At 38.4% G+C, this 69,879-nt stretch overlaps 8 protein-coding genes and 1 pseudogene across 10 annotated transcripts; 6 read left to right on the forward strand and 3 right to left on the reverse strand.

The window, feature by feature from the left end:
* The first annotated feature begins 1,637 nt into the window (after positions 1-1,637).
* Positions 1,638-5,114, forward strand: LOC114750800 (G2/mitotic-specific cyclin-2). Its single transcript, XM_028939404.1, has 11 exons — positions 1,638-1,753; positions 1,850-1,961; positions 2,088-2,144; positions 2,463-2,508; positions 2,593-2,742; positions 2,832-2,957; positions 3,532-3,621; positions 3,740-3,961; positions 4,046-4,144; positions 4,415-4,593; positions 4,688-5,114. The coding sequence occupies exons 1-11, from the start codon at positions 1,699-1,701 to the stop codon at positions 4,830-4,832; spliced, it is 1,281 nt and encodes a 426-aa protein (XP_028795237.1). The 5' UTR covers positions 1,638-1,698; the 3' UTR covers positions 4,833-5,114.
* Positions 5,115-5,805: 691 nt separating this feature from the next.
* On the forward strand, positions 5,806-7,588 carry LOC114750799 (phosphoserine aminotransferase 2, chloroplastic-like). The gene is given in 2 exon segments (XM_028939403.1): positions 5,806-6,272; positions 6,275-7,588. Coding segments are annotated over 2 exon segments (1,290 nt in total). The 5' UTR covers positions 5,806-6,064; the 3' UTR covers positions 7,357-7,588.
* A 1,937-nt stretch (positions 7,589-9,525) lies between these two features.
* Positions 9,526-21,864, reverse strand: LOC114750823 (protein GRIP). The gene is made up of 22 exons (XM_028939443.1): positions 21,762-21,864; positions 21,099-21,609; positions 20,366-20,481; positions 19,922-20,091; positions 19,383-19,476; positions 18,261-18,347; positions 18,049-18,129; positions 16,534-16,659; positions 15,902-16,010; positions 15,750-15,829; positions 15,263-15,391; positions 15,065-15,165; positions 13,680-13,813; positions 13,472-13,575; positions 13,256-13,375; positions 13,130-13,157; positions 12,957-13,015; positions 12,339-12,410; positions 12,214-12,261; positions 11,500-11,605; positions 11,338-11,396; positions 9,526-10,278 (listed from the first exon to the last, which is right to left on the reverse strand). Exons 2-22 carry the CDS (start codon positions 21,541-21,543, stop codon positions 10,168-10,170), a joined length of 2,379 nt encoding a protein of 792 aa, XP_028795276.1. The 5' UTR covers positions 21,544-21,609; positions 21,762-21,864; the 3' UTR covers positions 9,526-10,167.
* Positions 21,865-24,371: 2,507 nt separating this feature from the next.
* Positions 24,372-28,463, reverse strand: LOC114750832 (serine acetyltransferase 2-like). The gene is made up of 8 exons (XM_028939458.1): positions 28,236-28,463; positions 27,393-27,590; positions 27,237-27,296; positions 26,793-26,979; positions 26,293-26,387; positions 25,885-26,051; positions 25,694-25,767; positions 24,372-24,436 (listed from the first exon to the last, which is right to left on the reverse strand). The coding sequence occupies exons 1-8, from the start codon at positions 28,461-28,463 to the stop codon at positions 24,372-24,374; spliced, it is 1,074 nt and encodes a 357-aa protein (XP_028795291.1).
* A 5,219-nt stretch (positions 28,464-33,682) lies between these two features.
* LOC114750833 (isocitrate dehydrogenase [NAD] regulatory subunit 3, mitochondrial-like) lies at positions 33,683-35,757 on the forward strand (annotated as a pseudogene).
* A 6,512-nt stretch (positions 35,758-42,269) lies between these two features.
* Positions 42,270-45,897, forward strand: LOC114750811 (probable acyl-activating enzyme 2). Of its 2 annotated transcripts, XM_028939420.1 has the most exons (3): positions 42,270-42,682; positions 43,283-43,612; positions 44,131-45,897. In XM_028939420.1, the coding sequence occupies exons 1-3, from the start codon at positions 42,308-42,310 to the stop codon at positions 45,568-45,570; spliced, it is 2,145 nt and encodes a 714-aa protein (XP_028795253.1). In that variant the 5' UTR covers positions 42,270-42,307; the 3' UTR covers positions 45,571-45,897. The 2 variants fall into 2 exon arrangements, with proteins under 2 accessions (XP_028795253.1, XP_028795254.1); XM_028939421.1 differs by lacking the exon at positions 43,283-43,612 and having other exon boundaries at positions 42,272-42,682.
* Positions 45,898-46,359: 462 nt separating this feature from the next.
* On the reverse strand, positions 46,360-53,022 carry LOC114750813 (probable acyl-activating enzyme 1, peroxisomal). The gene is made up of 2 exons (XM_028939422.1): positions 52,821-53,022; positions 46,360-47,905 (listed from the first exon to the last, which is right to left on the reverse strand). The coding sequence occupies exons 1-2, from the start codon at positions 53,019-53,021 to the stop codon at positions 46,472-46,474; spliced, it is 1,635 nt and encodes a 544-aa protein (XP_028795255.1). The 5' UTR covers position 53,022; the 3' UTR covers positions 46,360-46,471.
* On the forward strand, positions 47,457-60,566 carry LOC114750814 (endochitinase-like). 2 transcript variants are annotated; one of them, XM_028939424.1, is made up of 3 exons: positions 47,457-47,461; positions 59,372-59,906; positions 60,016-60,566. In XM_028939424.1, the coding sequence occupies exons 2-3, from the start codon at positions 59,392-59,394 to the stop codon at positions 60,383-60,385; spliced, it is 885 nt and encodes a 294-aa protein (XP_028795257.1). In that variant the 5' UTR covers positions 47,457-47,461; positions 59,372-59,391; the 3' UTR covers positions 60,386-60,566. The 2 variants fall into 2 exon arrangements, with proteins under 2 accessions (XP_028795257.1, XP_028795256.1); XM_028939423.1 differs by lacking the exon at positions 47,457-47,461 and having other exon boundaries at positions 59,341-59,906.
* A 5,677-nt stretch (positions 60,567-66,243) lies between these two features.
* Positions 66,244-67,383, forward strand: LOC114750815 (uncharacterized). The gene has a single exon (XM_028939426.1). It carries the CDS (start codon positions 66,442-66,444, stop codon positions 67,309-67,311), a length of 870 nt encoding a protein of 289 aa, XP_028795259.1. The 5' UTR covers positions 66,244-66,441; the 3' UTR covers positions 67,312-67,383.
* Positions 67,384-69,879: the final 2,496 nt, after the last annotated feature.

The raw sequence follows: 69,879 nt of genomic DNA on the forward strand, positions 1-69,879 counted from the left end.
ACCAAAGGGATTCAAAATTGAACCAAACATTCTCGGACTTTTTTGTGCTAAAATTGCACTGTATCACATTCTCAAAAGGTTCACATATAAAACTCTCACGCCTCACTTATTAGATGAAACTGCTAAGCATATGAGATTACCTCAAGCAATAAATATGATGGATTGCTAGTAAAGTTAAATAATTTGTTTAAATTTAATATAATATTATCGAATATCAGATAATTATATACATAGATAAAAACATAATTGCATTTACATTCTGGAAGGGTAAAAATTCTATCATCTCACGTAGACAAAAAAGTATTCATTTTCTTGCTGTTTTAATTGTACCTAAACAAGTGTTTTTGGTGTTTGCAAAAAATGAAAAGAAAAGTAAACAAGTATTGCTGAAAGTTTTTATTCATCATATTGATGATGATGATGTTATTGATATTGATTATGACCAGATTATGATTGTTATTGTTTGGACAATCCTGCAGTTTCAGATCAGTTTTCTTCAACATGCAAAGAAACAGCAATCGAAATTATTCCCTTAATGGTATACATAAACATGCATATGCCAGAAATTATAATATTTAATTGTATTTTGTTAGTTTTTTTGCCCTGGATTAAGATGACCAAGAAAACTGTAACCCAAAAAAAAAAGGGACGACCAAGAAAACATTTGTGTTGGAAATGGAAAAAGAAAAAGAAATCAAGCTTTAAATTTATTAACAATTAAGAAATTTTAAAATGGCAGACAGATAACTAAGAAAGGACATTTTTTAACACAAAAAAGAAAACAAATTTATAAATTAGGAAGATTTGGGAAATTCAATCCATATGTACAGCATATATATAGCTTTCTATGTTCAATGATATGGGTCATTACTGTTAAAAAAAAAGAAAAAAAGAAAAGGAAAGAACAACATTTACAAACATTTGATTTTCTGCACTTAAATATACATTTCGTCCAATTTAATTCAAAACTTGGAAATAATTTAAAATTTGATGAGCCAAATATGCTAGTGAGATAATTACTTTAATGACCAAATATGCAAAGAGAGTTTCCTAATTTATGAGAACAGCAGAATCTAAAAAGGTATTTACCAAAAAAAAAAAGAATCTAAAAAGGTAATGGCTTTTGGATTTGTTACCCGTGAAATAAGCATTTATTAACCCTCCCATTTTAATGATAAGCATTTTCTGCTATTAACCTCATCATCAATTGGTGCATTTTTATCCTCTCTTTCTCTTTTTTCTGTCTGTCCCAACCCTCGCTTTCAAACAAAAAACAAAACAAAAAAGGAATAAAGTGTGGGAAAACGCAATGGAGCGCCTTTGACTTACCATGAACGGACCAATCAGTGAATTTGGATTATTGTTAATTTTTTTTAGGGAAAAAAAACTCAGTTTGAAATCCCATACTGCTACGCTGGACTTGTGCCTTCACATGACCCTGCCAACCATATTACCGTTGTTAAGACAAGCGCAAAAGGTGTTTTTGGAAGCCTCATGATCCAACGGTCACCAATCACTAGCCGTTGAATTTGAAATAAAAGAGGGTTTTTTTGGTAGGCTTCGCAGACAAATACCCACCGTTTCAGTCCTCAGAGCAGTGAGAGAAGTGACTGTCTGGGGAGGTGGGGGCTTTAGATGTTCAAGTTGTTCTAGGGTCGATTTGGGGGTGATTGTTCAGTTTATCAGCCAAATTCCACAATGGTCATTCCCGATCACAACAACCCTAACCTAATCAAACCCACAAATTTCCAAGGTAAACCCTTTTGGGATTAAGTGCATTTTGATGCTGAAAGGCTAAAAGCTTTAAGATTTGACGTTTGCTCTAACTCCTTTTTCATTTTTTAATCAGAAATGGGAACCAGGAAGTTTGGGAACAACAGAAGAGCTTTAAGCGTGATAAATCAGAGTCTTGTGGAGGGTCGAGCGTATCCTTGCGTCGTTAACAAGAGGGGCTTGCCTGAGTAATTTTTCATCTAATTTTTTTAATTCTAAGATTAACTATCGGCCCTTGGCTTTTGATTTCTTGGATCTTCCCCCCCCCCCCCCTTAAAGTTTAACTGTGTGGTCTTTTTCATTTGTGCATTCAGTAAACATGAAATTTCCGAAAAGAAGCAGGCGGATCCAGTGCATCGACCGATCACCAGGTTAGGATATGGGCGTTCAAGAAATTCTCAGCTTTCTTTTTCTTGTGTGGTAGATGGCAAAAAAAGCAGGGAGAGATTTTGAAATTTGGCTTGTTGATTCTTCGAACTTCGTCAGGAAAATTTCAGTTTACCTGATCGTTTGGCTCCAGATAATTATTTGATTTCTGGGGAAGTTAAAAAAAAGGGGAACGAAAACGTTATGCTCTCTTAGCTATAACGTCCTTAATTTCTTCATAGGCGCACGGAGGAGGAATGATTAAACAATGTTACATTTAAATTTGAATCTGATCGATTTATCCTGATTTGCTTATATTTCAGGAGATTTGCGGCTCAAATTGCTAGCACGCAACAGTCTCACGCTGAGGTACCCTCTACTTCTCTCTGTACATAAAATCGATGACCAATCTGTATTTGGAACTAAGTTTTTCGGCTCATTTTAAATGAATAGGAAAATAAGAAGCCACATACGTTAATTTCAAACGGGAATGAATTTGGAGATATCATCTTCATAGACGAGGAACACAAGTCGCCATCAGATCAGCCAGTGCCTATGTCGTTAGAGCAAACAGAATCAACACATGATAAAGTGGATCAGATGGTATGTATTTCTATTCACCACTGGATTCGAATTTTAATTTATTAATGATGATAATGGTAATGTCATAATTTCGTTTTTTAATTTGTTAGGAAGAAGTTGAGATGGAAGACATAATTGAAGAGCCTATTGGGGACATCGATTCTGGTGACGCCAAAAATCCCCTTGCTGTGGTAGATTATGTTGAAGAACTTCATGACTACTATAGAAAAATGGAGGTATAAGCAAATGCTATTTGTCTTTCAAACCAAGTTTTAAGTGCAATGCGTATCCATCTCCTAACCCTATATTGCAATTGATAGCACTATGCGTCATTAGTTCGATATCTATGGATAGCAGGTTGATTTTCTATGCAGCCTAAGTTTCGACATTGTTGATATTCCTTAGCATGTCAATTAATTTTAACTTGCCGTCTAGTTGATCATGCAGACACGTTTTAATGCTTGAAAATGCACTAAGGCTAATTATGAAATCATGGAGATCTGAGACTTCTCTTCGGATTTTTCCATCTATTATTGCTTTTTCACGCTATTTTTACTGTCACAACTCGCAAGCATTAATACATGCACAGAGCTTGACCATGTGTCAGCTTTTAGAATCAATTCTTCTTGAACTAATTTGGATCGTCAGAGGGGCATGTAGAGTTTGATTCGTTGTCTTGAACTAGCATAAAATTTCATCAATTAAAGTGGAATTCAGTGCTGATTTCTTATAATTTTAAACTGATTATAGTGTTAGTTAATCTGAAATCGTAACTACCGCTGATAACTAACAAATAGTAGTTACATGCAGAATATTAGCTGTGTCACACCTAATTATATGGCACAGCAAGATGACATTAATGAAAGGATGAGGGCTATACTGATTGACTGGCTTATTGAGGTATATACTACCACTATACCTATAATGGTAATAGTTGGCATGATTTAACGTGCATAATAGCTGACATTGGTCATGTTTTTGTTATTTTATGACGATAAATCCGTTTTGATTGTTTCAGGTTCACGATAAATTTGACCTCATGCCTGAGACTTTGTTCCTTACCGTTAATATCATAGATAGGTTTTTGGCAAAGCAGAACGTGATAAGAAAGAAACTTCAGCTGGTTGGCTTGGTTGCGATGCTTTTGGCATGCAAGTATGAGGAAGTTTCTGTGCCTGTAGTAGGGGATCTGATCCTTATATCAGACAAAGCTTACACAAGGAAGGAAGTTCTAGAAATGGTAATGACACTTTTAGTTTTCACATCTGTGGAAGAATCACTCAACTTCACGGTTAATCTTACACTTTGTTGCTAAACACTACAGGAAAAGTTGATTCTGAACACATTGCAGTTTAACGTGTCGGTGCCAACACCATATGTTTTTATGAGGAGGTTCCTGAAGGCAGCTGAAGCAGATAAGAAAGTCAGTACTCAATTTTCTGCCTACTGTATTGTTTCCTGATACATCTCGTGCGATTTCCTATGGGCATGAACTTTTAAGGAGTCATTAGTGTGATGCGGAATTTGTGAATAATATTCACGTGAAAAAATCCATGGAAGAATCTAGTAATGAACACTTCAATTCTCACTTAATTAATCTTACCTATTCTTAACTATCCTTTATTGTAATTTGTAATAACTCGCATTGTATAGATGGTAACTTATATAGTGAAATTTTCTCTCCATGAAACAGCTTGAGCTAGCAGCTTTCTTCTTGATAGAGCTTTCTCTCGTGGAATATGAGATGTTGAAGTTTCCACCATCGATGCTAGCTGCCGCTGCAGTCTATGCAGCTCAATGTACTACTTATGGCTTCAAACAGTGGAGTAAGACATGTGAATGGCATACCAACTTCTCGGAAGATCAGTTGCTGTAATACATTTTACTCGTATATTCAATTCAATTCAATTCGAGACTCATGTAGCCTGATCTGGTTATCTTATTCTTCTCCATCACATTGCTGCAGAGATTGCGCAAGGATGATGGTTGATTTCCACCAGAAGGCAGGGACAGGGAAGCTTACAGGGGTACATAGGAAGTACTGCTCATCGAAGTTCAGCTACACCGCAAAATGTGAACCGGCAAGTTTTCTCCTGGAGAACCAATTTTAGCAGGGCCATCTATAGTTACTAACGACAATACATGACTTTCATTCATAGTTGGGGGGCTGATTGGGTAACCAAAAATCACATAACAGCAACTTTGGTTGCAGAGGGGAATGGGAAATTTATCTCTATCTCTAGAGATATCTGGTGTCTTAACTTCCTTAAGTTCCCCTTCTCTGTTTCTCATATGTTATTTTTTCGCAGCGTAAACTATATCTCTTTTGTTCCCTCATTGAACAAAATAATGGAAATGATGGTATAGAACAATTTAATTCATTGAAGAGGTAAGGAACTTGTCTTTTCCATTGCCCAAATTTCAAGTTTTGTTTTAAGTCCTTCCTCCCCAGGGGCCCCATGCGCTATGCTTTTCTTATCTTTTCTTTTCTTTTCCTAATCATTGAAGGTTAAAGTTCAAAGCATGCGTTATGCTGACCAAATTGAAGTCTTTTTTTTTTTTTTTTTGGTCCAAAAGACCAAATTGAAGTCTATTGATGAAACTTATGCCTTAGGAGTTTATAGCCCTGGATCTGCGGGAGATTTTTTTTTGGTGAACTCTGCTGGGGATTACTAAATACTTTACTTGGCTATACCCAAACTGCTTCCTGGCTCTTCTTTTCTACATGTGAGCGCCACATCTAGTTTTGTTTGTGTGAGGGATAGGAGAGGGAGAAAGGACAATCACTTTTTTAAATTTAAAAATATTTAATTTAGATCAGATCTGAATAGTTTAAAAGAGATTAACGCTAATTACTCATCTTCTCATTTAAGATGAGCACCCAAACCAGTTTTGATGACATATAACATAGCATGAATCTTTTATTTTAGGAACAAATTTAGGGAAAATAAACTTAAATCCAAAGGGCAAACTTACTCCTGTAAAATTTGGATTAAGAAGAATATTCATGTGTGATCTGATCTGAGGGGCAGGGGCAGCATCAGCCACCCCATGTTTTTCTCGGGAAATTGCTGTGATTCGTGGATTCGCCGATTCGAGTGTGACGTTAGGAGGCAAGCAATTCAAGTATTCAACGACCCCCAGTTCTTAAGGCCGAAAAAAAAAAGAAAAAGAAAACCCCAGTTCCAAAAAAAAATCCAACTCCCACGTCTCTTTCTTTGGGCCAATAATACTCTTTCTTCCTTTCATTGGGATCTTTCCCAAAGCAAACAAAAAGCGCAAAAGCCTTTCGTCAGCTTTCTTTGTTCTTACCATTTCTCCTCTCCCGGAAATTTTGAGCACCATGTCAGTGGCAACTTCGCCTCACACTAATTTTCTCCAAAACCCTAATTGCCTCCTCAGGAACCACATCACGCAAAACAACGTTTTTCCTGTTACCTTCATACGCACCATCAAGAATACCCCGATTAGACCTGTTTCGATCAAATGCGCATCCCCAACTGCCACCCAAATCCAGGATCGTTTCCCGGGTCAGACCCAATCCCAAGATCGGTTTTCAACTTCGCCGCCGGACCTGCGACGCTGCCGGAGAACGTGCTCCTGAGAGCTCAATCGGAGCTCTACAACTGGCGCGGATGCGGCATGAGCGTGATGGAGATGAGCCACAGAGGTAAGGAGTTTCTGTCCATAATCCAGAAGGCCGAAGCAGATCTGCGTGCCCTATTGGAGATTCCATCGGAATACGCCGTTTTGTTCTTGCAAGGCGGCGCCACTACCCAGTTTGCCGCGGTGCCATTGAACCTCTGTAAGCAGGACGATGCGGTGGATTATGTGGTCACTGGGTCGTGGGGCGACAAGGCTTTCAAGGAGGCCCAGAAGTACTGCAAACCCAATGTGATTTGGTCTGGCAAACCTGAGAAGTACACGAAGATTCCATCTTTTGATGGGTTGGAGCAGAACCAGCAGGCAAGGTATTTGCATATATGTGCGAATGAGACAATTCATGGGGTGGAGTTCAAGGATTACCCCACCCCGAAGAATCCAAATGGTATTTTGGTTGCAGATATGTCTTCTAATTTCTGTTCAAAGCCAGTGGATGTGTCCAAATTTGGTGTGATCTATGCTGGAGCACAGAAGAATGTAGGGCCATCCGGTGTGACTATTGTGATAATCAGGAAAGATCTGATAGGGAATGCTCAGGATGTGACTCCTGTGATGCTTGATTTCAAGATACAAGCTGAGAACAACTCGTTGTACAATACCCCTCCTTGTTTTTGCATTTACATGTGTGGGTTGGTCTTTGAGGACCTGTTGGATCAAGGGGGTCTGAAGGAGGTTGAGAAGAAGAACAAGAAGAAAGCTGAAATTCTGTACAATGCCATTGATGCTAGCAATGGATTCTACAGATGCCCGGTTGAGAAGTCTGTGAGGTCGTTGATGAATGTTCCATTTACGCTGGAGAAATCAGAATTAGAGGCAGATTTTATTAAGGAGGCAGCCAAGGAGAAGATGGTTCAGCTTAAGGGGCACAGGTCGGTGGGTGGTATGAGGGCTTCTATATACAATGCCATGCCTTTGGCTGGGGTTGAGAAGTTGGTGGCTTTCATGAAGGATTTCCAGGCGAGGCATGCATAGGCTGCCATTTCTTCTCAGTATGTTTTGTCAGACTCTTTGGCTGATGTCTTCTTTTACCTCTTTAGTGTCATCTTCATTAGTAGGTTTATTGTCTTTTCCCCATTTTCTGGGATGATTTGAATTTTGGCGTCGAGGAAATCGTGGTAGGTGTGGTTGGGTCATTAGCTGGCTATATATCCTCTACCAAAGGTATGTTTGGCGGATGTAAGATCAAATGTATTCAGCTCAATAAAGTAAACGAGGATCCATGTTCATGAGATTCGACGGGTTTTTACGTTGGCTGTCGAGGGCCTAACACAACCCTCCTCCTTTATCCAGGCTTGATTTATCCAGGCTTGAGACCGGCTATACAACATAGACGGAGTTAATAAAGTAAATGAGGATGAAAGACAAAAATCCCCCTCTTTAGAGGCAGACGTGCCAAGTTAGGTCGGAAAACACCCTTATCCGAGGGGCCGAATGAATAAAGGTTTAAGATTGCTCTTCTGCTGTTAACGGTGAAACCGCGTTACTTGAATAAGAGAAGTTTGAGGATCGGCAACGTAACCTTTTTAATTGCCCTATACTTGATTGAAAATTCCTCAATAATAATGACTACTTGACTCTTCCAATTTTCTGTCTGGGAGGGTGTATGCATCGTCATTACAGGGATGATTGCTAGATGCTCGTAGACCGGAAGGACCAACACAATACCCCCGCCCCCCAAAAAAAGGGGGGGGGGGGGTTGCGTGGATCGCTCTTTACGTGCACATGAGTTGCTATCAGGTCAGCACTCTGGGAGCTTCGTGATATTCTTTGTTGGATCCGAGCGGTCGGGGTTGCTTGTTATATTGAACATTCAAGCGAAGTACCTAAGATTTCGGCGGGTCTCGGATCCAGTCGTTGCCGATGATCGGCATGCGTTTTTTTATCTTTTCCTTTCTGTTTCCCTTTTTTTTGTATCCTAAGCTTAGTAGACTTCGTAGTAATATTGTGGATGGTATTAATGTATTGTTATCTTAGAGATGGTTTTCTTGTTTATCCAAAGAGGAAAATAATTGGTTTATTAAATATCTGTTTTGAGGATAGGGTCTATGCTATTGCAGATGGTAGCTTCACATCATTTTTCTGAGAGGAAAAAAAAAGCTTGTTTATTGTTTAATATCTGAAATTTGAATTATAATATCTAATTTTATGTATACGGATGGTTGCGGACGTTTTATATTTTTAATCCTAGACTCGGATTCTGGCTTATGAAAAATAACTTATCCTGCAATGCATGAAATCCAAAGTGAATAAAAGAATGCTGCATTATATAAAATCTTAAAGTGAATTATTAAACCGTACGCTTTATAATTCATAAATAAATTTATAAATAGTATGATTCAATATAATTTTATAACTAGCAATGTCTTCCACGCTTCCATGGGAAAAAAGAAGGGAAGTAATAGTATGAAAAGTTTAGTGCTTATAAATAACATTCCCTTTTAGTTCATTTTAACCTTTATAAACTTTATTTTTATATATAATGCCTTTTGTCCTTTTATTCAAAAAAAAATTCCCTCCCATCAATTTTCTTATATTAATTTTTTTCTTAATACCTCTGTTTATTTAGATATTTTCATCACTGTTTATCAAATGTCAATCATTAAATGATAGAATTATTTTTAAGAAATAATAAATTCTCTATATATTAATTACAAATGATTAAATTACATATTTGTTTAATTCTACAAATTAGTTAATAAACCTTTATATGAAATATGTATAAATTTTTATGTCTACACGGGTAAAAATACATGGATGACCTTAGCAATGAAAATAAGAGTGAAAAAAAGAATTGCAACCCCCCCCCCCCCAAAGCGATTCACACCCTTTAATAGTCTAATAGGTGTAATCATGAAATTAAACTCTAAAATGGGTATGTACGCGTCTTCCTGGTGCATGGACTGTTCAGCAGCGGATTCAACTCAAACTTCTTAGCTCCTATAATAGATATAATGCACGTCTCTCCCTATGATAGGGCTAGGTTAGGGGTGAAATATTTTTAACAGAGAAAAAAAAAAATCATGCCCCACATCCGGATCTCATATCTCAATGGAGTTCAGAATTCTTCTATTTACTGACTTCACCTTAAATGTGTCGGAAGAAAATGAACAAGTGAGGTGCTAAAAACATTGAAGTGAAAAATTGAATAATAAATAGGTTTTAATTTTACATTACAAGGTTCTCAATTGCCCTTTGTCCTAAAACCTAAAATGATCAAAACGGCATCCAGCAATAACCAGAGGCAGCATAACATACAAGCCGCGGCCAATTACCATGCAGCGACCATCATTTATTTCAATTGAGGAGAAAAAAATTTCACGGCCACCATTAAAAACAAGAAAATCATGAACTCAATTCCTTATATTTGCATGGGTACACGTTACACTGAGAGCCCTCGATCGATGACAAATACAAAAAAATATCAAAAACTTGCCCGTTAGTCTTTTCGACTCAACGGCGAGAATTAAATTCTAAAAGTTTGCTCCCTCGGCAGTCACCGCCTCGCCGGAATGAACCTCCCCGCGAGTGCTTCCTCTTCATTGTTGTGATATGTGTAGTATATAGTATATTATGTTATCTTCGATGTTTTTCGTTCACAGCTTCCAATTTTTGAGCATCTTTACAAAAAAATTGACGGTTGTACTTAAAAATAACGATTTACAGAGTCAAACCTGCTTTCTCTGAAACCGCGAGTAACGCAAACTAATACTGCTCCAGCTGCATGGCAGAGGCAGACATTCTTAGGGCAACAACAAAGCACTCCCTCGCATTCCCACTTATGCCCTATGAAAATGAGAATCTTGAGAAAAGAGATAGGCCAGATCCCGAAGAATCACTTCCTGGACTTGGTGGAACTTCTGTTGAGCTGCGATATGCTTGTTGACACTTCTGCATCTGCACTTGCATTTGAATCACACATCAATATAGCATAACTTTTGGCTTAACATAAACTGTATAACTTTCCTAGTTTATCAAGTATTAATATCGCACAATAAAATAAATGAATAGATTTTGAACCTTTAAAGATTTATCATTTCTGGCATCTTATATCATGACTGCAAGGTGAGCTTTTCTGAGCAAAAAGGGGATCATACTAGGCTATTCCAAGAACAATTTCTTTCCACGCGTGATGCAGAATATTTTCAGAAATTAAGGACCATTTAATTTAATGTTGCACAAATACTTCAACTTCTAATCTTAAGAGAGACAAATAGAATTTTTCTATTCTTATTTTTGGCCAAGAGACAAAGAGTTTTTCAAGTCTGACATTACTTCCTAGTTCCAGTGTAATGTCTCATTGTGAGGCTACAAAGCATCTCTTGGAGTTAATAGGAATCACATGCACAAAGTATAGCGCATCACGTAGAGCGCATCTTTTAGCTCTGCGCTTGTTCATCCCTCCTCTCATCTATTCCAGTCGGCCAACTTAGTAATGGACTAGTTGAGCGTGACTCATAATTCAAATCATGAATCAATACCTTAATTAATTCACTTCGACCTTCCGTCGACAACTTAAAAGCAACAGCTGGCTTTTAAGTTGTAGTGGTCCGCTGATCCTTGACAAGTTATTAGAATCCGTATAACTAAGTGGTTAAGAGTTTGATCTTTGCTACTCGTCATTTTCTTTATTAAAAATTAACACTGCAAGCATCGCACACTGGACCCCTATTTCATCCACACTCAAAGCTCAAAGGGTTTTCCATGGAAGAGCTCAGCTTTTCTTGGGAGAGGGCGAGTCAGAGATCATAATAAAGTCATCACGAACCTTACAATTACACCTTAAACTTTTGAAGTGATCCTCGAAGACCAAACTTGTGGTTAGTGGGTCATTCCGCACAAATATCATGCTTGTCTAGTTTTAATTAATAATTTTCAGATTTCCGTATCTCCTACGCTTGCCACACAATTCCATGCAGAAGGGAAGGGAAGTAAAGCATAAGATGACGACATTACCTCTTCTGGACTAAACTGAAGCAGCATTGCAATGACTGGCAGTAGCGCCTCCACTTCACCTGTCCAAGCCAGTTAATCACATGAATAATATTATGCTCAAAACTCATTTGAAAAGTTTAAAAAAGACCAACAAAAAGAGCTCACTTTCTTTAATGCACCTACCTGTCTCAAGAAGCTTTAAAATGACATTTTTCAAATAGGTCATATCTACTCCTTCCCTCTTTTTTGATCTTTCCGTGTTACGTAGCTCTGCCTTTAACATTGCTTCCTAGGGTCACGATATGGGTAATTTGCAAGAAAAAGAAAAAAAGCTATAATAGCAAGAGTGGCGATATTAATGGAATTATAATAGCAAGAGTGGCGTATTATGGAATACCAATAAAAAGTATTATACAGTCATACAGGTACAACGCAATACAGCTGCATGGATACCACGAATAATAAGGAATACTATAAAACTCATTTAACGATAATAATTAGCTGCTAGGACTGGCCAGTTCATTTCCTCATCATACAGAACAATGAAAAACTGTTCACCTTCACACGCATCATTAGTTTGAAGGATGGGAATGTTTGTCAAAAACCATGAACCCAAAATCTGAAGTTCTTCAAGTAAGGTAGAGGCCAAACAAAGAATTACAGGCTTCAAATCTCGACACTGCCATTAGCAGAGTAATTGGCCCCCTGGTTTGTTCTTAATATTTAAATCCATTGTATTTTTTTCCCAGGAAAACCCATACACATCTAAAATCCCATTATAAACTTTGGCTTTCAAGGAACATGATCAAAGGATCATAGGAAACTAAACCTATAATTAATGAATGACTAGTGGCCTTGTACTGCCATATATCTTCAGAAATGTAAACACACTCATACCTGTTGGCTATGGAGACGATTTTCACGTTCAAGTTCTTCAATTTCTTCCTGTAAATAAAGGCAATATTCGTGACTAATTTAAAAGAAACAGCAAAGATGAATATCCTATTTGAGACCAGACATACTTGAAGAGCCAAGATATGCCGCTGTGATCGTGCCAGCTCTTCCTCTCTTTGGGCTTGTTGTCTAGCCAGAAGCTGAAATTATGAAATTTATCAACAAAAAAAAAAAAAAACCAACAAGAAAAGGAAAAGAGAGCAAGAATGGGTCCTCAAAAAATCTACCAATAGCTAAAAGAGAATTTGATAATATTTTTATAAAACAAATGTGTACATACAAGGTCAACAAATTAGAAGTTGTTTCGTCCAAGATCTCAAACGCATGCTAGAAAAAGAGCAATCTCACTTTTTGCCAATAACTCCCTTCCACTCCTTTAATCACCCCCCAACAAGCACCCAAAAAAAAGAGGAGCCACTGCTCTATCCCACTTATCCTGCTCTTCTCACAGAAGGTATAAGGGTTTCAACATTTAGGCAACTACTATAGTTGCCGCACCTTCTCTCTCAAGACAGACCATACCTATATACACAACTTTTAAAATATATGATATCTCAAACACCGCTGCACTGCAGGGTTTGGATAGTTTGCAAGAAGCCTCCATGCTCCCATGTAGTCGAAAGAAACAACCGCACTATATAATGCAGTAAATAGAATTAGGTTGAAAATGGGGAAGAATGCCATACCAGAATTTGCTGTTCTGCAGATGAGGGGCTTAGGTTCAGCAAATCCCCATTATGCAAGGCTGAAGAGAAATGAACTGTCAGTAATAACCCCAAAGTTGCGATAACATTTTGCAGTAAGATCAAGGAAAATCTTCATATCAACAAAGGGTGTCATCCCATAAATAAATTAATACCTGAGCTATAATAATCATGCTGATCCACCTGAGATCATTAGCAAAATTAAAACAAAAAGGTAAGATCAGGAAGTAACAGTATTAGACCAACTGTGATATGCTAAAAGGCAAATAAAGAGAAGATACAGATGAGCTTGATTTCTGGGACTGATGAAAATTATTGTTGTCATCTAAAAGTCTAGATATTTCATTGTCTTTCTCCTGAATCATTCTATCAGCAAGATCACGAAAAGAATCATGCTCTTCCTGCAAATTATAGATCCAATAAGCACAAGAAAAGAAGAAACAAACAGCAAACCGGGGGAGACAATGTCCAAGAAGAGTCAACAAATTGCAAATTACCTTCAATTTTTTGTACTTTTGTTTCAGCTCTTCGAGTTCCTTTCGTAGTTGTATATCATGTGCCGAAAATCCTTCAGTTTCACCCTTCATGGCCTCGTATTTAACTGAAAAATTTAAATCAACTTAACCTTCTAGAGTCATCTCAAAAAATTAATGGAAGAAAAAATCCAAGCCAGACGTGACAGTTTGACCAAGCAAAAGTCATTACTTCGCCATGTTTCTTCAACATTTTGAAGGCTGAGTCCCCATGCTTCTTTCTCTTTTAGGTGCTGAGCATTAACAGAATCAAATTTCATTTCTAAACTCTTCATTTGCTCCTTGAAATTTTCAAGTGCTGCGTCTCTGAAACATATAAAAGAGGTCATGACTGCTCTGCACTTCGAAAAGAAATACTGACTGCCGTGTCATATTTAAATGTTGACTCCCCCTGACTGCCGTGTCATATTTAAATGTCGACTCCCCCTGACCATAACACAAACAATCAAATAAAGCAAGGGCTACTACTGCTTCAGTTATCATCTTTTGCTTCCAACTAAGATGCTCATCATCTGGGTAATAGTCATAGAAATGTATTATGATACAGTAATCAATAACGTTGTAGGAAAGTTAGTTGTGAGTAATATAGCTGTTACCCCTAAAGTGTGAAAAAGGAGTTCTTGTCAAGGAGATGTTTTTGGTGGGGTTTCAGCAATCACAAAATGATTAAAGATCCTATTGAGAAGATGATGGAGCTAAAACAACAAGAAAGTGTTAGTGAACATCAATAAGCCTTCAACAAGCTTTCCAGCGAGGTGAATGTCAATAAGACCCAGCTGATTAGTTGCTGCCTAGGAAGATTAAAGAAGGAAACCGACCATAGTACAAGGCCCACAACTTGCTAGATACAATGAGAATTGCAAAGGTCCAAGAATGTACCAAGAAGGGGTTCTTGGGAGGATTGGGCATACAACCATCAAGAAAAACCAGAAAATGAAGAGAAATTCACCAAGGAGGCATAGTAAGCAGTGATTAGTAGGAAGACCAAGTAAGGAACAAGGATAGGCTTGAAAAAAATAAATGTCTCCATATTTGTCTAGACTCTCCAATGGTCAAGAAATTTCAGATGGCGAATGGACAAGTTAGAGAAGGTGAAGGTGACAGAAACTGATGGAAATAACTTAACAATTCAAGGAGATTGCAAAGGGTTCAAAGGGAAGTTACAAAAGAAGGAAATTTGTACAAATGCTTTTGTTACAAGGCTCTTGATATACAACAGTTCTGAGCAAGTGGATTCTATTGAATATTACATTTTGTTTCATACAAAGGGAAGTTGGTGAAAATGCTAGTCGGATCCATTTCTATTATTTTTGAAGAATGTATTCTAATTTCCCTGTACTTGACCCTTGAGAGAAGGGGTCCTTTGGGGGAGGGAGTATGAGAAGGTGATTATGTTATAGGAAAGTAAATTGGTCAGTAAGTTGTGAATAATGTAACCACAACTGCCCCCATTCTCTGTCATCTATATATCTATCAATCTTCTTATTTTATGCCCATCCACATTCTTTTTTATATCACGTAAACAAGTCCATTATAATTAGTCAGTAACAATGAAACCTTTCTGTGAGTTCTTTCTCATGAATTTTTGTTGCATCGTGAAGATCTTGAAGAGCTCTGTCCCTTTCTTCTGTTATTGATAATACTTCATTTTCAGCCTCCTGTGGGAAATTGAGATTTTGATTATTAAACAACTTAAACTATATTTTCATTAGTGAAGCCATTTTTTCCTTCATAAAGAATGCCACAAGAATTTACTTTTAAAGCTTCCTCAAGAGCTTTGAGTTGCTCAGAGTCTTTGGCTGCTGCCAGTTCTGCATCCTTCTTCTGAAGAAGTGAGTGAGCACGGACTTTGTAGGAAGAAAATTCATTCTCAAGGCGGCTGATCTAAATTTGTAAAATGAGAAAGGAATTAGATAACTGAAGCCATATCAGAACATCAGCAAAGGCACACAACAATGAATTATGGAGCAGCCACGTTCATGGGAAGGAACACGCAAGAACATCAATGGAGTTCAAGCCACGTATCCATCAACTGCTTTCAATCAAAGCAGTATAAATTTTTTTTTTTGAAAAAAAAAAACTGAAGTATCTAACAACTGCCTTATTTCCACCCAACCCTATAGATGTACATTAAAAAAATGCTTAGCACTCTTGGTACAAATCGCAAGTCATACAACAATTCAGATTTTTTTCTAAGTTTAATTTTCCACCAAAAAGTTCATGAGGGAAGATAAAATATAACCTCTTCCTTGGCAGACAACAATTCTGCATCTCTCATATTGAGAATCCTGGTTTGTGCAGATACTTCCGATTCAAGCTGGCCTGGCCATCACAAAAGCATAAATATCTTTCCTAAAGATAACTAAGAAAGCTCATAGAAGGATTTATTTGTACTTCTCATTTTTGCTACTTCAATTTCAGCATGTATGCAGTTGCTCTCCGCAATTTCCAGTTTTGCCTTAAGTGCCTGAGCTGCAGTTGCCCAACTTTCCTTTTCTTTCTCCTGAAGATACATGCCATGAAAGTTAGGTAACCATTTATCCAACAAAATGAAGCAGGCGCAGTGACAGTACAACCAGACATTTATATATTTCCATTTTTAATTTACTTATATACCACAAAGGAAAACCAACTTAAAGAAGCCATAGGGCAGGCCAAATCAACTTGATCTAACTTCGGGCAGACAATGCTGAGCATAATGGATAGTTCCATCCTTGATTGCACAAGCATATTCTTAATGGATTGCAAAACACAAGCAACAAGTAAAGGCATATGAGAGAAGAGAAGAATGTATTATTTTGTATGAACATTATTATCTCTCTAGTCAATGACATGGCCCACCAAAACATGAAACCACAGGAGAAAGTTTATTGGCCTAAGACATTATAATGAGCAGGCAGAATAAGTTGAAATATCGAAGGAATACCAAATAGAACAAACAATACTCTTGCCACCTGAGAGGACCCAGAAGGATGCTAAAAAAATATAGTGAAACAGTATTACACATTCTGAAAGCTAGACCATACATGCTCCTGTTTCAAGTGAGAGAGCTCCCCCTTCACACTTTCAACAGCTGCTCTGAATCGTGCAGCTTCCCCAGTTGATGCTGCCTCCATCTCAGCAATCTTAGATTCTTTCTCTGCAACTAGCATCTGGGGTTGGATTAAGAATAGTCTAGGTCATCAATTGGAAGTTGTTACCATATACAAGAGTACATAATAAAATATAGCACCTTTGATCCATAATATAAAAGCTTGTTGGAGATTGGATTTGGTCCTAAATACAAGACATCTATCCACTTTGTCTCTCAAATTTATAATAATTTTTCTAAAATATCCCTATTGATTGTAAGGGGTTCCACCAAGGGATAGTCCTAATGTACAAGATCAAAAAAGGGCATTTTTTATAAATAACCAATTTAACTAATTTCTTTAATCTCTACAAATTAGTTATTTAGCTCTTATATTAAGGATTGAAGGTAGTATAAAATAACTGGTAAAAGGTAACCAAAATAGAAAACACTTTAACTTTTTTCCCATTTAAATTAAAAGAATTATAGTTTATTCAGGTGCTTACTGGACGATAAGATAATTCAATCAGCTGTTACCAATATAGTCTCAAATTAAAATATCCAGAAACTGAGAAAATATCAGTTGAATGTAAAATTAAGGCAAAACATATTTTACACAAACACAACATGTACCAAATTCCCTTAGAAACCCATGGCACTGGTATGACCAAACTGCGGCTAAGGAAATGGAGAAAGAACCATTTAATTCCCATGTTTGGCACACAGACTTTCCAATTCCAACGGAAGCCCATTTCTATCAAAGCGATGGTGCACACCCTATATGAATGTGCGAAGATTTCTGGAAAAGCTTAGTAACATGACGATTGAGCCCAACAATTTGATGAACCCTAATCATGAAATGGTTCCTGGTTCGTGCAAAAAAGGGGTGACAAAGCTGGAATCCCTTATTTTTATACCAACACCTGCTTATTCTTGGGTCAACAGAGAAGTATCATTATGATCAGATGAAAAATAACAACACTAAAAATCCTATACGTTTGCAGGAGGTGCACCACGAAATGCAGAGGAGGCAACTTAGAATTTCCACATATTCAACAACAACACAAAAAGATGCCTCAAGAAGAAAATTTAAAAAAGAAAAATTGCTCAGCATCATGGGGGAATGCGCAAGAAAAACAGGATTCTCTACATCAGTTTAATTCAAGGCCTAAATTTGGAAATTAAACCTGAACCAAGCCAAATTCTAATCAACCATCAATCTCCAAGCCCAAATCCACCAAAAATAGGCTGGATACCGAGCCATTGGCACCTCTAGACAAGAATAGAATCTTCCTAAAGGAGCTAAGTATGAGGAAAGAGAAAATGCAGTGCAACTTCAGTAGTACAAGTATGCAAATCTTCAGCTTTATCAGAAACCATGCACCATAGACATAATTTTCCATTCTGTAGTATGTTTTTTTCCCGTAAACTGTGTCGAAAGGATTAAAAACCTCAAAATCAAAAAACTCACCTGCAGTGAGGAAATAGTTTCAGCTGCTTTATTTCTATCAGATATAGCATCATTAAGTTGAGCTTCCAAACTCTCCGTACTCTGATGAAAACCAACACCAAATTGAAGCAAAAGCACAAACAAAATGTGAAATGACAGCGCACAATATGACATAGAAATTCAACCATGAAGGAACATAGGAACAAGAATTGAGAAACCTAATGCACATGTACCTTCTGATGTTTAGCTGAAAGCTCAGCCAGTGCAGCTTGCTTCTTTTCATCAGCTGCCTGAAGCAAACCTCTCATATCTTCTATCATCTGAATTCTCATTTGTTTTTTATTTTTACACATCCAGAGAACAGAATTGTATTCATATTAATAGATATAATTCCAAACTGATATCACAACAATTCAATAAGTTGTGCAAATTGTTTGAACCTTTGTATTCAGTGCAGAGATAAAGTATGATATGGAAAAGAAATTACAATATCACAACATTTGGCAAAAAAAATTGAATAAGGGGTGCAAATTGTTTGAACCTTTGGATAGGTGAAAAGGCAACAAAGTCACTAAAAATCCATTAATACAGAAGTTGGGAAAGCTCCCAATATAGTTTTTGGTGAAATTTCCTAACCAAAAAGATCAAAGCAAAGCAATAAGATCATTAAGCAGTTGTAACTTTGTCAGAAGATGTAATATCATCATCAGGTTCAAATGAGACAATCAGGATTGGGAAAAGGACGAGCACAGAATTAGTCATATATCTCTTGAACTAGATAAAACAAAAGTGAGCGCATCAGTTTTCTAAAATCTGCATACATACACTTACTCCAACCAATAACTAAGAATGTAATTCTCATCAAAATCAAGGAAGTATAAACAAGTAAAAAACTTTCTTGTTGACTTTCCACCCCAAATTTCATAAAATATATCATCATTTTATATTTAATCAAATAATTAATGTTCATTAATATAGAGTAGTACGTTTGATGTTAAAAGTAGAAAGATGGAAGAAAAATATGTGCACTGTGCACGCTTGAAATTCAACTGTTGATTCCATGTAATACTCATTCACTAATGATTATCCAGCAGTGTAAGATTGAATATGCTTTACACGGGACCAGTAGACCTTGAACTATATATGAATGGATATCCTGTATTAATTGTTTTGTTGAAAGGTTAGCTTATGCTACACATCCATAGCTATGCAATCAATCTTTCCTAGCTGATTACACTAACCCTCAGTCCACCAGAACACTGTAAAGAAGGGGGTAGAAATTTGGTTCGCACAAAAATGGAGACCTAAATCAAATAAAGGTTTTAACCAGTTAAGTATAAATAGGATTTTCATACCTGTTCCTTTTCTGCAAGTGACTGTTGCAATGCTTCAAGGGCACTCTCCTTTGGTTGCAATGAACGCCTCAAATCCTCAATGGTATCACGAAGTCTGGATGACACAGATTTTTACATTTATAATATTATAAGGTATATACTACTAATTTTACTTTCTGGAACCTCCACTCAACACCTCCCACCTTGAGATGTCAAAATAAATATAAAAATAAATAAAATAACAAGAGAGAAATATGGAGAGAACGAATTCTCCCATTTCAGAATTAAAACAAAAGGTTAATCTGGTCATGAAAGCATCAATACATGCAGGAACAAGAAAGGGGATAAAGGATGGGAAGTTGTTGTAATCTGATCCCTGCAATGCAAATAACTGCAATAAGGTATTGCCTAAGATAAAGTGTCATACTGCACAAAGTCATCCCAAGTGTAAAGTGCATGGGAACGCAGTTTCTACCACTGCACACCTAGAGATTAATGAGAATCTAAAAAGTTCATATCCTCATCAATCAGCAAAACGAAGAGCAACATAGTGGTCATACTTGTTATTTGCACTTCTTAGTTGCTGTCTGTCCCCATCCATGGCCTTCAATGCCTCATTTGCTTGCTGCCTTGTGCGCTCTATCTCTTGCTGCAATGATGATTGCTGGGATGATGCTTGCTCAGCCTTTTCATTCACCTCACGCAATTGGACCTCAAGATCATCTTTTTCCTAAGTACAATGTTTCCCGACCAACAATTTGGACTCAGATTCTACATTAATATGAAACAAATTTTCAAGAAAATTCTTCTGTTGATGCACCAAGCTAGCAAAAATATGCTTATTTAAAGATGAATTTTAAGAGAATAGCACGGGAATTATGATTGGAAGGGATCATTGTTTGAAGGCACTACATTTTCGATATAAAAATTCAGTAAAAAAATGGTAAGGAAAAACACAAAATAACAAATTCAGAAATCAGAAAAGAAAAATAGCAAGGATTCACCTTCTGAACCTCCTGAATCCGCTGCTTTGCTCGTTTGTGAAGCCTGTTAAACTTTGTATCAAGTTCAGTATACTTTTCTTCCCGCTCTTTTATTTCTTGATCCAGCTTCTTTTCAGCTAGAAAACGAAGGTGTATGATGCATTTATACAATCATCAATATATTTATAGAAGATGTAGGAATATATTCACAAGTCATGAACAGTAACTTTGTGAAAATGCACAAGGCCTTCTTTAGTTAAAACTAATAGAGCTAAATCACTCTAGAGAGGTATTTTCATTTTTCCTATATGACAGCAGCAACCACAAAGCATCTTTTTCCATATCTATTTGATTCTAAAATACAAAACTTCAGGGAGGGAAAGTCAAGTTTGTTCATTTATATAATAAAATGTATTCCAATGTTCTAGTGATGCATCATTTTGCAAGTTTATCAATAATCCTTAATAAAATCGTAAACAAATACAGTTACAAAATTACAGTATTACTTACCAAGCTGATTTAAACTTACTGTGTTGAGGATTAAATTTTCTAACTCTGCTCATTAAACTAAGCATGCTTAATATGTTAATTGAGCTTATTTATTTAATAAATGAACCAAGCACAATCAAAATTTTGATGAGCTAAATCCAAAATTTCACAAACAACTCAGTTCATTTACACACTGCCAAACATGTAGCCATATAAATAGTAGAATTATATTTAATGAAAGTCAAATTTTACTCGAGTATCAGACCTTCAGCAAGCTTTTCAGACAGTTCTTGAGCTTTTGCATCCGCATCTGAGTATGCCAATTGAAGATGCTTTAGAGCCTCTTCAGCTGCACCTCTCGTATGCTTTTCATCTGTAAGTTCTTTATTTAATGCTTGTATCCTTCCCTGCAGTTCTTCAATGACATCAGATTTAACTTCTTCTGGGCCACTGACTTTTTCCCCCACACTAGAGTCACTATGTACACTGTTGAGACTGTTAAAGCCCTCAAACTGAGACTTCAAAAAATCATTCTGAAATCTAAGTTCAAAAGCCAATTGTAGAAGCTGATCATCAGGATCAACTTGAAAATGGTTGTCATGAGATAAGCCATTTTGTAAAACAAGATTTCCATAGCTTCCATAATTGTGCTGATTCCTGTCTGAGAACTGCTCCTCAGGTTTAGAAGGATCTCCTTCACGACTTTCCATAATTCCACCAATATCACCTTTACTTGTTGCCACTGCCTCCTAGTTTCCACAGCTTTCCTACCTAACCTGCACTTGGACAACCATGAACCTACCTTTACAAATTCATAATCCCAGCATATTCGGCTGTTGAATATTTAAAGAATATGGAAGAAACCGCATAGCAACCAGGAAAACTAATGCAGCCAACTATCTTCATGAATAACATGTCATGAAGCTACCTCATAACTGCAGATTTTGAGTTATCAGTGGCTACTGATTAGAAGCCAACTAACACTCTTACTCTACTACTACTTGATCCGGCAAAAAGCGAGTTTTGATATGCAAATACAATTTTTGTCTCAATTAAAAAATCCCTTGAACACCATTTTTCTTCGTCAACCTTTAACACCAAAACTGAACATTAAATCATCCCCAGTATTGCAGTTTTTGATAATTTGTAACTTTGAATTGTTCCGCAGACATATGTAGTAATAACCCCTAAAACTGACTCGAGTTTTTCATCACAAAAAAATTATGAGCTACATAATCAACCATTGTCTCTGATATTACGGAAAACAGCGCTCAGTTTCAAGAAAAAAACTAATAATCAGCGCACTATTATATTGTCTTCTCGCATGCATGCTGAAGTTATAAAATTGTAAATCAATTATAGCCCAGTAAGAATATCAATTAGGAGGCACATTGAAGAACAGAGACATCACAACTCACAGTACCTGGTAATTCCGCAGCCAAGGTGTGGGGAAGCTGAGCTACGAAACCGAGTGTTAATCAATTATGCACTACCAAGTCGTTTCAAACGGGAGATGCTATTACAGGGAGAGTGAATCGTGGAGAAATGGGGGAGGTCAGGTGAGATCGCCGGTGAAGGGCTGGATCTAACAGACTAAAACCACAGCTCAAGCGCGAGGAATAAAAAGAGAAACGCTGCCGTTTCCAAGAGCTCAGCCTCAGTGTTTGCGCATTTCCTCCGAGCATGCGTCTGGATTTGGACTTCTGGACTGTGATCCCCGCGATTCTGTATCTGTTAATCGTGTTTTGGACATAATCCGGCCATTCCGGTAGTTATTTTCGCGTTTCGATCGTCCGAGGGACAGGAATGATGAAGTGCGCTGAAGTGCGGCGATCCCAGCCGTTGGATGTGTTACTTTTTACAGGAACTGTTTATTCCAGGTTTAATTTAATGAAAAAGTAATTTTGTGTATGGATTTCATAAAAGAAATCATCTTCTACCCCTCCGTCCTTAATATAAAATTCATTTAATTAATTTAATTATATTAAAAAAGTTAAGTAAGTTAGTTAATTATAAGAAATATGACACATTTTTCTTAAAATACCATAATCATCTTTCTTAATACCTCATCTTCCTCTTCTACTTGATTATGGTTGAAGGATTATCTATAAGGGTAATTTAGAGAAAATTGATAAATATGAAAAATGATTCTTATATTTAAAACCAAAACCAACTCAACAATTTGATCCTATATTAAGAACCGGAAGAGTATTTAGTTGCAATTATAAAAAAAATTTATATTCATTGGTTTTTGGATTTTATTTAAATTAATATTTAGTTATTTTTATAAACATTCTTTTTCATATATTTGATCATTTTCAAGAGTTACCTAGAGTAGATTTTCAGAATAACTAGAAATATTTTTTGCATTTTAATTATTTTTAAAAAGTTATAAATTTTTTCATAAATAATGTTCTCATTAAAAACAAGGAAAAATCCAAAAAAAAAAACCTCTAAAATTTTAAAATCTCAAGTCAAGAATAGCTACAATAATATATTGTTATTTGTTTTTCAAATGTTATCTATTATCATTAGAATGTATTAAATAAGACTGATTTATAATTTTAAAATTCAAAGATATTTTTTTGGGATTCTCCCTAAAAACAAACTCATTGTATCATTCAAAAATTCTAAATAATATGGCTCAATTAAACTTTATAATTTCGATCCTTAATATAAGAGCTAGTATAAAATAAGAAGCGGCAATCCATCTCTAAATTCTAAGGAAAGAAATCAACAAGTCCAATATAGTATATACTCTCTCAAATACAAAAACTAAATAACTAATTTATAAAAATTTAAAAAATAATTGAATTAGTTATTTGTAAAAAAAAGGAAAAAGAGTTACTTTTCTTGAAGTATTCCTTTTAATAATTTACACTAAAAATTACTTGATTAAAAACTCCGTCATTATATGCCATCTATGGGGTATCACATTCAAATTCAACAGAAAATGTCCACACAGGACTTGCTTTCAAAATGACTGAACGACTTTATTGGATTGGTGAACTTGATATCTTTCCTCGGATCATCGGAGAGGAAAAGAGGCGGATAAGTCTCCACTACGGATATTAGTTCTGTTGGTGCAAGGACTTTGGCATTTTAACAAATATAATTTACATTATACTCCTTCTGGTCCTAAATATAAAACCTATTTTGTAGTGTAAAATTACATTACAAAATAGGTCTTATATTTAAAACTAGAGGAGTATGATATTGCCAATTGACATTAGGAATCTTTGTTATGATTTGAAACTAATGTCCTCCCTTCCAAGGCAATAAGCTGGCACTTGAATCGGCAAGTGAGATCTATGCTACCAAACCACTCAGGTACTAACGTCATTTCTACCTGGATCCTGAGCTCCTGAAATTTTTTGATCCATTCAAATCAAATCATCAAGGGCTGGGCAGATAATGATTTGGACAACGGAAAAGAATCACCGAGAATATTATGAGTGGATCGGGTTATAAGCCAAGAGTTGAAGTTTCCTAGTCCTAGTAAACTTTCTGAATCCAAAAGGGAAGGCGGTGAAGATAGCTAGCCAGTAGACTTTCCATCTCTGAAGTTAGCAGCTATGTGCTCGAAATAATCTTTTGTGGCATCTGCACAATTACAACAACAAAATGACGTGAGAGATATAAAGAACACACGTACAAAGAAAATTAATTACCCATCAACTCCGCTCGTAAAAGCTACCTTGAGAACACAAAACATTGTTAGAGCACCAGAGGAGGATACTCAAATTTACTAACGACAAGTGTTCTATATAGTTTAGAGAGGATTCTAGTTTACCATATGTCTGATAAAATTAGAACTTAGTTTTTAAATGTATTGGACCTTTTGGTCCAAGCAGCTCACTGATGAGATGAGATGAATTTCTCAAAGTAAAAGCTTGCTGATATAGAACCAACACGAGAAAGGGGAAAAATATAATAAAAGAGGAGAGGGAGAAAATTTCATTCAATTGCTTTATGCCTTTTGGAGGGGAGGGAAACTTCATTCTTCATTCCCCTCCCCTTCGAGAGTTTTTTTTTTTTTTTTTTTAATCCAAACAAGGGCTTCCCTTCACCTTGTTTAACCAAATAAGGGAACCCTCCCCTCTAAATCTCTCCAACCAAATACACTGTAAAAGAAACTAGCAACCGAGAGTACTCAAATTTAAGCCTTAATTCATGGCTAAATTTTTTATGAACAAAAAGCTACTCATGCCACTGACCCATGTTACTCCAAAGGCACTCTTCCTACTAGACACCAGTATTTGCTCGTTGAAAAAAAAATCGACCTCAAAGGTTTGAAGTGTGGGAAAAATAAAAAAGGTCCAATTTGAAACAGTGCCATTATGGAAAAAATGATAACAAAAGCATAATTCACAATCATCCTGGTTCATGGATGCTAGATGGGCAATCTAGGGGATTCTACTATTAGACTGATCTAGGGATGGTGCTGCTCATGGTATGGTTACTTTTTAGTCTCTGGTGTTCTCGGGTGATGGAACTAGCATAAACAACGATGTTTGCGAGTTTTCAGCGACTCAACAACTCTGAGAACCTTAAGACAACAGTAGCATGGATTGGAGTTAAGCTTTGACACCCCTTGACGCAGAAACAATATGGAAGAGGGAATGAAATAAAGGGAAATAGATAGAAATGAGGAGAAGAGAGGGAGTAAGAAAACTAATATATAATCCCATGACTAGGCACTCTGGAAACTCTGCAATCAAGGAAGGAATAATGATGAAGAACATCCCTAATTTAAGCCTTAATTGATTGCTTAATTCTTGATTTACGAATTGGTAACCACAACCATATTACTTCCAATATTCATTTTCCATTCCACTCATTCACTCAAAGGTAACTTACCATGTTTCATGCTTAAAGATGGGTCATGCTCATGTAGATATCCAATGGCATTTGCTGGTATTCCTGCCACCATGCTTCCAAAAAAGGGAATCAAATTGAAAACACTTCTTATTACCAAACAATTCAGACAGAAGCCAATAGCGGCAAGCTTGCAAGTACCAAACATCATTTTAAAAGGAATTAATTTATACCTATGGGGAGGGACCTCTTTTAACACAAGAGAGCCTGCAGCTACCATTGCACCTTTACCAATTCTTATGTTCCCAAGTATAGTTGCACAAGCTCCAATTAGTGCACCATCACCTATTTTGGGGTGACGATCACCTATTTCCTTCCCTGAACCTCCCAAAGTAACACCCTATAAAATAGAATGTCATAAAGTGAGCATAATGAATATCTTGTGCTATAGAACCCTTTCTATCGATGAAACCAAATTCCAAATACTTTCCTAGCTCTTAAGAAACTCATCTTTTCCTCTTCTATCAGCACAAGAAATCTTGACATATTTCAAGAGATTGGGTCAACGCTAATTTACTAAAGATAATTGAAGTCTGCATAAAAACTAGCTGAAATTATTCTTAAATTAAAGAAGCACTCACATGCATCAATGAAACTCTGTTTCCAACGATAGCAGTTTCACCAATAACCATGCCTGTCCCATGATCTAATAGAATTCCCTCCCCAATTTTTGCAGCTATATAGAAAACCAGAAAAAGGTAAATAGCGACAATAACAATATTCAAACCGTTTTAATATCTTGAATAAAGAGATGCAAGCACCCTTCAACACATAACTCGAGTAATCAGCAGTCTAACTAAATAAAAAATGGAGGAAATCCATTCATTTATATCATTAAGGGTACAAAACTCTATTTCATAACATCTCTCTTTTGTTTACAAAAAAAGGCTGGTACTTTGCAATCACAACATGATTCTTTTTCCCCCAACATTCGGTTAAAATTCAGTGCAAAGATTCCAGCAAGATATATTATTCTCCCAAAACATTGAAGGAATTTCATTAGGTCACATGGTTTTAGGTCATCAAGTATGTCCCCGCAAAAATGAAATCAGCCTACCGGATGTATGTCTACTCCGAAAACCTGCAGCCAAAATATGGCATCCTGGATCAGAGACAGAAATATGAAACAACCTTATACATGTTGTGCTAGTTTCAATGAAATAGAAAACCACCTCACTGGCACGACTTTGCAAAGCTGAGGCCAAGACTTGGCGTCCCTCGCCCCACAATGCATGGGCTACTCGATGAACTTGCAGAGCATGGTAGCCCTGTTAGAGCATAACATAAAAGGTCAAGAGTGAGTCCCGAGAATAAGCAGGAAATGGTTCTTCATTTTACCAAAAACAATAAAAAAAGAAAGAAAGGAAGAAACAAAGAAAATCAATATTTGTCTCATGAAACAAATTTGCAGCTTTGTTAGTTGCACCTTGTAAATGTATATACTCTGACTTGAAATCAATAATTACACAGTAAAACCATACATATCTATATACTGATGATAACCATCAAAAGCAGAAAGATTTACCTTCATATATAAAAGTGCAGAGCAATATGATAAACAAGCAGGATCCCGGTCTTTAAATGCCTGTAGAAGGATTGGAACCACACGTGAATCGAATTTGATTGAGATAAAGTCCACATTTATGTGTAGGCAAACCTCAGAAAAATGACATAAAAATACCTGCACATCCAGGCGAATTGATCTTTGGATGCCTTTATCATGCATCATCACATCACAAAATATATCTGTCAACTGAGTTGCCAAAAGATTAGGATTTTGGAGACGATTGGCAACAACGAAGGCTAAGGCTTGCTCCAAGCAATCATGAGATAAAACACTGGCATACAAAAAGCTACTTAAAATTGGCGCCTTTTCTGCCTGCACAATATATATGCTAATAAGCATGTATAAAGACAAAGATACTCCGAGGCTCACCAAACATGCCAAACGAAGCATCCACCTATACATATTTGATCAAAACAAATGCATACAGGGAATTTATGAACATTCCAATATTTCAAATAAACAATGTATAAGGATTACAATCGACCGGTCTTCCTCCCCAAAAAAAGAAAAATACTCGAGATGGTGCCTACTCCCAAGTATATATAGAGGACAATATACGTGACAAAATAGACGTTTAACATATTTCGAACAACTCGTACTGCGTGAGTTGCTCTAGATTAGAAGTACATTACAAGTGCTTAGAGGACTAGAAGTAATTCGTATGCTTATCAACTTGTCGTACCAGGAGTTCTAGATTGAACGCCACTAAAATCGCGCCCTCTTATGCGGGTGATTCCTTCGAGAGTTAAGACGTTACGCAACATTTTTTTTTTGTTTTCCCCCGATGAGATGCAAGGTAAAATCTTAAAACCAAATGGAATTACGTAGTGAAACGTCCAAGCAAATCCTCCGATTCCAAAGCTACTTTTCAGTGGAACAGATGAATAGGAAAATGCAACCAACAAATAGGAGTGAAGCAGAAGAAGAGGCAAGCACAAATGCCCAGTTTTAGCGCACCTCCAGCTTAGCTTCTTGTCTGACGGCGTCCCAAATCGGGTCAGCCCCACCTGAGTCATCAAATGAAGAGGCCAGAACAGAGTCAGAATCCGGGTTGGGAGTCCCCATAGCATATACGGGAAAGACTCTCTCCAACCGATAAGCCGAAGACAAGAAGCGGATGTTGTTGGGTTCGTCAGTTTTGTTTTGGAGCTCTCGGGCACCGAGAGGCAGAGGCCCTGCTAACATGGAGGGGAGAGAAACCCAGCTGTCGTCGTTCATACAAGCCATGCAAGCAGACGGGGAGAAAGATGAAAGGAACGGTCACGTAGAAGAAGTTGATGTGGGGGAATTGTCGGTGGTGAGAAGGAGGAAGGAGGAGAAAGGAAGAAGAGAAGTGGTGGCGTGGGGCGGAGCAGGTGGCGCGGTGCTGCGTTGGCGGCCGTTTGAGAGAAAAAGAGAGAATAACAGGGAGAGATAAAAAGGCAAGACTGTCCATCAACCCAGAAAATATCACTTCTTAACTAATTTAAATAGATTAAAAAATAAATCAAATTATTTATTTATAATAAATAAGTATTATCTTTTCTAAAATGTTCTTACTAATCAAGTGTATTAATTAGAACTATTATTATTAAAAAAATTATACTACTTTCGGTCCTTAATATAAGACATTGTTTGACTTTTATTTTGGTCCTAAATATAAGACCCCAACCCATTTTGTCTCTCATGTTTATGTATTTTTTCCAAGATAATCCTCCTAATAATAGTAGTTATATCCAATACACTTAATTAGCAAAGATATTTTAGGAAAGACAATAAATATTTATTACAAATAACTAACTTAATTTATTTTCTTAATCTTCTCAAATTAGTCAACTAGCTCTTATAATTAGGATCGATCGGAGGTAGTATTGGAAAAATATGAATAAATATAAAAAACAAAATAATTAGATTGAGTTATTATATTTAGAATTAAAATAAAAATTAAATGAGTCTTTGTATTAAATATAAGAGTCAGTAATAAAAGTGCCACTATGAATGGTTCAGGGTCCTTCCGGGTGACGCTGAGGCTGCGCCTGGGCATCCACTTTTTAGATGTTAAATGTTGAGTTGGGGGACGAAACATGACAAAATCTGAAGCGGCGTAATCTAATATCATCATCGTAAATATATCGTTTAGTTGTGGGAGTATTATTTATTGTTTTGAACGATGAAATGCCCTTTAGTTGGGAACTGGAATGTTTACTCTGACGACATGTACGGTGAGATTTGCATACGCGAGTTGTAATCGATTGCATTATTCTTCTGATATAGTGGTATAGTTCTTCGGTTTAGGTCATTTTTATGGTAGTTTGTAATGAATACTAGACTTTTATGATTTTCCCATAACATTTTTTCCCCTAATTTCGTTTGAAGAAATGTCGTGTGATCAGATGGACGGCATTCTGTATAGAGGGGAGGTCAGAAAAATAGTACGCAGATGGATAAAATTTAACTCCTCGTCTGGCTTTGTTTCTCTCTGCTATTCCAATAATCGCAGAGACAGAGCTGCCAGATTTCGGAATAAAGCGTCTAATCCGCGAAACTTGAAACATCGAAGTTCTGATTCTTTAAATTAAAGTTTGATAATAACTAAATCTACCGTGTTACCATATCTGAATTATTCACAGTTTATACCATGATATGGTATGTAGATTGATACAGAGTTGTCATATGCCGGCATCCGTTGTGAACACGTTTTGATGAACATGACAAGAATGGAGCATCCAGAACTCTGATTTTTTTATTTGGGGTGGATGTGTGAGAGACATGGTTAGTTGTTTTACAAGGCCAAGTAATTCATATATAAACAGGATGATGAGTCATTCGCGCAGTTTTAAGCCTGACTTGTCTGCAAGAAATTAAAGGAGTCACCGTCAGAGGCTGCAAGGAAAGGCTGAGACAAAGATAATTATGTAAAGAATTTGACTATCACGGAAGGGATTGGCCTTGGGTGGGTCTGAGGCTAAAACGATGGGAATAATGTTGGCTTCCATGAAAGGAATATGATTGTCACTGGGGAGGGCAGGGGAGGCAATTCTATGTATATGATGCAATGGAGCCAAACATAAGAATGGGTCTCAGTCCTGATCACATTGATAAGCATCATGATACTTGTTAAATCTCAACAATTTAAATTTAATATAAATGGTCGAGATTTAATATTTGATTTTTTTTAAAATTATTTTTCTTTAATGGATGCAAAATAAATACAATTTTTTAATGGTAAGTTTTTTACATCAAAACTTTTAAATTTAAACCATTAAAATTGTATTTGAATTGTTTAAATTCCATCACAACGATAGGTATCATGATACTCATCATTGTGATAACTAGTAAAACTAATTCCGCCATACACAACAAGTGGGCTCATTCTATGTATTTGTGACCTTAGATCAAGAACTGATTAATGACGAACATTTATGAATGACAAGTGCCGGTATGTGAGGAGGAATCCAAGGGGATGATTAAAACAAAGGGAATGAGAAGGCATAAATATTGATTTAATGGGAAGTGCTGTGCTGAGGAGTCACCGCAATTGGAGTGATCGCAAGTGCTGTACTTTAATAATTTGGGAATGGGTTCAGAATGAGCAGAGAAGGGGACGTGGCTGTATTTGGACGTGTAAGCGGGCAGAGACATGACATGAGTCACCATCTGCCGTCGAAAGCCAAAATACTCTCCTTCTCTGCTCTGTGCTCTCTGATATGACCTCAACAGTTTTCTCATCTCAAATTTAAATTATTTTAGTACGTTTTATAGGACGAGAGGAATAATATCAATTTCACAAACTCTTGCAAAAATAATTTAAATTTTAGATGAGGAAACTGTTGAGATCATATCAGATTTGTACTATACAATGGATTTTATATCTAGAACCGGAAAAGTATTTTTCTTCAATTCTCATGGAGAGATCGAAATAATATAGAAAAAATTGCAAAAAAAGACCTTGAAATTGCAAAAACGCAGATAGGGACCATTGACAAACTTCAGTTTGGGTTTTGACAACTTCAGGGCATATTATTCTTGTCAAAACCCAAAGTGAAGTTGTCAAGGGTCCCTATCTGCGTTTTTACAATTCCAAGGTTTTTTTTTGCAATTTCCCCAATAATATATGTGTGTGATTACCTTAATGACATAATTACTTTTTACTGGTCAGTTGAGGGTTGTAAACAATGTGATATTATACTTTATTATATCCTTGCCTTGAGAATAATTATTAATTTATTCAATAAAATATATTCTATCAAAGTTAGTCCTTAGTTAAAAAGTGCAACCTTTTTAGTCGAAATGGTTGTCTCATTATGCAATCATGCTTCAATCATTCCATGAATCAATCAAAGCGCCCATGCATTCATAATGTATGTAGTCTGTAAGGAAGGGAAGGGTGGCCCTTGTCACTTGTCAGAATCCGGCCGGCTTGCGGCAATGCGGACGCACGTGGAGTTCACTACTTAGATCTGGTCTCTTTTAGAATTTACTTTTAATTTTAAATCCAACTCTTAATAGCCTCATGAATATGGGCTTAGGTTCGGGTTATTCCCTAAATCTTTCTCTCTCTTTTTTTTTGAAATAAATATTTATTTTTTTTTCTAAATTTCTATGTCAATTGCAATTTATAACTGTCAACGCAGCATTCATAGTACCAGTAAAGAAAAAACACACAGACATATTCATAAATGTCTGTACCATTAAAAAAGTTGTCGACATTTATTTTAAAGATTTAAATAAAATAAAAGTCCATATGCACCAATAATTTACACAAAATTGACTGTTACAACACTTGAGAGAAAGAGATGAGCTGGGTGCTTCGAAATGGCTGATCAAATTTTACTCTAACCCAACAATATAACGAGTTCACAATCATCAATTTATCAAGTTTGATCATGGTGTCTGTAAAAGTATCTTTTTCTCCTTTTTTTTTTTTTGCCCCAAGTAAGATCTCAACTTAAACTTGTATAGATGTGATCAAAGTTTTATAATTTTTTTAATTCTAAATCTTGAGTTTTTAATTACTAAAGTTTCTTATAAAATCCAGAAGTTTCAACTTAACTGATAAATAATATACAGAAAATTAAAATTTTCAAGTGAAAAATAATTTATCTATTTTACTTAATTTCATTATTTTCTATCCCTTTTCTAAAATTCTTCACTTAATGTCATATTTATATTCTTATTATTTAACTTATTTTGAATGCATTTTAACTACTTGAATAATTATACCTTAAATTCCACTTATCATGAAATAATTCATTACTAATATTACTTAAATCTAAAAAATAAAAATTGGGAATGTTTCAAGTGACACTTTACATATATGCCTTACCATAGGTCATTTTTAATTCTGCTGGGAAAAAAAACTTTTTAATTCTCTTATCGAAATCTAAAAAATTAGTTAAATTATGTAAGCAATTATTTTTTATTTTCATCTTCAATAGTATTGTAAATTTGAAAAACATATATTTATTCATTATTTTTTGCCGACAATATATATATTTATTCATTATTAAACTTCGATAAGAAGACATTTTTAAAATAAATTCATTACTGCTATACAAAATTTTGTGAAACAATAACTTATATTCTAACCTGTATATGGAACTTTTGTTGAGTGTGACTTATAATAGAAGGTACAAGGGGGTAGATTAACTGCGCGCTAGAGTTTTTCCCACCACAAATATAACGTATTTAAGCTTAAAGTCATGGGTATAAATACATGAAAATGTAAAGAAGAGTTTCGTAGAAGAGTTATACATCTCTAAGAAGTATGATAATGTTTATATTCCTTAATATAAAAATTAAGTTTGTTATTTGTAATAAATAGGCGTTATTTTTTTCAAAATATTCTTACTAATAATATATATTAGCTAAAACTACCATTTGATAAAACATTAATTTAATATGTGCAATTATTATAAGAACTACTTTGAAAAAAATAGATAAATACGAAAGACAGAGTAAATTGGGGGGGTCTTCTATCTAGTTCTAAATTAGAAATCAAATTAGCTTTTATATTAAGGACTGAACGTAGTATATACTAAAGAGTTTTTATCAATATAATGTAAATAAATGGAGATATTTTAGAAACTAAAATTTAACTCATTTTTTAATCTACACAAATTAATTACATATCTCATGTCATATTCAGGATTGAAAGTAGTAATAATAATATATATCCAAACTCATTAAAAATAAAGCTTCTGTTAAATTTTGCTCAAGGAGATAATATCTAATTAATTAAAGGAGATAGTATTTTGATTAAAAAAAGGCGTGGTTCGGGGAGAACACAACACAAGCAACGAAACGAAACAGTATTATTCTCTACAGAGTTTTCGCGTGAGCGTTTTTCTTGGCAGCTCGGATCCCCAAGAAGCCACTCTGAAACCTGAATACCCTCACAAGCTACCTCGTTACGCCTGCCATCAATGGCGAGAAGATGCGCATCTCTCCTTAAACAAATCATCACCAGATCGCAATCGTTAGAGTCTCCAACCATCCTGGCCTCATGCTCCAGCAGATTCAACTCCAAGCGCCCTGTCACGTACATGCCCCGGCCCGGTGATGGGTCTCCACGCGCGGTCACCCTTATACCCGGAGATGGCATAGGGCCCTGGTCACCGGCGCCGTCGAGCAAGTGATGGAGGCAATGCACGCGCCCCTATGCTTCGAGAAATACGAAGTGCGAGGGGACATGAATAGGGTGCCACAGGAGGTGATCGATTCGATCAAGAGGAACAAAGTGTGCTTGAAGGGCGGTTTGGCTACGCCTATGGGGGGAGGGGTGAGCTCGTTGAACGTGCAGCTGAGGAGAGAGCTCGATCTGTACGCTTCGCTCGTGAATTGTTTCAATCTTCCGGGGCTGACCACAAGGCATGAGAATGTCGATATCGTTGTGATTAGGGAGAACACGGAGGGCGAGTACGCCGGTTTGGAGCACGAGGTCGTCCCCGGCGTTGTCGAAAGCCTCAAGGTATTCTTTTTAAAACAAAACCATACGGCATTATTTAATTTGGTGCAGTGTGCGTGTTATGCTATATATCTGCGCAGCGTCTTTCCGGCCTTTCTCTTTCTTGTTCATTTGATCTTAGGTGGCTCAGACATTGGTTTGAATAATTATTAGGTTTTGATTCTCTGTCTCTATTTAATGCTGCGCTGCATTTGCCGATGATCATGAATGACTGTACTGAACAATGACGACGTCTTTGAATTTATGGCCATTAATAGCAGAATTTACAATGCAAATGTTCATGTCATTACAAACAGTCTGCCTTTCACAGTTCCTCTCACTTCTATGCATATATTGGTATTAAAAATTTTTATAATGTCATTGTGTACTGCTTTTTATTTTTCCGCTAATTCATGTCATTGTGATTGTGGCGATAAGGGTTTATGCTAGCGCTTTATACTAATTTGTTGCTCTAGGTAATAACAAAGTTCTGTTCAGAGCGCATTGCTAGATATGCTTTCGAGTACGCTTACCTGAATAACAGAAAGAAGGTGACTGCTGTGCACAAAGCAAACATTATGAAGCTCGCGGACGGTTTGTTTTTGGAATCCTGTAGAGAGGTCGCCAGCAATTATCCCGGAATCCTATATAACGAAATCATTGTGGATAACTGTTGCATGCAACTTGTTTCAAAACCCGAGCAGTTCGATGTCATGGTATGTAAATTCATTCCCCCCCCCCCCATCGTTACAACCATTTGTTTGTGCGAGTTCATGAAGAAGCAGACATGATTCATCTACGGTTACCTAGTGACCCTATATAGTGGTGTTTCAACGTACAGTTCATTTTGTTTGAGGGATTGGACGATGTGGGTTTTCCTTTTGTTGGTTCTTCGGAAAGAAATTATTTCAGATGGTTGTGATGAAATGGGCAATCTGTACAGGTGACGCCCAATCTGTATGGGAATCTAGTGGCGAACACAGCAGCAGGCATTGCAGGAGGCACAGGAGTGATGCCGGGAGGGAATGTTGGGGCGGATCATGCGGTGTTCGAGCAGGGTGCTTCGGCGGGGAATGTTGGGAACGAGAAGCTGGTGGAACAGAAGATGGCCAACCCGGTGGCGCTGCTGCTGTCGTCCGCAATGATGCTGCGCCATCTGCAGTTTCCGGCGTTTGCCGACCGATTGGAGAATGCTGTTAAAGCAGTAATATTAGAGGGGCAGCACCGCTCCAAAGACCTGGGAGGTTCCAGCACCACCCAAGACATTGTTGATGCCGTCATAGCTGCCTTGGACTGAACTACTCGTCTCCCCCCCTCTCGTTTACATATCCATCCGTATCTCAATAATCAATTCTTGCTTCTAGCTCCAATCTTATTTTGAGCTCATTTTTGTTTGGCATCGTTATTTCAAATTAATTAATACATACGAGTCATCACAATTCTGTCTTTCCCTCCTTTAATTTTCTCCATCTGCTGACTCTTTCATTGTCCTGGATTGCGCCATTATTACTCTCTCGGATTTCCCTCACCTGCTGCCATATCAAATAACACAATTTGAACGTAACACAGTGTTAAGAATATAACAGGAAGTCCAATAAGAAAGCCCATTACGCAGGCCCATTACACTCAAGCATGTTCCTGATCTGTAAATGTGAACCTTGTATCATTCTTCTAGTATATTCCTTTGTATACGTGTCACACTACAATGTAATCTAGGGTTTTTACCCTGTCTATATATAGAACAGAATAGGGCCTTGAACAGTGCGCCCAATAAAATATTTTCTATTCCTACCATAATCTTGTCTTGCTATCAGAGCCTTGTGTGGCTAATCACCAAAATGAATCCCGAGGAAGCAAGTAACCCTAAATCACCAGTCACTGGTTCAAGAAGCAGTGAAGAAAGCTCCATTGTCTCAGCGTCTCTCCTCTCCAAGTTGACCGAAAAAGAATAGCCCCTTATCCCAATCTTGCTCTGTCAAGCTGGACAGGCTCAACTACTCTCTATGGCTCACACATGTCCTCCCATTCATCAAAGGCCACAAGCTGGAAGGTTTCATCAATGGAACAAAATGCTGCCCCACACAATTCATTACTGAAGGCACCGAGACCAAAACTAATCCAGCTTTTGAGGACTGGGTGGCAGCTGATCAGCTTTTGTTCGGCTGGTTGCTTAACACAATGACCTTAGAGATTTCAGCTGAAATGACCATTGTATCTACTTTTGCTGGTCTGTGGCGAGCTGCAAAAGAAATTGCTGGAGCTCAAACTAAGTCCCGTTTGCTTCTCCTTCGGTCTGAACTTCAAAGAACCAGGAAGGGTTCTACAAAAATGGCTGACTATCTTGCCAAAATGAAAAGTCTAGCTGAACAACTATCCTTGGCCGGGAGTCCAGTTCCTCTACCAGACCTCATTATTCAAGCTCTAGCTGGTTTGGATGGAGATTATAATCCAATCGTGGTGCAGCTATCAAACAGAGCAGATGAAATAAGCTGGATAGAAATGCAATCCCAGCTTTATACATTTGAGAGTCGTCTTGAACAACTTCAGCAATTTGGCTCCTCTCATTTTGCTAATTACGCCAGAATGGAAGATGTCTTCCCTAGATCTGATGGAGGCTCCTTTTCCAAAAAATGATTGGCGTGGAGGTCGTGGCAACAGAGGAAGGAGAGGTCGTGGAAGAAACGGACGAGGCCCTGGCAGAAACAACAACAGTAACAATAATTATGCTCCACCGAAATGTCAACTATGTCAAAAAATAGGTCATGTGGTTGAAAATTGTTTTTACCGTTTTGACAGATCCTTTGTTCCCTCAGGTAGCAGAAAAATGAATAGAACAACCTACACAGAACCAGATAGTGCTTACTGGGCTACCCCTGAAGTGGTAAATGACGATTCCTGGTACTTAGATAGTGGGGCCACCAGTCACGTGACAAATGATCTCAATAAGATTGAGAATGCCTCTGATCCTCATGGTAAGATGAATATTATTGTTGGTGATGGTTTTAAATTAGCCGTACAGAAAATTGGTTCATCTACTATTCAGAATGTTGCTAGTCAGAAAGTTAAGCTGAGTAGGGTTCTCTATACTCCTTATATTAAAAAGAACTTGCTCAGTGTGTATCAAGTAGCTCATGACAATAAAGCAGATGTGATTTTTAACACTAATGGTGTATCTGTGAAGGATCAAACAACAGGGGAAACAATGCTGCAGGGTCAACCAAGTAGAGAGGGCATGTTTCGTGTTCTGGATCAGAGGAAGAATGGAAATGAAGAAGACTTGGTGTTAGTAGCTGAAGAAGATGTTGACTCTGTATCTAGTTCTAGTTCTAAAGTTTTCAGTAGGACCTTTTGGCATTGTAGACTTGGTCACCCTAGTGACAAAATTTTAAACAAAATCATCAGTGAATGTAATCTGAAAGTTTCTCTTGCCAATGAAAATGAACTTAGTTTCTGTGAATCATGCAAATATGGCAAAATGCACTCTCTACCTTTCAAAGTTTCCACTTCACATGCCTCTAAGCCACTTGAAATGATACACACTGATCTTTGGGGACCCTCACCACTTGTTTCCATGAATGGTTTTCGGTATTATATATTATTTGTTGATGATTATAGCAGATACTCCTGGATTTTCCCTTTGAAGACTAAAGATGAAGCTTTGCCTATGTTTATTCAGTTTAAGAACTTTGCTGAAAAACAGTTTGATGGCCAAATAAAAATTGTTCAAAGTGATTGGGGAGGTGAATATAGGAAGTTTTCCAAGGTCTTACAAGATTCTGGTATCCATTTTAGACATTCTTGTCCACATACATCTCCACAGAATGGGAGAGCTGAAAGGAAACATAGACATATTGTAGAGACTGGTCTAACTCTCTTAGCTCAAGCCAAGATGCCACTATTCTACTGGTGGGAATCTTTTCACACAGCAACAGAATTGATAAACCGTTTGCCTACTCCAGTTTTAGGAGGAATTTCTCCTCTATTCAGGCTAACTGGAAGAATCCCTGACTATGAACATCTAAAGATTTTTAGCACAGCATGCTACCCTTGCTTAAGACCGTATAATGATCACAAATTACAATTCAGAACTGTCAAATGTGTATTTGTTGGTTACAGCAATAATCACAAGGGCTATAAATGTCTAAGTCCCACTGGTAGAGTCTATATCTCTCGGCATGTTGTATTTAATGAGCTAGATTTTCCTTTCTCTACAGGGTTCTTGAACAAAAGAAAGGTACCTGTGGAAGAAGTGCATCCTAAGGCTTTTTTCCAACCAGCTCTATCATCGCTGCCCAATACTTGTCCAACAACTGATTCTGAGCAGGTTGATCCAGCTAGTTCATCTGATTCCTCTCAAGGAACTCCAGTCCTGATTCCTTTGCCCACGGTTGAGGAAGGTACTACACAAGAAGAGCAACAAGATGGAGACAATTTTTCCATTAACTTTCCTGAGGCAGAAAGCAGAGAAAATCAACTTCATGAATCTACAATTCCTAATACTGAAGAAAGAAGTATTCAAAGTTCATCCTCACAGACTGACAGTATCTCCCCGGTCAGACATCAAATGATAACTAGAAGCAAGGCAGGGGTTTTTAAACCTAAACAACCCTATATTGGAGCCGTGACAACTGAAGTAACCACTATCAGAGAACCCACTACTGTTCAAGAGGCGATGAACTCTGCTGATTGGAAGCAAGCTATGTCAGAAGAATATAATGCACTTATGCTAAATCGCACTTGGGAATTAGTTCCTTATAATGGGCAAAGGAAACTGGTTGACTGTAAATGGGTGTTCAAGGCCAAACCTTTGGTAAATGGATCTGGTTTTAAACCTAAAGCTAGATTAGTTGCTAAAGGTTTTCAACAAAGACCTGGAGAAGATTTCGATGAGACTTTTAGTCCAGTCCTGAAAACCTCCACCCTAAGGTTCGTTCTATCTCTTGCTATAACCTGTGGCTGGAAAATAAGACAACTAGACATTAATAATGCTTTTCTGAATGGTGACCTACAAGAACAAGTATTAATGAAACAACCTGAAGGTTTTATATCTTCAGAATTTCCAAAGCATGTCTGCCTCTTGAAGAAAGCACTTTATGGTTTGAAACAAGCTCCCCGGGCTTGGTTTGAAAAGCTAAGGTCAACCTTGTTAGATTGGGGTTTCGTTCACTCCAAATGTGATACTTCCTTGTTCTTCATAAAAGGGAAAGATTTTGTTATGTTTGTTCTCATCTACGTGGATGATATAGTGGTCACTGGAAACTCCCCTAGAGTACTAGAACTGTTTATCAAGCATTTAAACTCACATTTTGCTCTAAAGGATCTGGGTTTGCTTCATTACTTTCTGGGTATTGAGGCCTACAGAGACAACACTGGACTATATTTGAAGCAGAGCAAATACATTCTATCGATTCTTAATAGATTTGGCATGACAAATTGTTCATCAGTTCCTACTCCTATGATTGTCAACCGACAATACTCTAAAGCAGATGGCGTTCCACTCAACAATCCTACTTCTTACAGGCAAGCTATTGGAGCGCTACAGTATCTAATCAACACAAGACCGGATATCACCTTTGCTGTCAACAAATTGAGTCAATTTCTCTCCTCACCGACAGATGTTCATTGGCAAGCACTCAAACGAATACTGAGATATTTGAAAGGGACTATTCACCTTGCTCTACATATCAAACCGAGTACTCACCTGATGCTGCAAGGATTTTCTGATGCAGACTGGGCCGTATGTCCAGACGATCGGCGGTCAATAGGAGGGTTCTGTGTCTTCCTTGGTGATTCGTTAATTTCATGGTCCGCCAAAAAGCAGCCTGTTGTTTCTCGATCCTCTGCTGAATCCGAGTACCGAGCTCTAGCGAATCTCTCAACGGAACTTGCGTGGTTTCAATCCCTCTTCGGAGAATTGGGGATCCATCTGAAACAACCCCCGATTGCGTGGTGCGATAATCTAAGTGCTGCTGCGCTAGCTTCCAATCCGGTATTTCACGCTCGATCAAAACATATCGAACTTGATGTTCATTACATCAGAGACAGAGTTATCGGACAGCAACTCTCAGTTCGGTATGTTCCCTCGTCCGATCAGATTGCTGACTTCTTCACAAAAGCCTTGTCTCATTCTCGATTTTGGGCTTTCAGAGACAAACTCGGCCTTGTCCCTTCACCCAGGCCTAGTTTGACGGGGGATGTTAAGAATATAACAGGAAGTCCAATAAGAAAGCCCATTACGCAGGCCCATTACACTCAAGCATGTTCCTGATCTGTAAATGTGAACCTTGTATCATTCTTCTAGTATATTCCTTTGTATACGTGTCACACTACAATGTAATCTAGGGTTTTTACCCTGTCTATATATAGAACAGAATAGGGCCTTGAACAGTGCGCCCAATAAAATATTTTCTATTCCTACCATAATCTTGTCTCACAGCAAAATTTTGTTCCATAAGATTCCTCTAAGAACCTTGGTCCTTCCATAAGATTCCTCCGATTTCGATTTGAAGTTTCTGAAAATAGGATGAGCCGGCAGAGCCACCCTCCTCGAAATTCGATTTTAGCATAGACCTATCTAAACCCACAGGATACCATATATTGTACGTATGGTAAATATTTTTATCGTACAAATATCCTGATGACATGTTTTTTAGAGGCTTGCACCTAAAGAGTTGTATTAATTTTTTGCTCGTTCAATTTCCATTCATTCAAAAAGTTGTATCTTGATAACAATTGATGTCATGATTTAATTGATAGACTGAACAAGCATTATCAAAGTTTAGTTACAATTATTTTTTTCAGCTGAACTAGCTAGTTCATTCATATTCTATTTCCGGCCATTTTGTTATAAGCGAGTTCCGAATATTAGGGTGTGAGTTAATTTTCTTTATAAAATAGCGCAAACCGCAACTAGTCAAACTGGACATTCAATTAGTTAGTCATCCTACTGTGTGTGTTAATTAAATGAGCCTATATGATAGATATCTATATAAAACGACACAACAGATTGGTGGTTGTGTTCTCGCATTATTGGTATCATCTAGGCAAGTAAACACTATTGCTTGCTGTTTAGTGGCCGTGACACATAATTAGGAGCATAGGCCCTAATTTTGGTTGGGGAAGGGGTGGTTGAATGAGCCACCGTCCTCTCTTTGCATTGTGATGTGTTGCACTTGATTGGGAAGTTTGAGCTGCAGGTGCAAGAGGCAATATAAAGTCTAGGTTAGCTCTTTGATGTTATATATTCATTAATAATGGACTTCCTGTCATGATAATCTAGTTCTAGTTTCCTTTTCTCTTATGCTCTTTTCTCCCTCTCACGTGTTCTTCGTTCTAGGATTTCTCCTCTCTGTACTTCTTGTTATACTTAATTAATCTCATCGTAAATTGATACTCCTCCAATTTTTGCAAAGTGGCTTATGTTTTGAACATAAAACCCATTATAGTCGTGATGAACTTGTGCATCGATGTATATATCTACTAACGCATTTCACCGATTTCGGCCTCAAATAAAGGGGCATTATTGAATTGGGATTTAATGATTAATTAATTAATCAGTTAAAATAAGAAAAATTAGGTAGAAGGTTCCTTATTAAAAACTTTATTAGTGGGAAGGATCTGATAAATTTTAATGCGTGAAAAGTATCAATATTTATAGTTTTACCGATAACAAAAAGTATCAATATTCATAAACACAATAAGTCATTATCACTGATACAGTTTTCAAGAGGAAAATTTTTCCCCAAATTTTTCATTGAATAATGCTGCCAACCCACTTTGAAGGGAAAACACTCTTTGAAGGAGAAACACGCAAGCTCGTGCATTTCCATGTTCCTGAATTGCTCATTGATTGATAGAGAAGTGAGAGCGACAATTTTTTGTCAACGAGGAAAAACAGACTATATTAAAGGATCATGGTCCTGTCCAAATCACCATAAAAAACAACTAAAGCTAAGAACTTGATTAAAAATCAAACAGGACTATATGAACTCGCGGAATTTTCTTTAAAAAAAGAAAACATGACGGTGAAATGCAAGAGGAATGAGTGTTGAGTTGGGAGAGGAGTGGTAGCATATATATATATAGAGAGAGAGAGAGAGAAATAATGCAAAAACGCGAATTGGGGAGTGAAGTGAGGGAGATGATGACGAGTCTGCAGTTATTAAACATCAACAGCTGGGCGTCCGGCTTCAACATGAACAGGAACAGGACATTTTGCAAACCCAGGAGGCAGGCTTCCCGCCTTCATGTACGCAGCAAGCACTCCCATTTTGATTCGGCGGCGGAGGAGGGTGGTTCTGGTTGCACCAATTACGGCCCACTCTCTCCCATAAGCTTCCTGGAAAGAGCCGCCAATTTCAGCGCGCACACTACTTCCATAGTCTACGGTAACTCCAAGTTTCACTGGGCCCTCACCCATCAACGTTGCTTGAAACTCGCTTCTGCTCTCTCCCGCTTGGGCGTTTCCCGCGGCCATCTGGTCAGTTACTTAACTAACCACTACTCCTTGCTTGTCTCTCTCCCGTTCGCTGCAGTAGCCTCGCTCGCGTTTTGTCCCAGCCACATTCCCTTATCCATTCTGCTTATTATTGTAAACCAATCTTACACTAGTATTCACCCATTTTTTATTTGAAATATTCCCAGTTTTCATGCCCTTTGTTTTATAGTGTACGCGAGGATTTTATTTTGTCTTTTTAATTTTATTTTTGCATTTGTTTTTATTTTAAAAAAAATGACCTTCCGCCGCCTCAATGCTTCGTATTTGAAAATACTTAATAAAAAATAATATGATTACTCTCTGGATATGAAGAGGAAACAATGATTGGTGCGTATCGTAATCGCCAGTGACGGCCAAATGCATCAGCAATCATATCTATCTCTGATATTGTTGCATATCCTGTTGTTTCAATACCTTAATAGTGTCTGCTATTCTTTATCTCCTTGTCCGTTTCGGTACGGGAACGGGTCATTGCCAAACTGGCACACTTCAAATTCCACATTTATCTTTCTGGTTTCTACGTTGAATTTCCCTATTCCCATGCCTTGTCATCGCTTACTCTGCTTTCTGACCGTCATGAAGGACCACTTCCTCAAGAGCCTTCCCCGGACTGTTCTCTTCCGATTCTTCAGAACAAATTACATTACCGCACCTCCTAATCTTCGTAAATACTCTAACCTTGTGCGGAACTTTGATTCCGAATCGCGGGAATCAGTGGAGGGTTTGCTTCGTTGCTCTGCTAATTTCGTCCCTTTGTCCCCTGTAAGCTTCTTGGAAAGAGCAGCTAATTTCGCTACCCTCTCAACCTCTATTCTGTATGGCCGTTCCCAATATAATTGGGGGCAAACCCATCTGCGTTGTTTGAAACTAGCTTCCGCTCTCACTCAGTTGGGGATTTCCCGTGGGGATGTGGTGAGTCCTATCCTTTTGACCCTTACTTATATTCAGGGCATTTTGATCAATATGATTTGTGCGATACTATTCCTGGATTATTTTGCGCTCTCTAGCAACTTTATAACCCCACGAATCTGATCGAACATGCGTGTATAATTACGATACCGAGTTTTCAAATTCATGCCCTGCTTCGTCATTTTGATGGGGAGGCTGCAACTTGCATTAGTTTTTCCCCTTTATTGCGGCCCAAGGTTAAACCTTTTTCTGGGTCTTGTACTCGTTTCGTTGCGCGGAATTGTTATATTTAGGTAACCATTTCCCAAAAGAATCGAAGTTAGACAAAATAAGACACTATATCATCTAAAATATATGCGGACTCGCGCGTTGCGAGTTTGCGACTTTTACGAGTAATTTTCATTGGCAGAATGATGACTTTTCTTTTCTTGATTGGAGAAAATGTGGATCTGTTAGGGATGTTGGACTTGGAATTTCCTATCTGAACCTCTGATGCTATTTTTCATATTTTCTCCAAACAGGTTGCTACCCTGTTACCTAATGTCCCTGCAATGTATGAACTGCATTTTGCAGTACCAATGGCCGGAGCAATTCTTTGCACTCTAAATTCACGTCTTGATGGAGCTATGGTTTCAGTCCTTCTAGAACATTCACAAGCGAAGGTCCTCTTTGTAGACTACCAATTACTCGAAGTTGCAAGGAGAGCATTGAACCTGCTGAGCAAAAGAGTCAGAAACTTGCCAATTTTAGTTCTTATCACAGACTCTGACGGCTCATCTACCATCGATACTAGCTCAGTCAGCTATGAGTATGAGGAGCTACTATCTACGGGGAGTAGTGGGTTTGAGATTGTTAGGCCAAATAGTGAATTTGATCCAATAAGTGTGAATTACACCTCAGGCACCACATCTAGGCCAAAAGGGGTTGTTTTTAGTCACAGGGGGGCCTATTTGAATACTCTAGGAACTATTCTTCTCTTTGGGATGGGCTTTATGCCTGTTTATCTTTGGACTGTGCCTATGTTTCACTGCAACGGGTGGTGTTTGCCCTGGGGAGTGGCAGCTCAATGCGGAACCAATGTGTGTCTGAGGAAAGTCTCTCCGAAGGACATCTTTGAGAAGGTGACAGAACATAAGGTGACACATATGGGAGGAGCTCCTACTGTTTTGAACATGATCGTGAACTCTGCATTGACTGATAGGAGGCCACTTACCCACAAGGTAGTGGTGGTGACAGGCGGTGCTCCACCACCACCACAAATCCTATCCAAGATGGAGGAGATTGGCTTTAGTGTATCTCACCTTTATGGCCTAACAGAAACATATGGTCCTGGGACTTCTTGTGAATGGAGACCTGAGTGGGATTCTGTGGCTCCTGAAGAAAAATACAAGAGAAAAGCCAGACAAGGAATTCCCCATGTGACTATGGACGCTATTGACATAAAAGATCCTGACACTATGAAAAGCGTCCCAGCCGATGGCAAAACAATGGGTGAGGTAATGTTCAGGGGAAACACGGTGATGAGTGGATATTTGAGAGATTCGGAAGCAACAGAGGAAGCTTTTAGAGGTGGGTGGTTTCATAGCGGAGATGTGGGAGTGAAACACTCTGATGGCTATATAGAAATTAAGGATAGATTGAAGGACATAATAATATCAGGGGGTGAGAACATTAGCTCAGTGGAGGTCGAGACAGTTTTATATAGCCATCCTGCAGTTCTTGAAGCTGCGGTTGTGGCCAGGCCAGATGATCACTGGGGGCAAACGCCTTGTGCATTTGTGAGTCTGAAAGAGGGGTTTAGTGCAGATGCTCAAGAAATAATTGATTTTTGTCGAGATCATTTGCCCCATTACATGGCTCCAAAAACTGTTATTTTTGAGGACCTACCAAAAACTGCAACAGGAAAGATACAAAAATTTGTTTTGAGGGAGAAAGCCAAGGCCATGGGCAGCCTTACTTGACCATCAAAATCCATATACAGTGGAGCCTGCTCAATAGGAGCCAAATTAGTTAAGAATGCTGTTTCGTAACATATGGGAGGAACTCCTTCTGTGATACGGTCTTGTACAAGATTGACGAATTGTTATCCCAGGAAAAAAAAAAAAATTTGAAGAACAAAGAGCAGAACCCAAGGAATCTAATCCACACCCACAGTCCGCCTGTGTCATGCGTCACCATCAATGGCGGCAAGTTTACCAATTTGTAATTTACTTATTTACTGTTCATATCGCAGCTATTGCCTATTGGATGATTTCCCGGGTCTTTACTATGACTAAGCGAATAACCCTCTCTCTCTGGTCCCACAAATTATCTTCTTTTTTGTTTCCCCTGACCGGGCTGGTCCTGCAAATTACCAAATTGATAGTGGCCCCCTTGCCAGAACAGTAGAAATCTCTTATAAATACGTTTTACGTAAGTTAAAATAAAATTCTTTTCACATGCTTGTCTCATATTCTGTAAATTACTATTATAAAATAGTTTCTAAATTAGTTATAAACTATTCCAAATAGGTCTATTATTTCTTTGTCTTGAGGAATTCGTAATGAGCTAATTAAGAAAATTCATGACGTCAAAAGTACAATATTCAAAGAAATAGAGCGAATTGAAATCCAAAAGATGTAAATAATCAATCCTCAACTAAAGTGCACAGTTAAAAAAAACCAAGTAGTACGTCATAAACATTCTAGACAAATAATTATAAGTATAAAAGTTAAATCAGCCATGATTTGAAAATAGATTACACCACGGGAGAGAACAGTAATGTTTTCAAGAATTATAATTAAAAGGTAGATGTCTGTGCATAAGACATAGAAGGCCACTCTTATTAATGCCATGCATGCTTAAATCGATTATGGAGACACGTCATCCAGCGCATTTGATCTTCTCTCTGATGAGGAATTTTTGGACCTTGCCAGTTGAATTAACGGGCAACTCTCCAAAAACCACACTCTGAGGAACCATATGAGTTTCCAACCGAGCTTTACAAAACCTGATAATATCTTCCACGGTGGCGCCACATCCTTCTTTCAGCTTGATAACTGCAAAGGGGGACTCCACCGTATGTTCGTCATATTTCCCCACAACAGCCGCATTCAGAACCTTTGGGTGGCTCAGTAACACAGCCTCCACCTCAAGTGAGCTCACAGCCTCTCCTTTTGAATATATCATATCTTTTGCCCTGTCCTTCAGTCTTATGGAACCATCCTTCTGCCTCGTTGCGAGGTCCCCTGTTCTGTACCATCCCTCTCTAAAAGCTTCCTTGGTCGCTTGTTGATTTTTCAGGTACCCCAGCATCATGGTGTTGCCTTTAAACATAATCTCACCAATGGTTCTCCCATCACAAGGTGTACTCTCCATTGTGTTTGGATCTTTCACATCAATCCCCTCCATCATCAATATGGGGCGCCCTTGATCTCCATAACTGAGTTGTTCCGTTGGTTCATCGCCTGAATTGGGTTTCCAAGGTCGCACCAATACAGGACCCATTGCTTCTGTCATGCCATATCCAACGTTCACATTGAACCCAAGTTCTGCTACCTTGCAAAAGACCTGGCATGGCGGTAGCACTCCAGCAACTGTGATACTCACACCCGGAGGCAGAGGCTTGTGCTCACTTTGTGGTGCATCTGCAATTTCGTTCAACAGTGCGGGTGGACCGCACAAATGGGTTACGTTGTGACGAAAGATGGCATCAAACATGGCTTTCGCTGAGACATTTCTGAGACAAACATTGGTGCCACCCAGACTAGCCATTGCCCAAGCTAAGCCCCATCCGTTGCAGCGAAACATGTCCACTGTCCACAGAAACACAGGCATTGGTTTCATATCGAACCGCGAGACTGCCGCCGCTGAGTTAAGATGGCCGCCTCTGTGACTGTAAACAGCTCCCTTAGGAGTTCCCGTGGAGCCCGACGTGTAATTCACTGATATAGGATCGCATTCACTGCTCGGCATCCTGATCTTAAAATCTGCTTGTCCCTTTTCAAGCAGTTGGTTGAAGTGCAGGGCATCTGGCGGGAGATTCTTAAAAACGAAAGGTGGCTGTTTGTTATAGTCTGGGATAACAACTAGCAGCGGAGGCTTACATTTTCTTTGGGACATTATGTGGAACGAGTTAAGGGCAACGTCAACGAACTGATAGTCCACAAACATAATTTTAGCTTCTAATTGTTCCAATATCACAGACAACGTTGTGGCGTCCAATTTGGTGTTGAGCGCAGAAATAACTGCCCCAGCCATTGGAACCGCGAAATGCAGCTCATAGTGCTCTGGAATATTTGGTGCCAAAGCCGCAACCTACTCAACGAATTGCAAATTGAGCTCTATATGACTGTAGAATACAAACGTACTGAACGAATAATGCATAGCCAATCCAAATAGATCAGCATCAGTGCCGATATATCAGTATAGTAGCAAATCAAAATTCTTAAATGCCAGAATATGCCATGTAGCATGTAGCAGCATAAAGAGAAAGGACAAGGAAAAGTGGTTGGATAACCAAATAATAATAGTAGTATCGTTGGACAGTGATAATCATCGAATGAGGTATTAATTGATCTGAGGGGTGATAGGTGGAGGCGGGACAGGGTAATGACTAGGATCCACGGGTGAGACGTAATACAATAAGGATGAAAGAGTGAGACACTATTAAGATATATTACAATAAGTAGGTGGGGGTAATTAACTGGTAGGAAAAATGCAGGTTAGCGGTGATGGCTAACGAATAAGACAGTGACATGGATTACATCAGAAGGCCGTGCCAAACAATGGTTTGTTGAAGATAGCGACATTGTTTCAGGTCAAAAAAAAAAAAGAAAAAGGACGGTGACAGAGTATTAATTAAACCATGCTTTCCTTGCCGACTAGTGTGTTTTATCTTTAGGACGGGCAGGCTGAATCATACCATATATCAGCACTGGCCATAGTGGCCATAGTATCAGTATGTGTACTAAAAAGCCTGATGCGCTACGTACCTAGGATATTGTCTTCACATGCCTTACGTATATGCCTAATCGATTTCCATAGTTAGTTAATAGGTGTATTATAGTGCGGTTTTGTAATAAGAGAGAGGCCATATTTAGTCTTCCCTGTGCATATTGAAACAAACAAGAGCAACATGAAACTGCAAATCATGCTGGAGTGGTTCAAAGCATACCACTCGAAAAAAAAAATTTTATCGGTGGGGACTTTAATGGACATGTCGGTAAGGAAGCAGGACAATTCAGCGGGGCCCATGGTGGTTTTGGTTTTGGAGAGCTTAATAGTGGAGGACAATCTATTCTTGACTTTTCTCTTGCATATAATCTTAAGATTGTCAACACTTGTTTTAAGAAGCGAAAGGAGCATTTAATCACGTACAAAAGTGGTGCCTCAAAATCACATATTGATTTCTTTTTGGTTAAGAATCCAGACAGAAGATTGTGTACTAATTGCAAAGTGATTCCAGGAGATGGGGTGACTGCCCAACATAGAGTACTTATTATTGATGTACGTTTTAAGAGTACCAGGCAAAAGTACAATCAAGTGGTAAAACCCAGGGTTAGGTGGTGGTAGTTAAAGGGTGAGAAACGAGAGTTATTCAAAAGGACCCTTGTGGAGGAAGGAATTTGGGAGTCGCAAGGAAATGCTAACATGATGTGGGAAGAGATAGCTACAAGGGTTTGTTTGGTAGGTAAAGAAATTTTGGGAGAATCTAAAGGTCCTGGTCAAAGAGATAAGGAAACTTGGTGGTGGGATAAGAGTGTGCAAGAGATAGTCAAATAAAAAAGAGATTGTTTTAAGGCCATACACTCGTGCAATAGTGTAGAAAACCGAGAAAAGTATCAGTTGGCTAAAAAAGAGACGAAGAAAGCAGTGAGCGAAGCACGTACTAAAGCTTATGAAGGGTTTTATCAAGAGTTAGGAACAAAGACGGGAAAAAGAAATATTTACAAGATTGCGAAGCAAAGGCAGAGGAAAAAGAGAGATTTGGACCAAGTAAAGTGTATAAAGGATGAAAATGGTAAATTGTTAGTTACTGATGGTAATATTAAGGACAGATGGGAGGCCTATTTTTACAAGTTGTTTAATGAGGGAAGTAATTATACGACTCAGGACTTACAAGACTTGTTAATTAACGAAAATGATCAGAATTTGGCTTTTTACTGCAGGATCTGTATCGGAGAGGTTAAGGCAGCTCTTAAGAAAATGGACAATGGAAAAGCCGTTGGGCCTGATGGTATTCCTATTGAAGTTTGGAAATGTCTGGGAGATGAGGGTGAGGTGTGGCTAACCAAGCTTTTTAATGAAATTTTACGCTCTAAGAATATGCCGGATGAGTGGAGGAGAAGCATTTTAGTTCCTATTTACAAGAATAAAGGAGACATTCAAAACTGTGCAAGCTACAGGGAGATAAAACTTATGAGTCATACAATGAAGTTGTGGGAAAAAGTGATGGAATATAGGTTGAGGCTGGAGACTTCTATTTCAGAAAACCAATTTGAATTTATACCAGGGAGATCCACTTCGGAAGCAATCTATTTACTAAGAGGGTTAATGGAAAGATATAGAAGTAAAAGAAGGGATTTACATATGGTCTTTATTGACCTGGAAAAGGCTTACGATCGTGTGCCAAGAGAAGTAATGTGGAAGGTTTTGGGAAAAAAAGGTGTACGGGTTGCTTATATCAAAGCCATACAAGATATGTATGAGGGGGTAACTACCAGTGTAAGGACGCCTGAAGGTGAGACAAAGGACTTCCCTATTCAGATTGGCCTACATCAGGGATCCTCTTTGAGTCCGTACTTGTTCAACATTGTTCTAGATGTTCTAACTGAACCTATTCAAGAAAGAATACCTAAGTCCATGCTTTTCACGGATGATATAGTTCTCATGGCGGAATCAAAAGAAGAGATTAACACTAGATTGGAGTTATGGAGAAGGACGTTAGAGTCAAAAGGTTTTCGCTTGAGCAGGAACAAAACAGAATATATACATTGTGATTTTGGAGGGAGGCAAGGCAATGGGGATTTGGAGGTAAAGATGGGGGAGCAAATTATTCCTCAAGTATCAAAGTTTAAATACCTAGGATGCATTATACAGGAGGATGGGAAAATTGATGGAGATGTTTGTCATAGAATACAAACTGGCTGGTTTAAGTGGAGGAAAGCTACCAGAGTTATTTGCGATAAGAAGGTACCTAAGAAACTTAAAGGAAAATTTTATCGGACTGATATAAGACCGGCTATGTTGTATGGTAGTGAAAACAAGAGCACAAAGTTGGGGTAGCAGAAATGAGGATGTTGAGATGGATGTGTGGTCATACAAGAAAAGATAGGATTCGAAATGAAAATATCAGAGCAAGAGTCGGTGTGGCACCTATCCAAGAGAAAATGGTTGAAAATCGCTTAAGATGGTTTGGACATGTGCAGAGAAGGCCATTGGAGGCCCCGGTGAGGAGGGTGGATCAGACAAGATGGAGTCCCATAAAAAAGAACAGAGGAAGACCAAGAAGAACACTTAATGAGGTCATTAAACGAGACCTCCTAGTCAACAACATGTCTAAGGACTGGGTTGTTGACAGAGCACGATGACGTTGTGTGATTCATGTAGCCGACCCCACCTAGTGGGATAAGGCTTGTTGTTGTTGTTGTTGTTATAAACAAAAGTTTAGGTATCTCAGGGCTCATCGGGGGTCAAGACATGTTTCTAGACTCAAAAATCTCAGACAGAAGTACTACAAGGTCAAACAAGAACAACATGGAATTGTAAATCATGCTGAGTTTTTTAAACGAGAGATGCTCCCGAATAACTCTTGAGAGAGACCAAAAACGTGAATCATGCTGGGGAAGTTGTCTATTCAGGCACGACACATTCCAGTGTCTTGCATTAAAGTTATTCACAAAGAAAGTTATGCTGCTGAGACAATCCCTCCTCTATTCATGACCAACGATGGAGTTGTCCTATGGGAGTCGATGACTATTGAAAAAGCCAAAGTCAGTATGCTTTTGGCCCAAATCACCATGTGGTGGTGGGATCAAATCATGTCCCTACCACTTTCCTTATTTGAAAAAGGAAAAAAAAAAAAAAAAAAACAAAGTCAGTGCGAGTCTTCTTTTTTTAAGAAAAGGGGTGCTTACGCATACAGGCTGACATTGGCAACACGGTTTAGCAACGGGCCCTTCAATCGGGGGGGGGGGGGGGGGGGGGACCATTCTTCTGGCCAACATTTTCCCCACCGTCAACGGCTTACATTTCGTCCACGTTGTTTGTATCTCCTTTACCTTTATTCCCGACGTTTTATATGAGAGTAACCAATCATCTTTGACACACCCAAAGTACTACGGTCCTAATTATAATAGCAATGACTACTAAAAGAAACGCCAATATATGCACACATATTATATTTTTTTCATCTATATATAGCCTGAGCTGGCATATGTATACTAAGTATTAGTCCTTAGTACATCTTAAACTAAGAACCGGAGATAGTATAAAGAAAACTGCTAATTACCTACTTATTGATTGCATGGTTGTTGTTATATATACAGAGAGATAAGCAAATTCTAGTTTGTATCAAATTCTTTGTTATGTCTGTCAAATTATAGTGTGTGTTTTTTTTTTTCTTTTGGGTGGGGTGGAGATTCCGCAGAAAAGAAATGGAGGAGTGATGTAGAAATGGGAGGAAAAGAAAAGGGAGAAAGCGGAGAAGGAAGACCATTGACTCCGAATGTGGCAGCCAGCGTGCCGTATGCTGCGGTGAAGACCGAGCAAATAAAAACACCATGTCAACGAGAGCCCTTTATCATAAATTATTAATATCGTCAGAAAATTATATTTTGTAAAAATGTCCGAAACGTGTTTTGTCCGCCGTCCCATTATTCCAACTAACACGCCTTGGCTGGACGTATACGCGCTTTCACGAAGCTTCTTCCTCTCAGATCTCATCACCATTCTCACGCAGCTTCATGCATCTATGGAACACAATTAATGGACCTCTGCAATCGCATCTGATATGATATCTATACATATTAATCGACGAAACCCTAAGGTCTTTGGGAAAATCTGCTTATTAAAACTAGCCCAGTTACCGCACACGTCCAGCTCAGTGGTACTCATATTTCCGGTTCCCATTAACCGGCATACAGTTAAGAGATATAAGCTAAACTTTAATGGCACGGCTCGTGATAGAGAGCTGAGAATAAGCAAGATGAAAGAAGGCAAATGAACTTACAATATCAGGGTGAGAAATCCCCAGATGGACCAGAGCAGAAGCGAGCCTGAGGCATCTTCCATGGGTCTCCTTCCATGCAAATCTGACATCACCGTAGACGACGGATGGCTTGTCAGCGTACACAGTGGCTGCTCGCTCCAAGAAAGTGATGGGCGTCAAAGGCACGTAATTTGCAGAGCAGGCAGACGGAGCTTCCTTCATGCTTGCACTTGTCTTCATTTAGCGTCTCCATACGCGGTGCAGCTATGAAGATTTATTAGTGCAAGGTCTTTTTGGGCCCCGGCCCATCAAGTTCCCCGCCCGGGTCACGGGACCATCCGTGATTACACACACCTCTTCTTAATCATCAATTGTGTACTTAATCTCGCCTAATTAATTCTCTGACTCCGGGATCCAACCAGGGCATGACACGTAAGTCAGGGCTTCCAACAGGAATCCACTGCCGGGCCTACAAATAACCCCAGCATATACGCGTATATAGGTGCTTTTTTTTTTTTGGACCTGAACGCGTATACAGGTACTTAAGACTCTATGCATTAAAATATGCGGGTGAACTCCGAGTCAGATGCCTGATCTAAAGCATGTAGCTTCGGTTTTCCTTCAACAAAAAAAAAAAGGGGGGGAGGCGGGGGAGATATGGGGCACAGAAAATCAAAAAGAGGAGGGCACGTATAAATCATGCCAGCGTACTGAAGGTGGGAGTCTTCAAGATGAAAACGGAAGTGGTGGTTTATAATGGAGACGTATATATCCATCAAATCAGCAGTATAATGCTGAGTAACAGGCGATGTCGTGCATGATGATGAATTGGTGATTATGACGTACGTCAGCTTGCATTTACACTTGTCTTTGGGTTGATATAGATAACATGATTCACATGGGGTGAGGACGCAGATGCCCACCCTTTATAAGATTGATCGGATTAATCTGAATCGAGCTGCGTGACTTTTCTTTTGTCGATGATCTGAAAATGACGACATATATATATATTGGACAGCACCAGGTGTTGAATCCTTGCTTTAAAATAAGAGTAAGGGAGGAAGTGGCCTTTTAATGTTGTCCCTTCATTTTTATGTACTTCCTGACCACATGCACGGTTGCTGAGGCTCACGCTCACACGCACGCACGTATATAGAGAGGAAGGAGCCAGCAGGCGGCATCTTGTGTGGCCTATAATTCAGCGCCCGCTGTTTGTCGTTTTTTGTATATAAACCTCAGCTGCGACTTAGGAAGCCGTGTGGTGAGCACAGAGCGAACTATCCTTTCGCCTTCTCCTAAAGCATACGCCTATTTTTGGAGGAGTTCTCTTCACTGAGGACTCCACGAAACAAAAAAAATGGAAAAAGTTAGGCTTTCTCTCATCCACAACAGCGGAACTGCAAGCCACTCGCATGGCTCTTCAGCTTTTCACAGATTTCATTCAAGCCATACAACTCTTGATGAATGATAGTAGAAACTTCCACCCGATTCGTGATGATGATTGACGAAACGAGGTCGATGATTTTCTTCGGTTGGGATCTTGGGATATCCTTCTCACACACAGAAGCTCTACAATGCACTGACCTCATTGCCAAGAAGGCCCACCAGTCAAACTATTCAATTTCGATGCTTCAAGACCCTCCTTCCTACAGTCTTGAACAACTAGCCACAGACCTTTTTAAGTTTTAGGTTTTTAATGTTTTCCGCGGTTATTTAGATTTTGTCCTTTTGATGTAATTTCAAGTTTCCCTGCCTTTTGATTCCCCCAAAAAAAAAAAGCTGCGAGTTGCGTCACCGTCGGCTCAGGGTTCGGGAATTAAAGCATCCGTATATTTCAGAAAGTCCCAAGTCCCGAGAAACAACTCATCCCAGAAAGAGTAGCCCTACGACTTCCAAACCCGGCCCCCTCGTCCTCAAGCACAGCCTCATGCCAGTAAAACTGGAGATCGATTTCGTCATTTTCGGTGCTTGTTTTAGTACTCTCCAATTTTGTCCCGTATGTGATTCCGGGGACTCGTCATTTTCAGTACACGATGATGGATAAGGGAGGACTCGACCTAGAGGTATATATAGAATACGCATAGTGAAGCGGCGGAGGAAAAGAAAATTACTCCAGTAATAAATATAAGAACTAAATTACTAATTTATTTAGAGTAATAAAGTTTGTTAGGTTGATTATTTATATTAATTAGATGTTCTCTTTTTTAAAATATTTTTACTAACTATGTGTGTTAGTTATAACCGTCATTTAATAAAATCTTTAACATATACAATTACTATAAAGACTACTTAAAAAAAAGATAAATGTGAGAGATAAAGAAGATTAGAATCTTATATTTAGGACGAAATTAAAATTTAATCTCACTCTTATATTAAGGATATAAATTAATTAAAACAGTCCGGCAAAGCAGCGCAGCCCATGTTGGAAAATGCTTCAGTCACTCGATAGATTCAGATCATGTTCACTGCCTTTGATGGATATTAATCATCCATTAACAGTATGCCTGGCTTTCATTACTGAATTTGGAGATGTCATCGATCAGCTGATTGGCCTCATCGCTAAATTAAACAATACGAAATGCCCAACGACCCGTTCAAACTCACTCTGATATCCCACTTTTCTTTCAAACCCACCCACTGAGAGACCAATATATGATTCGTTGACTTAACTTTACTTCATTTGATAACTATCACTTCTGTGAAGGTTGACTCGCTCAGCAACTACAGTTATGGCCACCGGGTAAAGCGATTGGGGGGATTACGCCTCCGGATAAACGACCCGGCTCTTGTTTCCACCGACCCGACTTTATGGCTGGAGATTCCCTTATGTATATGCATGGCTTGGAAGTTGGGTCCCCACAAAAAATTAAATAAATAAAGTCAAGCGATTGCCGTCAAGCCATGACGCGAGACAGGCACGTGGACAGCGTCATATGGCGACACATACGGAGTAATGGGCCAGCAACAAATCAAACGGTGGGGAAGGGTAGATGGAGCAGAGGGCGGGGGCTGGAGCCTCGGGTTGACAATCGGAGCGGTTGATGCGAGAGGCGGCTCGGCACATTTGGGTAAGTGCTGGAGAGCAGGTCAGCGACAAGGGGAGATGGGAGTGGCGCAGCCCATGATGTTTGTAATAATGTATTCTCTGGGTGTGCATATTGAGTCAGCTTCCTAATAAACTCGCATATACGCTGATATTTTCCCCCTCCCCCCCCCCCATTCATGAATTCGTATATATTATCTTCTCCACTTTAGCGGGGTGCGCGTATAGGAATATTTTAATTTAATTGCTCGTGTCTGTCTGTCTGTCTGTATTGATCCTGTTCTTTTCACATAATTATCTGCCTCGTCATCGCCTTTCATTTAAAACAATAAATAAAATAAAATCATCCCCACGATTTCAAACTTCCCAAATGCCAATGAAAGCGCTGGTCTGTTACTTTTAAAAGCAAATTATAAGTTCAGAGTTTTCTAATTTATGTGTGTGTTCTGTAAGGCAACAACAGGTTGATTATTTTTGAAGCAGTGAGTTAGAAATATTGTGAGCCATTGGGATATATATATGTTTCACAGGGTTGTGTAAACACTGCTTTTGAAAACGTACCCACGATATGCCTCCAGGAATGCAATACACTGAGCGGATTACCTGGCAAAGAAAGTACAGCAAAATGATGAGGAGATAGTTAGTTTTGATTTGGGAGCCCCTCTCTCAGTGCGGAGACAGACTACAGATGGATATGGCGGAAGGATGTTCTGCAGGGCGGTACTAATAACTGTTAAAAGTGGATTTTCAAGCTATAGCTTACCTTGTTTTGATGCCCCAAAAAAATAAAAAACGTATCCACAATCATGCTCCTTTCAAGTAAATTTCGCAGGTTCACGGTATAGAAATTTTTTTTTTTTTTTTGGAGATACAGTGGAAAGAAAACAGGCTACTAGGATGTGGATTTTATCTCATCTGTATTCATTTTTACCAAAACTTATATAATCATTCTTAATTTATTGAAAAAGTTGGTAATAAACACACCTCTCTGCTTATGTTGCGCTCGTTCTTAAATTAGTTGGCATAATAAAGGGAGTAAGACAGAGAGAACAATCTTCATCACATAATTCACTAAATTAAACATGCTAATGGACTCTAAAAATCCCCTGAAAAATAAAATTTATTATCTGAAAGCTGCACCAAATGACATGTCCATAAATCGGAGGTGGAGTCTGGACTCTGCAGAGTGCTCGTGTGCTTAATTGACATTGATTTTTTTTTAAGCAAAAAATTGACATTAATATTGATGGTATCGATAATTAACTGTTTTTAATAGAATTGAGAGTCTTTGGCTTCTCTGATGAAAAAAAAAATCATTAGTTATCAATCTATTAGACTCGCCATTTCAAACAAACTTTTGATGGGGGTATAAACTCAAATTGTAAACTTGTAAGGGTTTATTTTATTAATAAACTGGTATTAAAAGTGTATCACAAATAATTAAAATATAAAAAACAACAATTTTATTTAAATACATTTTAAATCCAAATAATCAAAATTAAATCCATCAACATTATACTTTATCATATTCAACAACAAAAAATTTATGGAATTCATATATAAAGTTATCAAACATAACTAAATCCAGAAATATAGCATGAATTTAAAAACGATTTCACACGATTTTATAAATAAAAAACATAAAAATAATAAACTTGATGAGTAAGCTCATAAGTTCAATCGAGTCTATAGTTAAAATAAGTTCAAGAGCGAGTTAATATGATTTTGTAAGATGAAAACGTTAAAAAAATAATGTTAAACTCAAAGACTCAACTCGTGAGTTTGACAATAATGATCCTCCCATCCTTAATGATATCCTAATTAAGGAGCTGATCTTAATCTTAAATATAAGATATATTTATTATATTTATCATTATTTTTAAATTATTTCTGCTAATACTTCCTCAACAATAATTAAATGCAACAATAATTAAATAACGCCACACAAAAATTAATTCTATATTTTTATTTTTTAATAAAATAATTTTAAGCATTTTTTAATAAAATTTCATGCCCATTCTCAATTAAAGTGATTAGATTTTTTCCTTTGAGAAAAAATCCTAGTAAAATATTAATCTCATTGTATTTTTTATGACTAAAAAAAATATAACATTTAATTCAATTAAATTGGCGTTAAGTTGATAGAAAAGATTCTTTCATTGGAGCTAGGACCTCAGCGATGCAAGGTAGCTAATAAGGACTTATTAATAACGGCTTTATGGCAATTTATATTACAAGTTTTAATATCTCATGACTTTCTTTTCTTGAGAAAAATATCTTATGACTTTTTCTTTGGAGGTAAAGTCTTGTGCCTTGTAATCAGGGGCATATGGTTGAACGGTAAGAGCTCATCCTCCCTTAACTAAGGTTGGGAGTTCAATCTCTGTTTAGATATGAAAAGCGTTAAATCTTCTGATCAGCTATCATACACTTCTAGGTGCCTACAATTAGCAAATCTGAATTAGTCTAGATAGTTGATGTCCCTGAAAGATAGTCTGTCTAGGATACTAGACGAGGACAGTAAAAAAAAAAAGAAAGTCTTATGCCCTGTTAATAACATGCTTTATTTTATGACAGGAAAATATTACGCCTAAGTTCTAGCTGGAATTTAAACTTTTAGGTGCTATAATTGTGAATCTATAAATTCCAATTTGAAGATTATTCTAAAAAAATAATATCATATTTTTATAATTAGTTAATTTAATTAATTTTTATAGTTTAATCAAATTAGTTAAATAGATTTTAAAATAAAGATCATATGTTTATTTTTTTAGTCTAGTTATTAACAAGAGAGTATGAATTTTTTAATGATTTTTCAGTTTTATGTTTAAATCTAAACATGAGATTTCTTGACGACTTAAAGAATAGAAATCATTCCACCTCATTTCGAGTAGACAGACACTTATGATGCGAGAAGACCATAATAACTGAATCCTTAAATGGTTTGTCTCTTCTCGTTTTCACGTATTATTTTTCCACAATTAATAATTACATACTTTTATTTAAAATATCAAATCTACGACTGAACATTATACATACATACGTGGACACACACACACATATATGAACGTATGTATAAAAATTGTTCATACGCGCGCGCGCGCACACGTATAACCTATAGAGTAAGTTAGATTTACCTTAAATTTCATGCTATTAATGTGTGGGTCTCAAATCTAATTAAGAGATGTATCATACAATCAGCATATCATTTTTCATTTAAGCTCGTTGCGATAGATAATTTTGGTAAACAAAAACTAAAGAAGTAAAACACAGTATGGATAACGGTACCATGAAGTGAGAACGCATACGAAGGGGGAAAGCAGGACTTCAATTTGCATCGGCGTTTTCAGGATGAAGTAAAAGTCAAGCAGTCCATTTTGACCAGCTTACTGCTTGAAAAGTCAAGAGAAGAAATTAGAAAGCAAATGCTTCTCTCCAGAGTCTTGTCTATATATAGAGCCTTCCAATTGCTCATTCCCTCACCCAACGTAAGCAAGGATGAAGGTAGCCAGAAATATGCAAGTGTTAGCCTTAGCCTTAGCTTTAGTGATGCTGAGAGCCTCCGCCGAACAGTGCGGAAGGCAAGCCGGCGGAGCTCTATGCCCCAATGGCCTCTGCTGCAGCCAATACGGCTGGTGCGGCACCACCAACGATTACTGCTCAAACAACTGCCAAAGCCAATGCAAGCCCAGCGGCGGCCCTACCCCCAAACCCAACCCTACGCCGTCTACCGGCGGCGGCGATGTCGCCAGCATCATCACCTCTTCCCTGTTCGAGCAGATGCTGAAACACAGAAACGACGCCGCGTGCCAGGGGAAGGGCTTCTACAGCTACAACGCGTTCATAACGGCGGCCAGGTCGTTTCCGGGGTTCGGGACCACCGGTGATGATGCCACCCGCAAGAGGGAACTCGCCGCTTTCTTCGGCCAGACGTCGCACGAGACGACCGGAGGATGGGACACCGCACCCGATGGTCGTTATGCCTGGGGCTACTGCTTTGTCAGGGAGGGCTCCAACACTGCCAGCTCGGGATATTACGGACGTGGACCCATTCAACTTACACAGTAATTACCGATCACTCTCTCTAGCTGCATCTCTCTTAATACATACTCATTAAAGATATATATGCTAGGAAGTAAGAACTTACTCGTGTGAGCTTTGATTTTGACACAGTGACTACAACTACCAGCAGGCCGGAAGTGCGATAGGGGTGGACCTGGTGAGGAACCCAGATCTGGTGGCCACGGACGCGGTGATATCTTTCAAGACGGCCATATGGTTCTGGATGACGGCCCAAAGCAACAAGCCCTCCAGCCACGACGTGATCATCAACAGGTGGACGCCTTCCGCGGCTGACACGTCGGCAGGAAGGGTGCCCGGTTACGGTGTGATCACCAACATCATAAACGGTGGGCTGGAATGCGGGCACGGCCAAGATCCCAGGGTGGCAGACAGGATAGGGTTTTACAAGAGGTACTGTGATATTATGGGACTCGGCTACGGCGGCAACTTGGACTGCTACAACCAAAGGCCTTTTGCCTGATTATTGCTTCTTCCTAATAATGAAGAGGGCTTTGTTCTCTCTTTAGCTCCTCACTTCTCACAAACTTTCTCCGTCTCATCTGCTTTCATAAATCCATGTACAACTACAAATTGTACTATATGAAATAAATTGCTGCGAGCGTGATGAATATTATTATATATCTGATCAATCACAATCTCAATTAGCACGTTGCACATGAAGCGAACAACAAATCAAACTTGGTCGCATGAGCTAGTTAATGGGCTTGAACTGATCTAACGCGCAGTGACTGTACTGTGAATGTGATACCCCTCTTCTGAATGGTAATAAACCAGAAACTACCTGCTTCCACATGCTTTGCATGGAATCAGCTGGTCAGCCTTTCATTATCAGCACTTGCATTACCTGCACTCAACAGATCACAGCCATTGATTTGATCCCTCCAATCCATGCACCGCATGTCTTGTGCCTTGTTTGAAAACCCCAAACCTTAAAAATTCGTGTCTATTTATTATATATTATCCCACTAATAATGCACCTCTCATGTCTTCTTTTATCTGTTTGCACTATGCAAATATATGAGACGCCAGTCCTTCCCCCCCCCCCCCCAAAAAAAAAAATCATGCGCTCTATGTATAAGGCTTCAGTATATACAAAAGACATTTTTTATCATATATTCCTTTTTCTTTTTCCCAATCAAAAGATGTCGCATTGGCATGTTGTGAGAAATTGATTAAATTTATGACCAAAATGAATTAACTGCGCCTCATGCAGTGGCTGAACTGCGGAGAATCTGGATCCTTACATATCGGGTCCGACTTCTCTCCTCTGCCCTTGATCCACGTCGTTTTGACTAATTTAACTGATGCAGCAACCCTTCGTTCTTTCCGCGAGTCCCGTTCTTCCCCTGGCAGCGCCTCCGTTCTTCAATCATCGACCCAGATTTCACTTGAAGGCTAAAGTGAAGCAAGCAACTTCAAACCTGCAATCTTTCTGGCATTTCTCTCTCTCGCCCATTCAAAAATCAAAAGCTCCAATCAAGCTCTTCAATTGAATTTTAGAATCCACAGAAGCAGACTTGGCATAAAGTGCTCTGCTACCTTGGCTGGGTGCTCTTTTGCTTTGTTTCATGTACCATTTTACAACTTCTTCGAAAGATAATTTTCACTTGTATTCATTCTATTACGGTGTCGTATTTATATACAAGAAGAGTTGGGGTCAGTCTATAATCTCACACCTTTTAATCTTTTATTTGTGCCCACGTTTTGCTTAAAAGAGCAGGATTTTTAGTAAGTCATGAACAATTAGTTCAGCTGTGCGAACACTACATACTCATATATTGATGCCACACATTTTAGTGTGGATATTTTTATATTGCCATATGAGATTTTCAGGCAAAACTTCTATGCTTCGATGAACTTTTGTTATTTTGTTCAGGCCAGAGGACAACATATAGGACAAAGTTCCTTCTTTCTCTCCATCTCCACTATAGGTTATCAAGTTATATAATTAAAAAAATCATAAAAGGCTTGTTATTACTATAAACAATTGAGTCCACATTCTCTTAATTTTTTTTTTTAATCTATCGTCATATGTAAATACTCACACACACACATATACAGATTGAGGAGAACATGGAAAAGAGAGCCATGGGAGCAATGCTCTGTTTCCTATTTCCTTTGAGATTAAGTAGGGGTCTCTGACACAATCATTTGTACCAAACCTGAAAACTAGTTGGAAGATTTGGAATTCTTATGTTTGCTCTCATGGCAGAACTTTAAAAATTCCGTCTTCGATTAATATGTATGATTGTTTCGCTATTTCACTTAACAATCTATAATCTGTCAAGATCCTCGAAAATGCTGCTTTGACCTTAAATTCTTTGCGGCTTTGAGGTTTGAGTGCATGAGATGTACGATTTTTATGCTTGCGGGTGCTGAGTAGAACAGCTTAGGCAGTACCCATATCTAGACCCCCTTGCTGGAATCTCTCAAAATTCTTCCCCACCAGCACAGCACATTCGACTTTCCCGGGCTGCTAGAGGAAGATGAACGGGGTGCGTGAAATTCAGTCAAGTCTGGGTCGATGGCTGAAGAACGGAGGTGTTCGATGGCTGAGGAACGGAGGTGCTGCTGGGAGAAGAGGGGGACGCGCGAAAAAGAACGAAAGGGTGCAGCGGAACTTGAAACCGATGTGAAGGGCGCCATTTGAATAGGTCCAAACGACGTCGTTGAAGGGTAAGGGAGCCTGGGAAGGGTAGTGACTGGACGGGAAGGGTAGAGGAGAGAAACTGAACCCGTAGTTATCACGCGAAGCATGAAAACAACAAGGATGGAACTAATATTTCTTTGGGGGCCATCATGGAGTTTCGTGCATTTGATTGAAGTTCGAATCAAACTGGGGGTTTCATGTCGGGTTAATAGGAGGTTTGGTACTTTGACTTCATTTTGATTTTTATCACTATAATTTCAAATTTCAAAGTATAAGTTTTGATTTTTTAAGTTTTACTTTATTTACAACATTAGTCTTTATAGTTTAATAAAGAGCTGGATTCAAAACTAGCCATGTTAAGTTAACCGATGTGTCACTAACTCTGTTTATTCTGCTAACATAGCATGCCGACGGAGCATATGATTTTAATTCAAAAAAAAAAAAGCCACTATCTTCTTTGGGAAATCATGACATTCCGTCCAGTATTTCTCTTTTTAAATTTTTGTCCTTTAGGTTATCAATCATCTATAGATTGAGGAATCCGGAATGTCCATGTTATATTACAGGCATATGAACTCCATTGTGTGCACGAATCTAGTGGAGGAGCACACCGCAGAACGAGACGGTGATGAGGGAGAGATCATGAATGAGTCTAAGATTGAGCTGACATTTGGCTCCTCATGTTACGACAACTACATACAAAAAGTGAGATGATGATGATGATGATGCACAGTGAGAAGGCACTCTGATTTCGTGAAGGAGACAATGGCTTTTTTTTTTTCCCCTCCTTTTTTCTTTTTTTTTAAAAATTAAAATGACATGTCCGGTCAACTTGGACACCCAGCATGCCATGTCACCAAAATAAAATGCATTAGTGACACACCAGCAAATTTAATGCCGTTAACTTCAGGCCCAAATGCTTATTAAATTACGGGGACTAACATCATAAACGGAATAAAACTTGAGAGATTAAAACCTATACTTTAAAATTATAAGAACTAAAATCAAAATGAAGGTAAGTAGAAGAACCAAACATCATATTAACCTTTTTTTTTTTAATTTGACAATGATAACTAATGGGCCATCGTTTTATGGGCTGATCCGATGATCCAATTGAAAAGATGCAGAGTGCTAGCAGTAGTATACATGAAACAGCATGAAGGAAATAGGGTTAAGGGTCCGGAAACGGTGGGCCCTCTTGACGCTCACCTAAAGAAAGGAAAATAATGATGAGCAGGCCCTCTTTTTTTTTTCAATCTTTTTTGCCGACAATAAGCAGGCATCCAGAGATAATAATAACGGTGTTGGCAAACTGTTCCTTGATTAGGGGGAAAAAACAATAGTTAATGAAGTTGTAGGGTTATAATTTGATCATTATTAGACGACAAGGCATAAATAAATGACACGAGATCACATGCGACTCACGGGTAGACATGCTTGTGGTTGCCCAAAAACGTGAACCACCTCTCCTCCAACATGGGCTTCATGTGGTCCCCCCTTTTTTAAGGTTTCGGTTTTACAAACTCCCCGCTCTTCTCTTCTTCTTCTTCCTCCTCCTACTTGGAGTTGGAGGGCACATGGCCTTGGCCGCTCAGCATATCAAAAAATTTGTGAAGGGAGATTAGGAATCATGCACCTATTTTTTCCCTCCGGCAACTTCTTTGTCCATCTATTAAATTTTGTGCTTTTTACATTGATTTTTCCCTTTCAACTTTACTTCTGTTATTTAAAATAACTGGATTTGGAAAGGGAGTTATTCTAGTTACTAATAAATTAAGTCTGTATCAGAGCCATGTCACTGTATCATTAGGGAGAGGAACCTGAATAATCTAACGCTAAGACGAGGGAGGGGTTGACCCACATGGAACGTGAATCTAATAAAAGTCGGTTATAGTTATCGGAGTTCCATCAGTTAGTCACTCGCATGCTAGTTAATGCAAGCTGCCGCCAGCATCGTTCTTTTTGTTTTTATTCGCATTTTATAATTATAATCTTAAATTAATAACTAATGCCTGATGAGCTTCAGCTTTGCCACCTTTTCTCTTCTCTGCTGCATCCCTGACCCCCACACATGCTTCGCAAATGTACATGTTAAAAAAATCACGTTCTATCATTCCCGATGCTCCCCTACTTGTATAGTCCCCGGCCTTAGAAGAACTTGTTATCGTTCTGAGTTTACATCTCATGATCCCCCAAATGAAACAGATTTTAAGTGCTAGTGTTAGTACCGTACTGTAGCATTTAAACCAGAAGAAAAAATGCCTGATAACAAAAGGACCAAAATTTCTGCGTAAGCTTAAGCCTATCATTTGGTGAACTGCCTTCAGCCAGAGGAGCCAACCAGCTCACACCCATTCTCTGGCACAGAGTTTGTCTCTTTATCTAAACTAAGGAGGCAGCATGTGATGTTCATAATGCAGCATATGGAGATGACGATTGTGTTTCCCTCCTAAGACGAAACAGTCTGATGCATTCTGCAAAAACGGCAGTCTTATCTCAGCAGTACACTGTACACTACAGAACAATACAACGAGCTCACTCTGGCTTGCAATTACCTAATGACATCATTGATGTCTCGTGAAGTTTATATTACTGCTACAACATGACATCTTTTGGATTAATTGGCAAACAAAGACAGTGCATCAGTTTTGGCAAACTTGGTTATTAATTACTGACGGCATTACAAGCAGCCAAGATTAATACATATATGACATTCCCCCCCCCCCCCCCAAAAAAAGAGAAAAAAACCAAAAACACATTAAAATAATCCCGAGTAAGGCAGTATAACGTGATGGGGGTGCAAGAGAATCGTTTATTCAACATTTCAGAGGAAACAAGCTTAAGTTTTACTTTTCTAATCCTAACCCGGTGTCCTAGGTACATTGATCTTGAATCATAATGTGGTTTTAACGTACAGATGCATGCAGAAAATTGCAGCAGACAAGGAGAATCAAGTTCTCACCTACAACAATCATGTGATTCCAATGCATACCCCTGTCCCTCTTGAGTTGGTTCCTTCAGGAGCCTTTCTCTCGGCACAAGTCGGCCATGCAACGCAAGTAACAGAACATCTATTCTGTAATGCTTTAGTAAGGATAACATAACAATTCCCAATGTAGATGTTGCACTGTATCGATTGCTACCTTGTCTCCCCAATAACAGCGAACGTACTGCCATCACAACGCCTCATGGTTTCCATTATTTTTCATATTATGCAGCCACTTGACCAAAAACAATAGCAATTTGAGCGGAACATTGCTCAATTGTCCCCTCGATAACTCTGAAGCAAGCCTAGATTCCAGGCTTGTGATGCGAACTTTTGGCCTTGACCCACTACAATGTTTGAGCAAGCCAGGATTATTTAAATCCCAAATCATTTGATTGAAGGCATAAATTGGAATTTTTAGCAGCTATTATGATAAAAAATTCAATTATACACATGATCATTTAAAGGTATGTTAGACTATTGAGGCATGGTTGAGAAAATGGAATTATTGATGGATGGTAAGGGGAAGCAACAAAGCATATACCAGCAATGCGCTGTATCCATTGTTTACGTCCTCAGTATCTTTACCACACTTCTCAACAAGCACGCTGGTACTCCCATCTTATGGCTATGTGATTAATAAAAATAAAAAAACTAAAGTTAACTGATTGCTGGCTGAAGATGTTACAAAGCCATCAGAAACGTAGGGAGGTCCACATTACCTTCACATGCACATTACACCAAATAGTTGGCAAGCACAAAAGTGGCACAGTTTAAATTCTCCTAAGTTCTCAACGTGTTCCCCCTATATATATAGACCGAACCATCACTGTCATTTCAGGCATTTGTAGCAACTTTCTATCAGTAGCAAAGAAAAAAGATGGAACCCACTTCCAGAATTCCCTCTTCCCATCAGCCAGTCAGGTCCATTAGTCTGCCCACCAGAATACATCCATCATGCCAGAGAGTTCAAGCACTTTTCAACCACTTAAAGCCAAGTCAGGAGAGATCTGTTTCCAGCAATTTGGAAGCGGAGACGATTCAGACTGATCTAGTTGTTCTTTCAGAATTGTACAGTTGCATGGAGGAACTCCTCCAACATTCCCAGACCCAACAAGCTCTTCTGAAATACCAGCAAGGGAAAATGGTAGAAGAGGCACTGGGTGGGTCGGTCACGTTGTTAGATGCATGTGGGGCTGCAAGGGATTTATTATTGGTTCTCAGGGAACATTTACAAACACTTCAGTCTGCTCTAAGAAGAAGACGAGGAGATTCTACCGTTGAAAGCAGCATATCTGCTTATGTGAGCTTCAGGAAGAAGGCGAAGAAGGAGATAGCGAAACAACTCGGAGCACTGAAGCGAACGGAGATCAAAGTTAGCCCCTTTCCTGAGATGGGTCAAGACCAGAACCTGATATTTCTGGCTCGAGTTCTAAAAGAAGCAGGCACCATCACTATTTTCGCATTACGTTCTCTTCTCGTGTTCTTGTCGACACCGAGGCTCAAAACGAAAGGGTCCTCCTTGATCTCCAAGCTAAAGCCAACCAGACTATTTTCATCGGAGAAGGAACAGAGGAATACGAACGAAGGTTCCCTGTGTTCCCTCATAGAGAAAGGAAGAAACAACGAAGCACAGAGGATTTTGGAGGAATTGGTTGATAACATGAATGGTATTGAGGGCGGATTGGATTGCATCTATAGGTGTATAGTAAAACACAGGGTGTGCTTTCTGAACATGCTGTCTCATTAAATCAGTGAGCAGAGGAATCTTGTATTGATGCCTTTTGTAAAACTCGGAGTGATCATGGAGTCCGAATTTTAGAAGGATTGTGGTCCCTCGTGAATCAATGCATGTATGGAGAGCATTCGATAATTGCTTCTTGTCTTACTCATTACAAGTTCAGTTTTGTTCTTCTTTCGACAAACAAAGACCAGTGAATTCACTTCGGGAAACAGAGAGGGTCAAAACCCCAACGCCACAATGCATGCACAGGTTGCTGTAAAAGCATAACGGGTCGAGAACGATATTTATTGACCGTTGGATCAAATGTTTTACGCAACGATTATTTTGGCCATTTAATCTATGGAGGATTTCAATTATACGGATTCAATCGTTGGTCCGGACCATGTGATATACGGATCAAATGTCAGCAGGGCGCACAAATTAAACTAATGACCGAAGAAGTTCAAGAAAATAAAATAAATCATTTCAATTACCATTTAAGTTTTTGCAGGAAGGATAAATTTAAGTTGACTTTTCAGCAAACTATCATACTACCTCAGAATGCAGCACTATGAGGAGCTTGGGGAAGATCATACCAGGTGGCAAGGACTCGCCTCCCGCAGAGGTCCCCTCAATTGGGACAGAATTCAAAGGCATGGCCACCAGTAGTAGTAGCAGAAGAGAATCAAAGGCTTCAGAAAAAAGACTGATTTGGATTGGCTTCTTTTTAAGATAAGAAAGCACTTGGACACTTCTTCCTTTGGTCCCCCTGTGTGACTGAATGAAAGAAGCACGCTGAAGCCTTATGTGTCAGTAACACTATCTCACGCGGAAACGCGGGATCTTTCTCAGGAGGAAGTTTGTAAAAGATTGGTAGCTACTTTCCTATGATTGAATAGCAGAAGTGCTGCTTAGTAGTAGAAACTCGGAGAGACAGACAGAGAGGGGACTCCATCCTACCTGCTAACTCCTAGGATGTGAAGTAGGTCCCTTGTTTTTGGCAGGAATAGTTCCAGCCGGCTTCCTCAGCTAGCGGGAAACGCTGCTTAGAATGCCAATGCAGTACCTCACACTTGCGTCCACCCCTAGCCGTACCACATTAATCTAGAGCCACGGGAGATCGTCCGATCACCACGATCAAATCATCAAATAGTTAATTAAAATATGTAAAATTCATATTTTAAATAATATGAATATCTGTCGTGTTATGATTGGAACCTTAGAAATAAATATATGAAAATGCAATTCTTTTTCATGTGTTGGCCTTTATGGGGACCTAGTTGTTCCTGATGAGGTCGTTGTGAGTGGGCTTTTTAATAGGCCAGGTTTGGGCTGGAGAAAATGGGCCTCCTCCATTAAACTCACTGGATTTATGAATCGGCATCCATGCATGCATGTGCTCTGTGTAGTCCAAAAAGAACCGCTGCGACTTCAGAAACTACAAATTTGTGTGCGCACGTGTGCGTGTTGATTCGTAGGCGGGAAAGAATATTGAGATTGAATTTGATTTATGTTGGGCCAAAAAATAATACTCCTCCGATCTTTAATATAAGACTCATTTAACTAATTTGATTAAATTAAAGAAGTTAGGTAAGTTAGTTAATTATAAGAAAAGTGACATATTTTTCCTAAAATATCATAATCATCTTTCTTAATACGTCTTTCCCTCTTCTACTTGATTATGGTTGAGAGGGTATCCATAATAATAATTTAGAGAAAATTGATAAATATGAAAAATAAATCTTATATTTAAGACTAAAACCAATTCAAGAATTGGGTCTTATATTAAGGATCGGAGGAGTAATAATTTTGAGTTATAAACAATGAATGAGTAATATAATAATGGTATTGATTGAGATGACATGGCGCACAACGCCCCCAGATCCTGGCACCATCATGTTAACGAAAAGTGCACGTGTCAAGCAGCCAGTGACTGCTGGGATCACCTTAAGCTCCTGGCTGCTCACGCTTTCCCCACTTTGCTTTCGCTCAGAGCAAGGCACCTCCGTGCTGGCATGCTCTCTGCCTATTTAATTCTCCTCTGTTTTTATTATCACATACGCCACCTCTTATTTCCATAAAACAACAACAAAAATAAATAAATAAAACCACATTGCGTATGGCGCCCACACCCGTGGTATTGGTCTATTCTTCACATTATTCCTCAATTCAATGGAGTAAGCATCATTTTTGGGTTGTTTAATTATAACACTCTGTTACTATACAAGTTATTTATAGGAAAAAAATTTATTTCTTAATACAAACCGTTTATAAGATAATTAATGTTTTTTTTTTCAATTTTACCCTATTAAATAGTTGGAAGAAAATGAGTGAGAGAAAATGTATAACATTTTTTTAATATTTTTTTAGTAAGAATAAAAACAAAAATTTTTATTAAGTTAACACAATTTTTAATATGCGGGGGGAAAAAATAAAAGTGATTGATGTAAATAACAACATAGCAGCGGATACACCGGTCCAGAATCAGGCAGGCGAGACCCATACATCTGTAGCGAGCACCTCTCCAGAATCAATCTTGGAATGAACCCCAAAAAAACAAAAAAAGTAAAAGCGAAAAAGGATTGCGTATTGTCA

The sequence above is a fragment of the Neltuma alba genome, unplaced genomic scaffold (genome assembly GCF_004799145.2).
Source record: "Neltuma alba isolate B1F8T4 unplaced genomic scaffold, ASM479914v2 tig00006653_pilon, whole genome shotgun sequence".
NCBI lineage: Eukaryota > Viridiplantae > Streptophyta > Magnoliopsida > Fabales > Fabaceae > Neltuma > Neltuma alba.

Excerpts from the sequence above, each read along its gene's own strand:
- LOC114750800 (XM_028939404.1), top strand. The coding sequence starts at position 1,699 with ATGGTCATTCCCGATCACAACAACCCTAACCTAATCAAACCCACAAAT. Across the intron at positions 2,145-2,462 it reads GTGCATCGACCGATCACCAG|GAGATTTGCGGCTCAAATTG; the intron begins GTTAGGATATGG and ends CTTATATTTCAG. Across the intron at positions 3,962-4,045 it reads GGAAGGAAGTTCTAGAAATG|GAAAAGTTGATTCTGAACAC; the intron begins GTAATGACACTT and ends TAAACACTACAG.
- LOC114750823 (XM_028939443.1), bottom strand. The coding sequence starts at position 21,543 with ATGGAAAGTCGTGAAGGAGATCCTTCTAAACCTGAGGAGCAGTTCTCA. Across the intron at positions 19,477-19,921 it reads CTAAGAAGTGCAAATAACAA|ACTTCGTGATACCATTGAGG; the intron begins GTATGACCACTA and ends TGTGTCATCCAG. Across the intron at positions 15,166-15,262 it reads CTCTTGAGGAAGCTTTAAAA|GAGGCTGAAAATGAAGTATT; the intron begins GTAAATTCTTGT and ends AATTTCCCACAG.
- LOC114750832 (XM_028939458.1), bottom strand. The coding sequence starts at position 28,463 with ATGTTAGCAGGGCCTCTGCCTCTCGGTGCCCGAGAGCTCCAAAACAAA. Across the intron at positions 26,980-27,236 it reads CTGCACTTTTATATATGAAG|GGCTACCATGCTCTGCAAGT; the intron begins GTAAATCTTTCT and ends ATGCTCTAACAG. Across the intron at positions 25,768-25,884 it reads AAAGAGGTCCCTCCCCATAG|CATGGTGGCAGGAATACCAG; the intron begins GTATAAATTAAT and ends CTTTTTTGGAAG.
- LOC114750811 (XM_028939420.1), top strand. The coding sequence starts at position 42,308 with ATGCAAAAACGCGAATTGGGGAGTGAAGTGAGGGAGATGATGACGAGT. Across the intron at positions 42,683-43,282 it reads GCGTTTCCCGCGGCCATCTG|GACCACTTCCTCAAGAGCCT; the intron begins GTCAGTTACTTA and ends ACCGTCATGAAG. Across the intron at positions 43,613-44,130 it reads GGATTTCCCGTGGGGATGTG|GTTGCTACCCTGTTACCTAA; the intron begins GTGAGTCCTATC and ends TTCTCCAAACAG.
- LOC114750813 (XM_028939422.1), bottom strand. The coding sequence starts at position 53,021 with ATGAAGGAAGCTCCGTCTGCCTGCTCTGCAAATTACGTGCCTTTGACG. Across the intron at positions 47,906-52,820 it reads GGATTTCTCACCCTGATATT|GTTGCGGCTTTGGCACCAAA; the intron begins GTAAGTTCATTT and ends TTCGTTGAGTAG.
- LOC114750814 (XM_028939423.1), top strand. The coding sequence starts at position 59,341 with ATGAAGGTAGCCAGAAATATGCAAGTGTTAGCCTTAGCCTTAGCTTTA. Across the intron at positions 59,907-60,015 it reads GGACCCATTCAACTTACACA|TGACTACAACTACCAGCAGG; the intron begins GTAATTACCGAT and ends ATTTTGACACAG.
- LOC114750815 (XM_028939426.1), top strand. The coding sequence starts at position 66,442 with ATGGAACCCACTTCCAGAATTCCCTCTTCCCATCAGCCAGTCAGGTCC.